Raw genomic sequence first — 72,089 nt, 5'->3', positions numbered from 1 at the left:
TATGGCCGCAGTGCATACGACTTCTAGGAAACAAGCGGCGTTTCTGGCGTATTCTTGGTTGGGAGCAAAGTGTTCTGTTGGCAGGCAGCAGGGAACAGAATGATAAATATTGACAGTAATTCCCATGAGACGCACTGGGCTTTCATCTGCCGTGTCCCCGACCAAGGATAATATTATTAAACGGATTTATAAGGAGGAGGATATATTGTTATATTGCTGTGATGGTTACTTTCTTATTGTATATATTGTATTACTGTGGCTAATATTCCCCTGTTTATATTGTGCAAGTCTGTTCTCCTAACACTGTTTAGTTATATTGCCCTTATTGTGGTCCCTGTTTGGCACTTGGGTCAGGATGGTGGGGGCAAACAGAGGGGGGTACAGGTGCCATTTTTCTTGGCAGGTGCCTAGGCAGGGAGAGGTGCCTGGTAAGTGTGAGGGCTCAGCAGAACAATGTGCCCATTCTCTTATACAGCAAAAAAAGTGAAAGTTGTGCTCACTACTAAATTGTAAACCATTAGGCAGGGGTGCAATGAGGCTGCCTGTGACCACAAAATTCATATAGACAACAAAAAGAGGGCCTCTTGTTTAAAATTTAGTGGTGAGCACCTTTTTTTTTGCTATAGTTTATACAGGAGCAGTGGCCAGCTCCATGTTGTAGCTCCCACCCTTCCCAGCTACAGTCAGGTGATCCCAGTGGGCCAATAAAAGGGCAACTATTTGGGGGTTTTAACCTTAAAAGCAAGCAAGTTGCAGGGAAAATGTGTATAATGAAGCAGTAGAATTCTTAATGAATCAGATAAAAGTAAGTGTAGGACTGGCCAGACCGGGGGTGAGTGAGTGTAGGACTGGCCAGACCGGGGGTGAGTGAGTGTAGGACAGGCCAGACCGGGGGTGAGCGAGTGTAGGACTGGCCAGACCGGGGGTGAGCGAGTGTAGGACAGGCCAGACCGGGGGTGAGTGAGTGTGGGACAGGCCAGACCGGGGGTGAGCGAGTGTGGGACAGGCCAGACCGGGGGTGAGCGAGTGTAGGATAGGCCAGACCGGGGGTGAGTGAGTGTAGGACAGGCCAGACCGGGGGTGAGTGAGTGTAGGACTGGCCAGACCGGGGGTGAGTGAGTGTAGGACAGGCCAGACCGGGGGTGAGTGAGTGTAGGACAGGCCAGACCGGGGGTGAGTGAGTGTGGGACAGGCCAGACCGGGGGTGAGCGAGTGTGGGACAGGCCAGACCGGGGGTGAGCGAGTGTAGGACTGGCCAGACCGGGGGTGAGCGAGTGTAGGACAGGCCAGACCAGGGGTGAGCGAGTGTAGGACAGGCCAGACCGGGGGTGAGTGAGTGTAGGACTGGCCAGACCGGGGGTGAGTGAGTGTAGGACAGGCCAGACCGGGGGTGAGTGAGTGTAGGACAGGCCAGACCGGGGGTGAGTGAGTGTAGGACAGGCCAGACCGGGGGTGAGCGAGTGTAGGACAGGCCAGACCCGGGGTGAGCGAGTGTAGGACAGGCCAGACCGGGAGTGAGTGAGTGTAGGACAGGCCAGACCGGGGGTGAGTGAGTGTAGGACAGGCCAGACCAGGGGTGAGTGAGTGTAGGACAGGCCAGACCGGGGGTGAGCGAGTGTAGGACAGGCCAGACCAGGGGTGAGTGAGTGTAGGACAGGCCAGACCAGGGGTGAGTGTGACATAGTTGGCCAGCTTGATTATATTGCAATATACGGACAAACAATCCCTGTTTGCTTAAAGGGGAGGGCATTGCTTGGCAGCTTAATGCACAGAATGGCTTAATGCCCTATATATATTAATAATGGGTGAGTGCAGAGGGGCTCTTGTTGTTGTCATTCTCATAAACAGTATACACTTTGCACCAAATCCATATTTTTTGTAGGGATGCACCCCTAATTCTTCAAAAAGTGCTAAGATTTGGAAATAAATCATGAATTTGGTGCATTTTTTATTGCTTACTCACATTCCTCACCAGTGTCAGACTGAAGCCCACCGGGGGGCGCCACTCCAGCCGCAGAGACCTGCCCACCCAGTTGGGGACAAAATAAAAAACTAACAATGATGAATCTGTCAGGCACAAAAAAGGCTATTCAAAGAGTAAGATGAGAATAAACACAATAATTGTGAGCATTAATTCATCTTTAGGAACAAACAGCCCAGTGGGGCAAAAAGATCAGCGTGATCGTTAGATAAGAACAATGGCAAGGGGTGTAGGCAAGTAAATATATATATTATGACATTGCAGGACTTGTTCTACGAGTTTAGCCTAATGAGTTTCTTAGTTAATATCAAAAGTTTCCAGAGAAACACTCAGTTGTGTTTGTTTAATGTCATTTGTGAAACGCATTCCAGCAAAGGCAGAGTAGTGCCCAAACCCCTGTGCCTGCCGGCCACCTTTCTCTGCTGCCACTAGTTGTTCCCAATTGTCGTTAAGGTATCCAATGAGGATTGTTGTAGCACTAGGGCCCCCTAATAAGCTAACGCAATGTTCCCAGAGTTCATGATATGCACCACACCCCTGCATACCATTTGCCAATACAAAGGCAAGTTAGTCTCCAAATACAATTACAGTTAGTCTCCAAGTTGCAATGCACATATGGGTGTATATGATGTCACGTTCAATGCTCATTGTTAATAACAACGTTAACATGTGATTCACTAGATAATATTCCATGTGGAGGTGCAACCTATCAACTTACCCTTTAACAGACAGGTCAGGACTGGGGTTAATTGTTAATTCCAGGGTAGTATTGGAGCCATTCATGTAATGGTAGCTGTTACAATAGAGCAGGCTAAACAGCACTTTGTTGCTTGAGGCAGGGTTCAAAGTGTATCTGGGAATACAATTCGGGTCTTGGATACCCGTATATTATAGACCAGGGGTGGGCAAACTACGGCCCGCGGGCCACGTCCAGCCCATTGGTCTTTATAATCCGGCCCGCCAAGGATTGGTGTGTCTCGCTTTTCTTTCAGAAAATCCTGACTCCGCAAGTCTCATCACTGCAGCAACTCAAAACCAAGGGGACTGACGAGTGGAGACGGCGCTGGCCTGGCCAAAGCAAATATAATTCTTTTATATAATAGTGTAATGAAGTATGGACTCTTCTATCTGGCCCAGGTCACTTTCTATTAAGATTTATATGAAACGATCCATGACACAAAGTGATGAGTGAAATTTTTCACCAGGTTTTGCTGCAAAACACCCCCCATAGACACCAATGGGTGGAAAAAACAGTTGTGCAGTAAAAAAATGTTGCACAATGTATTTCATTTCTTTTTGCTGTTTCGTGAGATTTTCGGCAAAACAGGACTGATTCGCTCACCACTAATGACACAGGCTAGGGGGGCTAACAGCGCTTAATTAAAAAGGGATAAAAAAAAAAAGGTTTAGTTATAGTAGAACCTGTCCATCATTAAAAAAATATAAAATAAAAACACTTTTTTTTCAAATGTAAATGTCTTAATACTGAAGAATAACAATAAGTATTCATGGAATAAAACAAATACAATTTTTTTTATTTTTAGGTTTTTCTTTTTTTCTTGTAAAATGCACCGAGTCTTCCTATAAAATATACTGGATATTTCAAACACAAAACAATGTTTTTAAAAGAATTACCATTACAATGCAAATAGGTAGGCTTTTAATGCATCACATTCATTCTGTTCTACAACTGCACTTGGTCTGGCCTGTCTAGCCTACAGCTTAATGTGCTTAATGCCAAACGGCCCATAGCCCAGGTTTTGGTAGCCCTGCCATAAAACTTTTACAGAGGTTAAAGTAAAAGTCATGTAAAGGAAACATGATCTGTTGATAAAGCTTAATATATAATTTACCTGTTGGAACAAATGACTCCTGAGTTGTTGGACAAAGAGTCGTGAATGCTGTGCTGTGAGGCTTATTAATGTTTAAGATGCCGAGACAGTTACAAACAAGTGCAAGTACAAGGGCCATTAGATACATTTGTAGTTATGTGACCATGGCTTTAGGAATGTTCCATCGGACTCACAGCATATCAACAACTAGAAATAGATGTCTTTGTTCTAGAATTCTGTACAAAGACAATGCAATTATTTCAAAATAATCAAATGTAATTTTCTAATCTTATTGTTGGAGAGTGTTGCAAAGGGAAATTCTGAATCCAGGAAGCAATTGAGCGGTTTTTAGGGTAGGATCACTAGTTACTTCAACTCTTAATGCGCATCATGGCTCTCTTTTGTTTTTTACAGAAGGATTCACAGTTATCCAGAGTTTGATGTATAATAAAGAAACCTTATACAGTACATCTGGATCCAGACCAGTCCAGCCAAAATTATCCCTAAACTAAAGAGGTAAAATACTAAAGCTGGTACAATTTTACAGATCCAAGTGTTGGCTCTTGGGCATTGAAATAATACAGGGGGTTTGTTGCAACCAAAGACATCATACAAGTGCAAGTTTCAGCTATTCCAAGTATTGAGCTGGGGCAAATCTAAGAAAACACTGATGACTATGGATTATGAGTAGCCATTTGAGCTAGTAGTTATTCATCACTTCATCAGATGCTTAACCTGACCTATTGTTCCCATGAAATATAGCACTAAATTTAATGCTGGATAGCTATGAACCCATCTGAATTCTTCCAATCCAAGCCTTTTTTTGTGAAAACCTCTGACCAACCATCTACACCCCTCACCCTCCTGTTCTTCAGTTTGGCAAAATCTGTGACTTGAGGTTCCTTTGAGTCCAACTGATTGCCATCTTAGTGAATGGGGAGTGATTCTGAGATTGTTGTTGCCTGCTCTCCAGCTCAGAAATTGCCCGGGCAACAAAATATCCAGAATGCCCCTAAGACAAATTTTTAGCCGGCAATATTGGAACACATTCTTCTGTGTACTTTAGTCTTCTTATTATTGGCTGTAGCTTCAGTATAACAAATAGCAGGGCGGTGATGGCGCATAATAGTATTTCTTTGGCAAACATTGCAAACCTTAGAATTATTGCAATATCTTCTTCATGGCTGTTTGGTTGTAGGTCCCAAAATTGATATTATGATGATTTTAAATAATTTAAGACCTCTAGACTGTGCTGAAGGCCTTGTATAATATTGTCATTGCTGCTTAACCAGATATAAATGCTTAAACCAGGCTTCTTGTTGGTCTGTTTTTTTACTTGAATATTGCAGCAGGATCTTACAGCCGCAAATCCATGCACATTGAATGTTAGAAGGAGGCTTTCTCTTTGTTTCTCCTTCTGCTGATATCTGGATCTCATTCTTCCAGTAAGTCTTCCTTGACTGATCTCTTCGTTGAAACGTTCTAGATTACAGTTCTTTCTCTTAACATCCATTAACTTGCACCAGTTTCAGATAAGGTGTCTGCCTGGTCTTCTAGCGGCTTAAGACCTCCATCGCCGAAAACCTAGGACCATGCTGCAGCCATAACAAACGGTAACCGTAAAAGCAAATATCTGTGGGGGGGAAAAAAAATCACAATAAGTGTGTTTGCCCTCATAGACATGGGAGTTTAGGAGAATAAAATAATGCCAAGAGCAAAGGAAAGACATACTGAAAAATAATATTCACTTTTTGGAGACAATTACATTTTAGAAGATAGGATGAATGCAGGGGTGGGGGAGAATAACTTAAGTAATTAAGTTAGGGGGTAGGAGAGAAGAAGAAATGGGATAGAGCACAAGTCATGGATGCTCTTATTGAACTAGAGATGAGGAAACTCATGCAACAACCTCAACCCCCCTCTTGCATTAGGTTCACAAATGATGTGATCAAACCCCACCCCCCATAATACAGGTTATACACATTATAAGTACAGGCTTGTACTACACAGTAGACAGCTCTATAAAGGTCCAGATTTCTCATAAATCTGATATATATGGGGTCATCTGATCCCATTTTCTGTCCAGCTCAATGCCTATGATTGCACAAAGAGACAAATACCGGATAATGTCTATTAATGCTGTCTGTGCTTCAGAAGGAAGCCAGGACCTGGATGTATTAATATTGGTAGCTTTTCACTTGCTATAAGACATCTAATGCTTTCTTAAAGCTATCTAATGTCTCTGCCAGTATATCCACTGTAAAAGAAACCCTCTTCACACTCTCAAATTATCTCCTTACTTACTTGCCCTTGTGTCTTCTAGAATGATCATCAGAGGCATAAGATGGTTTATTGGTTTATTGTTGCATATAAAATAGTCTTGGAAATGTACAAAAATAAATATAAGGGTAACTTATTTTTAGTTTTGAAACTGCTAATATATTTAACCATTATCTGTCAGTGCAGAAGGGAACAAAAGAGAAGCAACACAGCTTGGTGCTGCCCCAGCAACCATTGTACACAAACGTCAAGGAACTCGGGTTTCCTGGATAACGATAACTGCACCTTTTTCTCCTGGATACAGTTTCTGTCCCAGATTCCCACTGGGAGACACACAATTACTGCTCAGTCTGAGCCCTTGGCTTTCTCACACAATCTCCTCAATAAAGGTGGGAACCTGCAGAAGAGCAGCTGTAGGCTGAAATAGAAGGTGCCGCAGAGCAAGATGATAACTGGGATGGTTTATGTTGGTCTTGCTCAAATTCTGACCCTTCAGTTGCCCTTGGCTTTAAAGAATAACTAGAACTGCCTTACGTTTATAGAGCAATATAATGTGCATTTGACAGAGTTATTTAATTACAGCAATAAAAGGATTGTTTCAATACTTGGCATTCGCATAGTAAGAACATGACATGGTATCAGCTTATCTAAAGCACACTTCACCCGCATTCCATTGCAGCATAACTGAACAGAGAAAGACTTTGCACCTATTTGCAGAGTAACTTTATTAGATAATAACCAGAGGGAAAAAGTATAAAACATAAGGATATATTAAGAAATGATACCATTGCATAGTAGATTGTTTATGTAAGTCTGGCAGCTAACTTCACTGTATTGAGAGTAACCTGTTGCTCTATGACCAGATGATTTGACCGTCATGGTTCACCACAGTGGTGAAAAATATCAAATACAGTAGAAGGTGATACTGGTGATATCAGTGGGGGATCATGCTGGGATGCCTACATGAGGGTTTCCTGAGAAGTCCCCTCTTGATATTCATCTGAACAGAAAATGGGATCTGGCAGGGGAGAGGTATAATTGTTTTAAGACCTACAACTAGAGGACCTTATAGCTATATCATCATAATTTAATCTAAGGAAGAAACAGTAATATGAAGCCATGAATGTTCTAGAAGTTATAAACAGTGCTTAGTGACGTCATCCATCAGCGCTGGGCCACAAGTCAAACGAGCGCCCAAGACAATGCCCCACCACCCGTGGAGCGTGACAATCACACTGCTCCCCTTTAGAATTGAGGAGAACTGATAGCCTGCTGCCACCATTACAGAAGGTCCAAAACTAGTAGAATGCAGGCAGAAGAGGTATGAGCCCCCCACCATTCTGCACTAGGCATGTCTTCTGCCTACCCTTAGTTCAGCCTGTTCCATTTTTTTGCCTTTATATGGTCAAGGGACTCATAATGTGACTTATAATAGTCTTATATTTCACAACAGGGGGTACATTGTTCACTATATATGGTTTCATTTACAGGACCAGTTGGCCAAGATGGGGTGTGAAGGGATGCAGCTATGTCATAATATATGTTTAAGGAAGATGTAAGTAATATGCATATATAGTTTCTATTAAAGTGCCAATTAGGCAACAGGGGTGTGTAGGGATGCAGCCATGTCATAATGTTTAAGGAAGAGTATGTAATATGTATATATAATTTCCTTTAAAGGGCCAGTTAGACAACACAGGTGTGCGAGGAAGCAGCTTTTTCATCATAATGTAAGTTTTAGGCAGAATACATGAGAAATAAACATAGCAGGAAAGAGAATATCCGGAATCCCGTTATCCAGAAAGCTCCGAATTACGGAAAGCCTGTCTCCCATAGACTCCATTTTAATCAAATAATTCAGAATTTTAAAACTGATTTCCCTTTTCTCTGTAATAATAAAACAGTACCTGTACTTGATCCCAACTAAGATATAATTACCCCTTATTGGGGGCAGAACAGCCCTATTGGGTTTATTTAATGGTTAAATGATTCCCTTTTCTCTGTAATAATAAAACAGTACCTGTACTTGATCCCAACTAAGATATAATTACCCCTTATTGGGGGCAAAACAGCCCTATTGGGTTTATTTAATGGTTAAATGATTCCCTTTTCTCTGTAATAATAAAACAGTACCTGTATTTGATCCCAACTAAGATATAATTACCCCTTATTGGGGCAGAACAGCCCTATTGGGTTTATTTAATGGTTAAATGATTCCCTTTTCTCTGTAATAATAAAACAGTACCTGTACTTGATCCCAACTAAGATATAATTACCCCTTATTGGGGGCAGAACAGTCCTATTGGGTTTAATTAATGTTTTATTGATTTTTTGTAAACTTAAGGTATGGAGATCCAAATTACGGAAAGACCCCTTATCCGGAAAACTGGGTCCCAAGCATTCGGGATAACGGGTCCTATACCTGTACCAGAACTGATAGAGATAGGCGGGGCCTCGGTTACCATTCATTATCCAGGCGAGATCCATTATGCATGAAATACTACGCAGATTATAGGTACATACCGTGGCAGCCACGTTCAGCCCAAGCATGCGATTATCAAGGTGTATGACAGTCGAGTTTTCCTTCCGCATCAGATTTGCTAGAGAGGTCACTGCAGCTTCAAGGACGAAGGCTCCAAAATAGAATACAAATGCGGTCAAGTGGTAAGCGAGGTCCTGGAAAACAAACCAAGGCGCCTTTTGTTAGAGTCCATCTTCCTTCTCACCTTGAGAAAAAATGAGTTTTCAGCACTTCATCTGACTATTATTTACTCCCATGAGTTCTAGAAACTTTTACTGAGCAAGGGACAAAGGTTCTGTTCAGGTTACATTGACTTACCTGCACTGCTCATGGTTGGGCTTGAACCCTTGACTGTGGATTTGCTAAACTAATTTCCCTGGCAACTACTGAATGAAGTTTTATCTCTTACTATCCAGCTGTACTGGAGTAACCCCCTGGTGTAATATTATTTGCATGCCTCCAAGCCTCTCGCTACCCTGTGTGCAAAAAGTTGAGGGTTGGTCATAAAATGTAGTGAATTATGTGTATTTACACAATATTCCTTGTATGTAGTATAATTCAAGGTGTTTGCTGGCCTCAAAATTTGAGGGCACAAACACACGTCTTACGGTGGCCATGTACAGGCTGATCAGGTATCAGCCAATCAGCCAATGGGTTGAATGGATGAGTCACAAACAGTATGACTGTCGTCTTATTGGCCTCTACACGTGTCACTGCCTCCCCATGTTCCTTTAGAAGCACAAAGATCTGTATGGTTGATATGTTCAGTGGTATATAAACCTCTAGTGCAGTATAGTGCAGCACTAAAATCCCTACAGGGCAAAGTTTCTTCCAGGTCCTCCGGTTGGGGATCCCTGTGATACAGCATTAAAAAAAAAATGTTGTGGTACAGTAGTTTATGTAAAAATAAGTGTGGGACACATTCACGGAGACCTTTAACATACTTAATTCATCTCTCCACCCTGGAAACTAAGAATGCACATGACTGTAACACCAACTGATGCATTTCTCTACAAACCGGCCCAGTCTTATTAATAGATATGATCAGGGAAGCGCGATAACTGTTTCTGCCACAGATAAGCAAGTCATTATGTAATGTTTACACTGGGTAGAAGGAAAGAGATTGCAACACCGGAGCAGTGGCAGCACTCAGAGAGGGGCCCTTCAGGATCCATTAACAAAATATTGAACATTTAAAGGAAAACTATACCCCCAGAATGAGTACCTAACCAACAGATAGTTTATATTATATTAAGTGACCTATTAAAGAATCTCGCCAAACTGGAATATATATATCAGTATTACCCTTTTACATCCTTTCCCTTGAGCCACCATTTTGTGATGGGCTGTGTGCTCCCTCAGAGATCAGCTGACAGGAAGTGATGCAGCTCTAACTGTAACAGGAAGTAGTGTCGGAGCAAAAGGCAGAACTCTGTCCATTCATTGGCTGATGGGGCCTAGCATGTATGTGTGCCTTGGCTTGTTTGTGTGCACTGTAAATCATAACATCCCAGGGGGCGGCCCTTGGTATTTCCTATTTAGGATTACCCAATGGCACATATTACTAAAAAAGTATATTTTTATGGTAATGGTCAATCTAGATGAAGCATATGAGCTGTTTAATGCAATATATGTTTATCGAGAACTACATGGTTAAGGGGTATAGTTAACCTTTAATTGAAATGGGTTTCTCCCATTTTTCTATCAGCCTGCAGGGTATGGGTTGGAGAGGACACTACAGTAGGAACCTTCGCTCCCAAACCTATTTCCAAAACAATATCTTCTGGTCTTGCTTCTAAAGCTGTGCTTGTCTACGTTTCTTTCTTTAAAAGGCTAATAAACCTAATGGAAATACTAGGAAATATTAGGCTGTCTAATCATTCTGGTCATTTAGAAGAATAATCCATGTACAAGGAACCACCAGAGTTCCTGAAGACATGGAATTCTCTGGGCTGTGGGTGTTCCCTACTGAACAAAGCCAATAATAATAATAATAATCTATAGGCATAGCTGCCGAAGGAAACCTTTCCTGCAAGTTTGTTAATAACCTGTTCTTACACCACAATAGTATTTTCCAGTAATAGCACTTCATGCTTTAGAGATTATAGTGTTACATCTCTTCTTCAGGCTGATCACCCTAAAATTGCTTCCCCTACCAGAGCTGCAGGCTAATAGAGCCCACACTCCAGTTGGGGCAATAATAGTCTTTTTTACAAAATATAGCCCCCTACAGTATAGGCTGTCCGCACCAAGAGGGAACTCCAGGTTCGGGCAGCCATGTTAGGGCACTCGTATGCACATAACGAGCAAGTGCCACATCTCATTCATTATGCGCATGTGTGTAACATATGCGAGGGAGTTGTATCCACTGCTCCTACATCACGCTCATAATGAATGAGCAAGGAGCCTCGCAAAATAACATGGCTGCCCACACTGGGAGCTCCTTCTCAGTGTAGGGGTGGCCTAGCGCCAACAAGGGCTGTTTTTTATATAAATAAACTATTGTTTCCCCCCCTGACAGTACTGCAGGCTCTATTAGCCCACACCTCTGGTAGGGAAGGGGGGCCCGGAATAGAATGAGGCAGGAGTTGAGGGTACGGGGCCATGACAAGGATAGGAAATAGGCCCAGGGAAAGTGTTTGGTGATAGGAAGTATGGGTATTGTAGTCCTGAAGGGGATTGGCTGGAGTGAAGAAAGAAGGAGACAAGTGGGGAGGAGCATAGGGGAAAGTGGCCATTTTGAGAGAACAAGCTCCCACCCTCCCTCCCTTATTTGAGAAGAAAAAAGAGGGTAGAAAGGGAGATGTGAGGAACAAGACCATAGTCGCAGCCGAGGATTCAACAGACAAAGGAGAGGTAGACAGAAGGTTAGGCCTGAGTATAGGGATTACAGCCATAGGTCGGTGGTAAATGGGGCTGTGGGGGTTAGAGAAAGGGGGTTTTTAAACTCAAGGAACTGATGGCGGTGGGGGCAGGTACAGCTTCCACAAAGCAGCCTTCTTATTGTTATTGTGTTATCAAGAGATTAAGATATGTTATTTAATTACATTAATATGTTATTGTTAAATGGGGTTATGTGTAATAATGGCAAATTTTATAATGCTGCAAATAAACGGGCTGCGGCCTTTTCTACCCACAAAAGGGTTGTTGTGTGAGTGTGTTCCAAGAGGGATCAAAAGGGTACAAAGGTTAAGAGTGAAAGGTTGTTATAAGTGCCGCAAATTTGACGCTGCCCTTGTCAAGCTATTTAGGGTGATAGATGCCCTTTAAAGATGTTCTGGAACTGTCATCATCTCGAGAGCTTGCAATTATTACTTAATCAGTTAGCCAATAAAAGGTAATCCCCTTATATTTGCTGCATTTTTCAATGACTAACACAGTACAACACCTGACTATTATCAATGGAAGCAAATCCAACCAACAATGTAAAAAAGAGTTGTCAGAGAGTATAGGTTGGGGTCATATAAATCCCTTAGAGGGGTCCATCTAGGCCACAAGCCTACATTTGAACAGCACTCATGGAAGAACACATGAATCACACTTGAAATGCTACAAAGATGAAAGCTGAAGCCAAGAGGTGCGGCTGGGAATGCTACAATCACCCACTCATGCTTCTCCAAGCAGACAGTTCTGACGCCATGCCAATGCTCTGTCTGAGACAACTCCCTCCAAACCTGTTGTGAGGCAGCACAACTCTACATCATTGCAGGGCTGAAACCAAAACTTAAAAAAAGCACCTTTTAGCTCTGAGCACCCCCAAATATACTGTACAGTGGGGGGCTGATAGCTCAGCAGCACCCTATGGCTGCCACTAATAATCGGGGTACTAACTACACAATTAGGCACAGAGCACCAAAAATAGGTTATTAAAGTTGAACCTTTGACAAGGAATAAAGGAAATGTCTCTAGATCAGTGGTTCTCCACCTTCCTAATGCCGCGACCCTTTAATACAGTTCCTCATGTTGTGGTGACCCCCAACCATAAAATTATTCCTAAGACCATCGGAAATATGTGTTCTCCAATGGTCTTAGACGACCCCTGTGAAAGGGTGGTTCGACCCACAGGTTGAGAACCGCTGCACTAGATAGTGGCAAGATAGGCAAATCCTATCCATTCACAGGAATAGTACAGTACTGGCTGATTTCCCTATCTATTAAACCAACTACTATGCATTGGAGACTATACCCCTTGTACCATGAGTCCATCAGGGCTGGGACATGAATAATGAAACAATTATCACATATATATATATATATATATATATATATATGTACACTTCTATGCCATTGCCATAGGCCTCCTGTGTTTGCATTTCTGTATATAAGTTGGAGCTGCCATAGTGCATACTGCTATAGAAGGCATTAGAAACAGACTTAATCTGAAGGTCAACCAAAGAGGCACATATGGAGAACCTATGACTCTTTACTAATAGCCCAGTATTAAGTAAGTGGATATAATTGCTGGTGGGTGCCTAACTTTTGGTGCACCAGTGATTTAAGCTTTCCTTCTCCTTTTATAATAAAAATAAATATAAATAAAATAAAAGATATATTTCTTGGTACACGGGGTGAACTATAGCTGGAATTTTAATGATCATTGAATTCTTGTACAGATATCATTGCCCTTCCTTTTGCCCACAGTACAAACTAGCCTGAGGAGTTGGCACAACAATGTGACTTAACTCGCTTGCTTGCTTATGAGCCAATGGATCCCCTCCCTCCCTGTTTGCCTTGCATCATGTGAATATACGGGTTAGCACATCAGATGATGCTGGTTTTTTATGAATTGGAAACAATAGGCTGGAAATCTTGCCCTTTGTTTTACCTCTAAGAAAATGTCTTGGCATGCCTAAGTTATGTGAAGACCTCCGTTGGGTAAATATGTAGTAAGCCTATACCCTGGGCAGCTTGGGAAATAACCTCTCAGGTCGAGGACAAAGCAAAATAAATAGCACAGTTATTGTAAGAAGAGATAATATAATATTATCCTGCTCCAGCTTCAGGTCTCTGGCCTTACAGATAAGGAGGGACTCATTCTACAGGGGTTTAACTGGGAGTGTAAAATTGATTCATTCTTCAAATAGAATATGTCCTCACTTACTGAGTAGAGCCCTCCAAAGACGATTGTACTCTTAAAGGAAAACTATACCCCCAGAATGAATATTTAACCAAGAGTTTATATCAAATTAAGTGACCTATTGAGAAATCTCACCAAACTGGAATATATATATCAGTAAATATTGCCCTTTTACAACCGTTCCTTTGAGCCGCCATTTAGTGATGGGCTGTGTGCTCCCTCAGAGATCAGCTGATAGGAAATAATGCAGCTGGGGTTGCAACCTCTGCAGGCTTTCTTAGCAGGGAAGGGGGCGGGGGCAATATCACAGGGGGAGTAGGTGAGGGTAGAAGACCCTACAATATAGGCCAAAGTGTAGGCCTTAGGGGAAACGTTCTGACTTTTGGATAATAAAAATATCTTGTCCAACCACCAACAAGTAGTACGTTAAGATGAAGTTAAGCACACCATGCCAGAGCAACATTATTTGGCAATATATTACGCTCTGTGTGGGCCCAAGACAACCTATTTGCTGATCGTATTCTTTCTGCAGCATCACCCACAGAAGCTTGTAGAAACACTGGCCAACCGCACACATTTAAACAGTTTATCACTGGAAAATATTTGTAACCAAAGTTTATGATCCAAAAAAACTGCTGCACACAAATCGGCAGTTCTTGACCTCTGAACCCCTAGACACGGGGCGGGGGGTCGTTATAGTACAGCCAACCATAGTGAAGGCGCCAATAAACACTTTCAGATTTCTTATATTTTATTCTACAACTAGGAAGTCATCTCTGTGTATTCACAGCGGCCTACAGAAGGGATGAGGATGGTTAATTTAACCTGCCCTGGTTAATCATTAAAGTAAGAGTAATTAGATAAAGTCACATGGCGGAACTAATGGGTCCTTCTGCTTATCATGTTGCTTACCCATACACTGAAAACCAAAGAATCTATGAAGGCAATCTGCTCCATGGAATTGTTGCTCCCTTTAAGATTTAGCTACAGACCCTACATATATAGAATCTAACTAAATATATATACCGTTTATGTCCCAGTGACCTGGGCCAACACCAGGGTCGGACTGGAGGAGGGCAGGGGCCCCCAAGAAACCCCTGCCGTGGCCCCTGTGAAAAACTTGAAAATCTTGTATTAAAAATATGGCTTGACTTTGCCTTGAACTTCTACATAAACTCCCAAGCTTTTATAGATAGATACATGGGCATCTGGGAGCCCATGTCAGGAAACAGTAACCCCATAAACAAGAATTAGCTAGTCCCGGATGTATATTATAAAACTTTTTAGGAAAGTAAATCAGAAATAGCTAGCAAGAGCAGCTTCTTTGCTCCAACCAGGAGAGATAGCTGGGAGTATTCTCCTTTACAAGCTCTGCTGCCTTAGTGAAGGGACCCGAGTAGTGAGTGAAAAGGGTATCAGGCTTAGATTTGTTCTTCCTGATCCAGGTTTGCTGTATGGGATCCAGAACACTAGAGGTAGAAACCCTGAGGACATTCTGTTACTGCCCCGGCTACTCTCAACAGTGGTGCAACTCTATTTCACTTGCTCTACACTGAACCTGCCAATCAATTGGCTTACATCTTGTGAGTATTTTGTGCTTATCCCTGTGGATCAATTGTCGTGGAAAATAGAAACCAATTCTGTTTGAGTTAGAGTCCCCATGCTCTATAGCATTCTTGCTGATCATTGTCTGTTTAACAACCAAAAACACACCTAAGCCAGAGAAGAGGTTCTGACTTCATAAAGATGGGTCATGGATTTTGGATAAATTAATCTTTGGGATTCACTTTCTCCAGTGTGAATTTGGCACAATAGGTTTTCAGTAGGTTGTTACTGCTTGTGCACAACATAATACAGTAGATTGCTTACTGTGGGATATTTCTCATTCCAACCAGAAACTGGTGAAATTACGGATTTATATACGTGTGGGTGTCTGATACGGAAACTGAGCCTAGAGAGTTGTAAGGCAAGAACCATGAAAGCAACAGACCAAAAATCTATAAAAGAATAAAAGGGCATCCATTTTTTTTAACGGAAGTGAAAAAGCAAAAAGATTAAGATTAATACATATGTACTTGATTATATAACTAGAGAGCAAATGAATATATTAGGCATAAAACAGTCGCAGTAGGAAAACCTTACCACAAAATTCCAGTTGGTCGGAATCATATGGACAAAGCCGGTGAGGAAGACCAAGAGCAGGAGGAGCGAGCACGCGAATGCCGTCACTGACACAAACATGACCCATCCTTGGACTACGGGGACCGGGACATTCGAGGCTGCCACTAAGATCCATACAAGTGCCCCGAATATCTGCAGGAAGAAAAAGGATTACATTTAGAAAAGGCAAATTCAAATATTTGTATAAATGTGATTTAAATAGTATTTTTTCATATCACTTTTGGCAGGGACATTTCTTCCACTGTCCACTTTTGGGTAAGGATATTAGTATACTAGAACTTACACCGTCTGTTGGGGTATAAATGAGATCCTAAGTCACCCTTTGCACTCTAACTGTATAAGATTTAAATATTTTCCCTTATAATCAGTATTGGGGTTATATTTCACTTTTTTTGTGTGCCAGTACTGTGCATCAGGTCTGGGAACAACTTTTTTACATGAATTAACCAATTGTGCAGTGGTGTTCTCTAACAGACTTGTTTAGGAAGGGAGCTTGCAGATAAAACAGGCATTTTGCTCTCCTAGTAGCAAGATATTAAATAAACAGAAAACTATAAAAGAGCCAAAAATAAGTTTTAGGTACAACATGAAAAGTAACTTGGGGAACATGTTTTTTGATAAACAAGCAGTAAATCTTCCAGCCAAGCTTTGTATTTCCATTCATCATATCCATTGATGTATGACAGTAAATGTCATGTTATATAAAATGTTCAATCATTAAATGAAGGGTATGTAAAGAGGAAAAAGAAGCCCTTTGCAAAAGAAAATGATGAAAGGTCTCCAGACAGGAATCGAATTGCCAGCTGGACAGAAAAATTTGGAAGTGCTGACAAGACATGGGACAGGCTGGGTGTACAAGCCCAGACAATTAGAACATGAGAGAGATAGGAGCAGAAAGGATCTCAGGATACTGGGACACACTTAAAACAAAGGCAGTTAAAAAAAGTTGATCAGGCTGGAACTATCCAAACAAGGCTCATGAACAGGCCGGAATAAAGTAGGCATGGCTCAAGAATAAGGCTGGAACAAGGCACTGTAATAAGGCAGGCAATGCCCAGGGACAAGGCAAGACATAGTGAGAAGACTGCAATAAAGGCCCCCATACACGGGCCAATAGAAGCTGCCGATATCGGTTCCTTGGACCGACTCGGCAGCTTATCTGCCCGTGCAGGGGCAGAAACGAGCGGGCTGGCCAACCGATATCTGGCCTGAAATTGGGCAGATATCGATCGGCCAGGCTAAAAGATTCAGTCGGATCGGGGGCCGCATCGGCTCGTTGATGCGGTCCCCGAACCGACTGCCCCATTGCCGCTTACATAATCCGGTCGGATTATTTTTTTTTTTAACTTCAAGCTCCCCGATATTGCCCACCCGTAGGTGGGGATATCAGGGGAAGATCTGCTCGCTTGGCGATCTCGCCAAGCGAGCGGATCTTACCGTGTATGGGGACCTTTAGGAAGGAAAGACACAGACATGAGATTAAAACAAGACAAGCATGGAAAGGCCCAGTGAGACTGCTGGAAGAAGACACAGAGGTCTTCAGAAAAGACCAACACAAGGCAGACAAAGCAAAGGGTCTGATTAAGGCCTGTACCACGGACTGTACGAGGAAGAGGGTGTTGCACCAGTTGGGCAAAAATACATTTCATAAAACAGGCACGCTCATTAAATTCTACTCTTTATAGTCTTCAGAGGCCAATAAAGCTATTAAACTGGCTTTTATGATCATGAGATCCAATTTCTGTGGCTTCAGTGTTTTACATTTACAGGTATATCTCAGTGGGGTCATACCTCCAGCCATATCACTCCCTCCCACTCAGCACTACAGAAACCAAGATGGTGGAATACATGTGCAGTGTTTAACCCACTAGCCACCTGGCAAACACACCCTTATCCTCCTTTTTACGGTCTAACCACACTCCATCAAATGATACTCTATTTCTGACCCTCTGTCGGTCTCTCTACCTAGTACACAACATTTTTAACTGAAGTTAGGAATTCTGAAAAAAAAAAACGGCAAAAATAGGAGTCTTTAAGTATTATAGGGTACTTTATTAGTCAACAGGTCGATTTAGAGGGATAATTTCCCTTGAAGTAAAAGCCGCATTGGGAAAGTCTTGACAACTCTACATCAATAACATGGAGTAGTGAAGTAGTGATGAGCGAATCTGTCCCGTTTCGATTCGCCATAAAATTTGCGAAACGGCAAGAAAATTCACGGAACAGTGAAACATTTGCAAAATGCATTTGTCACGTCATTTTTTTGTTCACACACGTTTTTTTTTTGTCGCACGCGTCTATTTTCTGTCGCCAGCATCTATATTTTTTTGTCGCCCGCACTTTTTTGACGTGACCGCGCACAATTTTGACGTGACCGCTCATAATTTGATGCACAACAAAAAAAAAATTTCCAGCGAAGTTTCACAAAACTATTTGCCAATGGCAAAATGCGGAAATGCGAATCCATTCCTGCCGAAAAAAAAATTTGCTCATCACTTTTTGGAGAACTTTGTGGGCAATTCTTACCACTTTGTGGTCATTGTAAAAGAACAAAGCTGGACCTTCTTGAGGGATATGAACTTTATCTGACTGTACAAATCAAAAAGTAATCTGTTAAATGTTAAATTTTTTGGCAAACTCCATGTCGATAACCGTATCTGACTGAGCTTCCTCGGCAGAAGTATTTAACATTCACAAGATAATCTTTTGATCAATGCTCAGCATGAACTATCTTGATGTCTATTGTCTTCGGAATGCACTTATTGATATTATTGGAGGGGTTTATATTACAGCTCAGTGCTAGTAGTTATCGGGCTCCCCGAGGCACCCTGCTGGTAAGTTAACAAGTCGTGCCCCGTGGATTGTACCTTTTGGTTCCTCTCCTACTGTAATATCTGACCGCTTCTTATTGTGCTCAATTGTTTGCAATCAAAGAACAAGTAAAGCAGAAAAAAGGGTCATGTCCCACCAACACCAGCTCCATGGCTGTTATGTTACTGCTCCTCCATTTAAGTCATAATTTACCTTTGAGACTAAGGGGCACATTTATCAAAGTACGATTTTAAATATGACTTTTTTGTACCGTGCTTTTTAAAAGTACAAAAAATTTGTATATGGAAGTACGAAAATATCGCGGTAATGTCTACAAAGTACAAATTTTTTGTATCTGGCAATTGTTACCGGCGGGAAAACCTTTCTGACTTTGATCCTTCAGTGCATGATTTTGGAAGCCTCCCATAGGGCTCAATGGCACTCTGCAGCTCCAACCTGGCCCAAGGAAAGTCTCCCATAGGGCTCAATGGCACTCTGCAGCTCCAACCCGGCCCAAGGAAAGTCTCCCATAGGGCTCAATGGCACTCTGCAGCTCCAACCTGGCCCAAGGAAAGTCTCCCATAGGGCTCAATGGCACTCTGCAGCTCCAACCCGGCCCAAGGAAAGTCTCCCATAGGGCTCAATGGCACTCTGCAGCTCCAACCCGGCCCAAGGAAAGTCTCCCATAGGGCTCAATGGCACTCTGCAGCTCCAACCCGGCCCAAGGAAAGTCTCCCATAGGGCTCAATGGCACTCTGCAGCTCCAAGCCGGCAAGCCTCCCATAGGGCTCAATGGCACTCTGCAGCTCCAACCCGGCAAGCCTCCCATAGGGCTCAATGGCACTCTGCAGCTCCAACCTGGCCCAAGGAAAGCCTCCCATAGGGCTCAATGGCACTCTGCAGCTCCAACCCGGCCCAAGGAAAGCCTCCCATAGGGCTCAATGGCACTCTGCAGCTCCAACCCGGCCCAAGGAAAGTCTCCCATAGGGCTCAATGGCACTCTGCAGCTCCAACCTGGCCCAAGGAAAGCCTCCCATAGGGCTCAATGGCACTCTGCAGCTCCAACCTGGCCCAAGGAAAGCCTCCCATAGGGCTCAATGGCACTCTGCAGCTCCAACCTGGCCCAAGGAAAGTCTCCCATAGGGCTCAATGGCACTCTGCAGCTCCAACCCGGCCCAAGGAAAGTCTCCCATAGGGCTCAATGGCACTCTGCAGCTCCAACCCGGCCCAAGGAAAGTCTCCCATAGGGCTCAATGGCACTCTGCAGCTCCAACCCGGCCCAAGGAAAGTCTCCCATAGGGCTCAATGGCACTCTGCAGCTCCAACCCGGTCCAAGGAAAGTCTCCCATAGGGCTCAATGGCACTCTGCAGCTCCAACCCGGCCCAAGGAAAGTCTCCCATAGGGCTCAGTGGCACTCTGCAGCTCCAACCCGGCCCAAAGAAAGTCACGATAACGAAGCTTGAATGAATCCGAAACTTTTGTACTTGGCGCAACAAACACGATTTTGTCGCGCATTTTTGAGGCAAAGTATGAAAAAGTTGTGCGAATGTACGAAAATATTGCAGAAAATACGCAAAAGTTGTAAACTTTCCAAAAAATACGAAATGTTTGTATTTGGACCTGTCATACTTTGATGAATCAGCCCCTAACAGTGTCAGACTGAAATGCCAGGGTCCTACCAGAAAACCTTGAACTATGGGCCCACTCACTACTAAACTATTAATCCCTCTCGTCTCTTTCCATCTCTTGAGTTAACTTTTTGTATGATGTAGAGAGTAATATTCTGAGACAATTTGCAATTGGTCTTTCATTTTTTCATAGTTTTTTTAATTATATCAGTTTTTGTTCAGCGGTTTGCTAGGGTCCAAATTACCTTAGCAACCAGGGAGCAATTTGAATAAAAGACTGATATATTTATAGGAGAGAACTGAATAGAAAAATGTTATATAAAGTAACAATAACAATAAAACTGTAGTACAGGTATAGGACCCATTATCCAGAATGCTCGGGACCAAGGGTATTCCAGATAAGGGGTCTTTCCATAATTTGGATCTCCATACCTTAAGTCTACTAAAAAATTAATAAAACATTAATTAAACCCAATAGGATTGTTTTGCATCCAAAAAGGATTAGTTATATCTTAGTTGGGATCAATTATAAGGTTCTTTTTTATTTCTTTTTTATTTCAGTTTTAAAATTCTGAATTATTTGCTTATAAAATGGAGTCTATGGGAGACGGGCTTTCCGTAATTCGAAGCTTTCTGGATAACGGGACTCCGGATAAGGGGTCCGATACCTGTACAATAGTTTTTTGGCTGCCAGGGTCAGCGACCCCCATTTGAAAGCTGCAAAGAGTCAGAAGAAGATGGAAAATAGTTCAAAAACTATAAAAAATAAATAAATAATGAAGACCAATTGAAAAGCTGCTTAGGATTGGCTCTTCTGTAAAATACTAAAAGTTAACGTAAAGGTGAACCACCACTTTAACTTCTTTGTTATCCCAGTTTCTTTTTCTAGATAATATACTTTTTCTTCTATCTATTAAGCCTCCTTATTCCCATACGGAAATAGGGAATGACCATGAAATAGGGTTAATAGTTGAAAGCAAGTGGGGCCACTGACACCTGGGCCCACTAGGAGTTTTCCCTGTTTCCCGGTGGGTCAGTCTGGGGGTGCAAAATCACCCCAGGGTGAGAAGGTAAGATCGTATTAGAGCTGTATCTTGTGCCGGTCATACATTCCCAGATTTGGGACCTGACCTCCTGAGCAAGTATGTCAAAATCTGAAAAACATGTAGAAATGTACGTCTGTCAGATGTATCGGCGCTGGAAATGCAATCTGCCATTGTGTCACGGGTTACTCAAGTTATGGGGTTAAAGGGCAAATAAAACCTGTGTTACATGATCCCGCAAGTGTTTGCCATTCAGATAAGTTTGTACTGTATCCTGTGCAGGTGAACTAAGCTAATGATAAAGCTCTATAAAACCCTACAGTGAATTTTTTTATGGTCTTTCTGTATGTTCCAAAGGCAGCAGGGAGTGGCGTTTCATAAGAGCAGCGCCTCGCCTACGCTTCCACTAACAGTGCCCTTTCATGAGTTATGCACCTATGCAGATTGTGGCAAATGACTGTGGTTTGAGTTGAAATCGAGTATGTTTTCTCATTTGTTTAGATATTATTTAAGGCGATCCTACCCTGACGCACACTTTTGTGGTTTCATTTCAGTTGTTGTTCAGCATTCCTCGCATGGATGAAAGCAGCAATAAAGGCCATCCTGTCTGACTGCAAAATCTATACATATCCCTATCTCCGAGGGCAGGGATCCCCAACCTTTTATACCCTGTGAGCCACATTCAAATGGAAAACATGTTGGGGAGCAACACAAGCATGAAAAAGGTTCCTGATGGTGCCAATAAGAGCTATAATTGGCTACTTAATAGCCCCTATGGGGACTGGCAGCCTACAGAAGTCTCTGTTTGGCACAGCATTGCAGAATATGTTGGCGCTTTATAAATAAATGTCAATAATAATAATTATACTTGGTTTTTATGCAACCTCCTTACCAAAAACCAACCCCTTGGAGCAACATCCAAGGGGTTGGTGAGCAGTATGTTGCCCCTGAGCCACTGGTTGGGGAACCCTGTCCTAGGGTATGAGAGGTCCAGTACCCTAAATGCTAATGCATAGCCTGTTTATATATAGTGGTAGCCTATCCAGTGCCCCTATGTTATCCCTTTAGTTACATAGTTAAGTTGGTTTGAGAAAAGACCAAAGTCCAATGTTCAACCCTTCCAAGCAAAGCCCAACACAGGGTGCAGCACACAGGTTGGGTTGTGCCTGTGGACCCTGGCCCCTATGGTTGGCTCTACATCAGGGATTCACTCAGTCAAGTACAGCGACTCCCATCTGTTATGATAATAAATACGCAAATGTCCAAGCCGGAAACATATAAACATGGGCCACTCTGAAGATGTTTTTATTTGTCTTCAGCTTTCCGTAACAGTACCAGTGCGCTATTCTAGCTCATTCTGACATTTGCTCTTCAAAAACAACAGGATACACCTTGCTTAAACATTTGGCAGGAATGCACAGGTGGGGTGAAGCATTTATTCTCAGATGACAAATCACTAAAAACAACAAACTGTTTTCTTTCTCCATTTTGATGTCATCGCAGAAGACGCAAGACATTGCGGGAAATGTAGCCCTTGCAGGACAGAAATGACTGCAACATTGCTTCAATGGTTCATGTAGTCAGAACACCAGTGCAGAGAATAGCAAAGGACAGACAGATACTTCAGTGACAATTAGGTTTATAGTGATTTGAAAGTTATTCATAAATATGTCAAAAGTTGATATCACAAGCCATACAATGTCAAGAATGTAAAACAGTGACTACAATTTATTGGTCTATTAGACAAAAAGAACTCATGGACAATGCTGGAAACTGCCTTAGGGTGTGTAGATAAATGTTCAATAAGCAAAACCAGAATACAGCTGGTAGCAGATAAAAGGAGGGCATTTCAGGGGGTAATAATAGAGGGTAAGGTTGTTGTGACTACTACAGGGACGTTGGGGGCATGTAGGTAGAAACAACTAAAATCTGTACAGGTATGGGACCTATTATACAGAATGCTCGGGACCTGGGGTTTTCCGGATAAGGGGTCTTTCCGTAATTTGGATTTCCATAATTTAAGTCGTAAATATTGAATAAACCCAATAGGATTGTTTTGCCTCCAATAAGGGGTAATTATATCTTAGTTGGGATCAAGTACAGGTACTGTTTTATTATTACAGAGAAAAGGGAATCATTTAACCATGAAATAAACCCAATAGGGCTGTTCTGCCCCCAATAAGGGGTAATTATATCTTAGTTGGGATCAAGTACAGGTACTGTTTTATTATTACAGAGAAAAGGGAATCATTTAACCATTAAATAAACCCAATAGGGCTGTTCTGCCCCCAATAAGGGGTAATTATATCTTAGTTGGGATCAAGTACAGGTACTGTTTTATTATTACAGAGAAAAGGGAATCATTTAACCATTAAATAAACCCAATAGGACTGTTCTGCCCCCAATAAGGGGTAATTATATCTTAGTTGGGATCAAGTACAAGGTACTGTTTTATTGTTAGAGAGAAAAAGAAAATCATTTTTTTAAATTAGAATTATTTGCTTATAATGGAGTCTATGGGAGATGGCCTTTCCCTAATTCAGAACTTTCCCTGTACCATGTAAAACAGAAAAGGAAACTGCAATAGGAAGAGGCTAATGGATAATCTCCTATGCAGGATTAGATATACATGAGTGTAGAGGCAGAAATAATAATAACACAGAGAGGCCCTTAAGCAAATTATGTGTCCTCAGGTTACAGCACCAAGGAGAATAACATACATGTATGTATGTATATCTATACATGTTACAACTTTATGCTCAGTTCCCACCAATTACCCCCCTATATAGTGCAGTTTAGTGCACCTACTGTATAGCCCACCTGCTGGTAATTCCATTATTATTATTACTGTTCTGAACCTCTTTATTTGCCCCTATAATTGGGCACATTTAATGTACAAAGACAAGGCTTAATATTAATAACAAGGCAGGAGTGTGTGTCCCACAGAGGTATGTATGTTTATACAATCCGTGTAAGTTATACAGGGTCATTTACACACTGCTATACAGAGACTGCTCAGCATTCAGTTGCTGCCCTAGGGGAGATTACTATCCAATTTCCCTGTCATGGCCAAGTGTCAGTTTTATAAAGAGCTAGCCTGTATGTTTTTGTAGGGTGTGAGAACCAGGAGTACTTGGGCACAGACACGGGAAGAACATACAGACTCCTTGCAGATAGTGCCCTGCTCAGTATCAAACTCAGGGCCCCAGTTCTGCAAGGCAGCTACTATATACACTGAAGGTACCAATGCACATCTGCTGGATTCCAGAACCAGAAAATAAGAGACACCACCTATCCTGCACCCCAAAAAAAAGGGGGCTCTGCAACTCCTTCTTGTGTCAGTGTGCGTATGTAACCTGTATATTTCATACACAGATCCAGCTCATATCTGAATCAAATGCAAAGAAAGCTATCCGGTCTTGCATCAGATCTATCAACATTCTATCGGTGTAGGATTCCATTGTCTCTACTATCAGGTTTGGGATTCTGTAGGGAGGGGCCGGGGGCCCAGTAATGGGGCTTTATCTGTGTATGAGAGGTTTCCTCATTACAGTCCTTGGCGATACAAAAGCTCAGGCAGAATACGGATAAAAGTTTTTATTTCAGAAATAAATGCCATAATTACCCCTGGCATAGCATTCTAACATGCTGTTACTTGCTTTAAACCTATAATTATGCAATTATAATGAGTGTATAAACAGCATTTGTACAAGGCGGCTTTGCCTGCAGCTCCATCGAATCAGATTCCCTTTCCCACGTGTAAAATTGTGGGGGGAATGTGATGGGACATTCTGGCATATGGTATGGACATGTCCACTTACACACCGATACTGATAGATACATGACGGAGACTTTAGCCCTCCCTCCAATATCAAATATGCTTGTTGGGCCTTATAGATAAGATTCGCCCATAAATAAATCACAGACACTGGCGAGATCGCTCCTATAATAATAATGATTATGGTGGGGTGTCTCCCCATCCCCAGAGAGAGCTACATGGGTAAAATATATCAATTAGATGCTTCCCCTGATTAAACTCTTCATTTTAATTGATTATAATCTATTATCATTGCCCGGTATGAATTTCGTGATTGTGAATTCAATTGTTTCAAAGCTGTGATTGGATTACTGCTGTATCCCCTCCCTTCCCACCACCACTTTTGCCTTCTTCTCCCTACCTCACTTATATTAAAAGAAATATAAAGGGTAACTATTAAAATATAAAAAAATTCTGATATAGCAGCAATCTGCTCAGTAATACTGCAAGGGTGTGGGGGCCCTAGGATATTGGCCCAATTTTGGACTTTCTGATGGTAAATGAATGTGAATGAGCAGGTTTACAGAATGCAGGACTCAGTATGGCTGAGGGCAAAGTCCCTTTATGCCATTTTTCTACCCTCAGTGTTACTCAATCCCCACTCCTGTCTATAGCAAATCTCTGAGAATCGCACAGCCGTCCAACTTACAATTTCCAGACAGATGAAGGCTCCAGAGTATGTCCTGAGCACTTCTGTGCCCGTTGGCAGGTTCATAGAGGCTGTTGGGTAGGACATGGCCGCAGGGCTGGGCACTGGAGGGACTCCTGATTCCGCCATGCTTGCTCTCTCTGTGTCATACAGAGACGACTGCAGCCCTCTCCCTGCACAGACAGGTTGCTGTGTGTATACCTGAGCTTGTCATGTGACCTGGAGGCAGGTGTAGCTCTGCCCAACCCTACAAGCTTTGTCTGACTGTCAGGTGAAGGCATGTAAGGATGGGAAGGTGTGCCTAAGGGCCAGACACTAAAAGGTGGGACAATGGATGCTAATAAAAGACTCGGCTGAGAAAGAACAATATTGTTCATAATTACTAGAAGAAAAATTGCTCCCATAAAAGGAGAAAAAAAATGAAATAAAGGCAAAGGAGTGATTACTGTTTTTTGTAGATAGTAGCAATCTAAGGGTCATATTTTCTGTATAAAGGTGGGTAAAGTGATCTAACTCTGTAAAAATGATTGTGAAAATGATTCATTAAAATAGTAAATCACTGGGGGGTCATTTATAAACACTGGGCACATTTGCACCTGAGCAGTTACCCACGGCAACCAATTAGATTTTTGCTTTTATTGTTCTACTCACAGCTGGTAAAGAAAAGCTAAACACTGATTGGTTGCTGCGAGTTACTGCCCAGGTGGAAATTTGCCCAGTGTTTATAAATGAGTCCCAAAGTATTTATAAAGGTGTGTAAATGACTTTATACCAGACTAACAACATCATTCACTATTTATCAGGGGCGTAACTACAGAGAATCATACCCTGATGTTGCAGGGGGAGCCAGGAGTGTAGGGGGGGCAATAAGGCCCTAATTATAGAGCAATTTCAATATATCTTAATAGCATAGGTCAACTATAGGGGCCCCAAATTGAATTTTCTGTGGGGTCCAGTAACATCTAGTTACGCCACTGCTTTTATACCACTTTATACCTGGTGTAACCTATAAGGGTGATGGCACATGTGGAAATTTGTGGCCCATGATAAATCTGCTTTACAGTGGGCTACTTACCTCCTAAAGGGGATTCATACCTAAATAAAACATAATCTGCATTCAAAGTGCATTCATTTTCAAATATCATTACCATATTTCAATTTTATGATTTATATCTAAAGTTGAATCTGAATTTGTGTATAAAATGCAGGTGGAGCCGGAGGGAAGTGGTGAGAGTTCTAGTTCTGCACCAGCTGAAGCATAATGGTTTCCTATCTCTTGGCCTTTCTGGCATTGCTATTTATATTCACCCATGTGATAGATAGACCCTTAAGGATGGGCCTTAGAGAATTCCCTTTAATTGCCAATATAAGGAAGTGGAGGAGTCAGGGACTGATCAGGAGATTAGGCAGGATACACTTCAGAGCCAGACCAGGCTGGAGGCTGTACCTTGTTGGGACTAGGTAGAAGTTAGGAGAATTAGTGCTAGCCCACCTCAGAGGTGAGGGGCAGCTAAGGTAGTCAACAAGAGCAGTCTGTGGCCCTGACAAGGAGTGTTTTGGGGTCGGACTCCAGGCAATTAATTGTGCCCCAATTAGGGAATAATTCCCATTCTTACTTAATACACAATACAAAGAATTAAAGGGAAAGGGTGAGGAGGGGTTAGCGGGAACCCAAGCTGTTCAGATCCAACCCAACCACTGGCATTAGCAGCCCGCACAATGTAGGTCTAGGCCCCATTTTTCCCCCTATGCCCCAAACTTCTTATTCTCACCCTTCTTGTCTTCAGTAGGGGATGGTCGAGTTGTTTGGGTCTATGTGCAGTCAGGTACCAGATCCTTGAAGCAATAGTTAACCCCTTTGTAGTCATACTCCCCATCGCCAGTACCGATGCCCAGGCCCACCCCAACTCTTTTAAGAGGATGTAACAGTGCATGGCAAGGAACCTGTTCTGGATTGGCTCAATATGGCTGGATGAGGCTGCTTCGAACTGCAGGTAGCTACTGCGCAGATATCACAGGGCAAGTGCTGAGCTTCTCATCGACTGAGTTAGATAACGGTAGAACAAAGCAAACAGATTTATTCAGCCTTAACCAAAACATGTGGTCAGTGACCCAAGAGATTACCTTTCTCCGTTGAGTTTCACCAAGGAGACTTGATGAGAAATACTGTGTGAAATCTTTATCCAGAGTATATTTAGTTTATAGCTTGGCTCTTATAAGTACAAGTACTTTTCAAAAAACCCTTATGGATTGACCATAGCTTGCAGGGTTTCTCTGAAGATGTAAACATTTTAAATTAAAAGTAGCATACTTTCCCATTCCTGATGCCAAAATAGATCTCATTAAAGAAGTTCCGTGACCATGTACATGTGACAGAATTTTGAGGTTACATTGAAAACAAGAATATGTTGTTTTTTATGATACAAAACTTTCATTGACACAAGAGACGTCACTAAGCACTGATTCCTTAGTAGATGCCAAACACATGTATGACGACCACCTCTGGGTTCAAACAACTGAACTGCAGGAAGCAATGATGAACGGAACCTCCTCTTTATTTCCTCAACTCCTGGCGGATGTTGTATATACTGCAGAACATGTAAAGCTTCCTGAACTATATCCATGTGTAAGGAGGGTTCCAAGAAAGACACAAGCTATGTAAAGTCATGGAAGGGTGGTGGGCATGTTTCTAAGGAGCTGTTAAACATTCCCTTACTATGGCTACCATTGTGCTTACAACAACATAATAAAGGGTCAGTATATTTACAAAACTGCTTTCAGATTAAACAGTATTTACTCTACAAACAATATAGATCTTGTTACATACACAGACATTAAGGAAAACCAATCATGCAGTAAGAAAGCCTCGTTTATGACCACAAGTGCAAGTGTGGCTATAGGATAGTAGTCTATTGGATGCCCAAACATCCGGTATCCCACTATTTATGGATTTGTGGATAAAAATAAAATGCCTAGGATATCTCATAATAAGGTTTGTGCTTCAGAGTGGAAAAGGGCAAAAAATCATAGCACAACATACCTACTGTACCAAGATTACCCCATACAAGCCTTATTCCTTGTCCCTTCCTTATGCCAAGCTTATTTCTGGTACGTACTATGTTTAGGACTTTATTTTTACTACTTTATTTTGTTTCTTAAAGGAACAGTAACTCCAAAAAAATGAAAGAGCTTTAAAGTAATAAAAATATAATGCACTGTTTCCCTGCACTGGTAAAACTGGTGTGTTTGCTACAGTAACACTACTATAGTTTATATAAATAAGCTGCTGTGTAGCCCCGGGGCAGCCATTCAAGCTGGAAAAAAGGAGAAAAGGCACAGGTTACATAGCAGATAACAGATAAGTTCTGTAGAATACAATAGTGTTTTATCTGTTATCTGCTATGTGCCAGTGCCTTTTCTCCTTTGAATGGCTGCCTCCATGGCTACATAGCAGCTTATTTATATAAATTATAGTAGACTTTCTGATGTAAACACACAACTTTTACCAGTGCAGGGCAGCAGCACATTATATTTTAGTTACTTTTATACACTTTCATTTTTTGATGTTACTGTTCCTTTAAGATATTTGCCCACAGGTGTGGTTGTGTTTTGTTCTATGAGACTCATTTACACAACACTACAGTTGACAATTTCAAATGTTATTGCCTACCTTTGCCTGCCTCAGCTTTTAGGGTGAAGACACACAGAGCTACTTAGTAGCAGCTATTTGTCACGGCTACTAAAGACCAGAAAATCCCCTGCCATAGACAATACTGAGCAGGGGCGGGCCAAGCCGACCGGGCGCCCTAGGCAACCCAGTCGGCCAACTCCGCCCACCTCCCCGCCCCCCCGAACGGCGCATGCGCGCCAAAGCACAGGAGGCGGTGCCGGGGGGGGCGGGGCGATTAGATTGGTCATTGCCTCCGCCGCTAATGACAAGCGGCGGAGGCAATGACAAAGTAGAACTAGGGGTAGGCAGGAAAGGCTCCTGCCCGGCGCCCCCCAATCGTTGCGCCCTAGGCAGCTGCCTCTTCTGCCTACCCCTAGTTCCGGCCCTGATACTGAGAATTGCCTCTGCTAAAACACACGTAGAGACAGTTATCAGTAAATGATCAGCACTGTCTATTTAAGTAATTGTGACAAGTAGCTGCTACTAGTAGCTCTGTGTGTTTTTATGGAATGGCTGCAGTTAGCTAAAAAGCTGATGTCTATATAGGGAGAGAAAGATATCAGGACGGGCACCGGACTGGCAATCTGTGGGTTTGGGCAAATACCAGACGGGCTGCTGTAAGATGCCATAGACAGTCACTATTTATTGGGCTGGGGGGGTTGGTGCTCCTGTTAGGATAAAACCGCACCAGCCTGGGGTAGCTGCCAACGAGAACTCCTCTTCCTCCATTCTTCTTTCTTTGTGATCCTGGGGCTGACACATGCACAATAGACTGAAAAAGCCAGATTATTTTTTGTTCCAGAAGAAGGAAGAGGATCGCTCTACCACAGCTACCCCAGGCTGGTATGTTTTTCTCCTAACAGGGGCACCAGTCTGGGGTATTAGGTAAGCGATTACAATCACTGGGGGAGTCTGGCACTGGCACCCCCCAGCGATTGTACCTTCCCTTCAACCATTATCCAAGGTTTTTGCCAATATCAGTCGTTTTGACAACGCACCATACACACACGGAATATTGCATTAAACCTAATTTTGTGTGGCACCTTAATCTATGTCTTGGCTCTCCCAAACTTCCTTTGTTCCCACTGGTGCATTTTTTGGTTATCCTAGCTGCAGATATTCCTTTTCAGGCTGCCTTTTTAAGTGACCGTGACTTCAGGGTTATGCACCAAAGGGCCAACAGAAGAAGCTCTCTGGGGTCATAATGTAGGTCTGGTTTGCACTGTGGGTCCTGGATGCTGGGCTGACTGAATAAATGTGCACAAGTCTCTAGTGAGGGCTTTAAAGCATCCGGCACCATAGTAACATAGTAACATAGTAAGTTGGGTTGAAAAAAGACATATGTCCATCAAGTTCAACCATAATGCCTATATATAACCTGCCTAACTACTAGTTGATCCAGAGGAAGGCAAAAAAACCCCATCTGAAGCCTCTCTAATTTGCCGCAGAGGGGAAAAAATTCCTTCCTGACTCCAAGATGGCAATCGGACCAGTCCCTGGATCAACTAGTACTAAGAGCTATCTCCCATAACCCTGTATTCCCTCACTTGTACTGAGAGCTATCTCCCATCTTAGCAGAGAGATCATCCAGGAGATAAGGGGGAAGGAGTCTCTGTAAAGCTGGGTTAGAAGGTGAGGCCTGGAGTTCCAGCCTGGTCTGAAGAACAGTCACAGGCCAAGCTGGAAGTAAGTGAGAGGGATCTCTGAGAGATCCCCTGAGAGCCACAACTGGTATAATATTGCCGAGAGTACCAGCTGGTTATCCCCAATGCTGAAGCAGCTACTTTGTCTCAGGGAAAACACATTGGGGAAAGTAGCACAGTCTGTGGGATTTTAAAAGCACTTTGGAAATGACTTTATGCAATGACTGAACTTTGCTATTTGCCCATGCAGACTTATGTGTATGTGTGTTTGTTATATAGCCCTGCCAAGCATACAGGATCTGATAATGAAAAACACATTTCTTTAAGACACCAAACCAGGGATTACTGAAGAAAAAATATAATGAAATGGCTTTTTTCATTTCTGGATGAAATATATATTGTATTAAAAGGGAGTGCCAAAAAGCATTGCCCTTTTGCCTTTGGTGTTGCAATATATAAATCATTATTCCTTGATAAAAAGCTGAGCTTAAGGCAGTCTGATCCTTGGCTTATTCTATTGAGTTAAAACCATTGTTTCTAGTGTCACAATCCTCATATACCCATCACATTTAGAGATTATTGTGGGAGCGTCAGGTTAATTGTTCGGATCACAGGCCGATATATAATGAAAACTGAAGACGGCTTGCTTTGCTGTATCTACCCCACCAACTATCAGCCAACGTTGCTAACCTTCCAAGGGACAAAGCCAGTAAGGGTGCTGCAAAGACTGGGAGTTTTTTCAGAGTATAATTATAATAATAATATTGCTATCATGGAACTCCATAGTGACTTCTATTATCCTTATATTCTACAGCAGGGGTTATCCTATGTCAGACAATATACAGTTCTCAGTGAGTCATGTGACATCACTAGGCATCATTTATTAACATATAAAACAAAAAACGTCATAATTATCCTGTAAAATATACATTATAAACTTAATGATAATGTCAGCAGTTATAATCAGTGCTTAGTGAAAGTTGTGCATTATTAAAAATAATGTGTGCCTTAATGTAAAATATGAGGATAAAAGAAGTCACTTCAGAGTTGAATAACCTGTATAAAAGCACTTGGCCTTTAGCCTTATACCTTTATAGGGTGGCCATTTCCAATAGACATACTCTGTAAGGGTGTTGCAAAGTTGTTTCAGTGTATAATTGTGTAAGATTTTAGCTAATGACATAAGCAATTTAAGTATAAGGCATGGGTGCTAGAAGTATTGTCTGGTGCCTATACAGGTATGGGATCCCTTATCCGGAAACCCGTTATCCAGAAAGCTCCAAATTACGGAATACCCATCTCCCATAGACTCAATTTTAATCAAATTATTCAGAATTTTTAAACTGATTTCCTTTTTCTCTGTAGTAATAAAACAGTACCTTGTAATTGATCCCAACTAAGATATAATTACCCCTTATTGGGGGCAGAACAGCCCTTTTGGGTTTATTTAATGGTTAAATGATTCCCTTTTCTCTGTAATAATAAAACAGTACCTGTACTTGATCCCAACTAAGATATAATTACCCCTTATTGGGGGCAGAACAGCCCTATTGGGTTTATTTAATGGTTAAATGATTCCCTTTTCTCTGTAATAATAAAACAATACCTGTACTTGATCCCAACTAAGATATAATTACCCCTTATTGGGGGCAGAACAGCCCTATTGGGTTTATTTAATGGTTAAATGATTCCCTTTTCTCTGTAATAATAAAACAGTACCTGTATTGATCCCAACTAAGATTTAAATAATCCTTTTTAGATGCAAAGCAGTCCTATTGGGTTTAATTAATGTAATGGAACTCCAAGGTGACTTTCCTTATATTCTAAAGCAGGGGTTATCTTATTCCCGACAATAGACAGTTCTCACTGGGTCATGTGACATTACTTGGCATTGTTTATTAGCATATAAAACATAAAAGTCATAATTATCCTGTAAAATATACATTATAAACTTAATGATAATGTTAGCAAATGTAATCAGTGCTTAGCAAAAGTGCATTATTAAAAATAACGTGTGCCTTAATGTAAAATATGAGAATATTAGAAGTCTCTTTGGAGTCCTTGGCCCTCAGCCTTATATGTTTATAGGGTGGCCAACTGCAAATCTCAACAAAGAAGGACACAACTGCTTTTTATGTGTGTGTGTCTGTGCATTGCGTCGGACTGGGCCACCGGGGCACCGGGAAAAAACCCAGTGGGCCTTGGCCCTAGTGGGCCCCGCACCCGAACCCCCCAGGGTGCTCCCGTGATCCGTCAGGCTCCCCCCGCCCACAACGCACCGCAGGTGAGTTTAATTTAGGCACGCTCGGGGGAGGGGGTCAGAGGGTGTTGAGGGCTCCTGCGGGGGGAGGGGGGGTGTGAAGGCAGCGGGGGCCATTGGGGGGTGCAGGGGCCCCTGAGGCAGAAGCCCCGGTGGGCCCTGCACCCCCCATTCCGAACCTGTGTGTGCATTTTTGCTTCTTTATATTATAATAAAAAAAATACACAAAATATAGTACTTAACTATACATATATATATATATATATATATATAGTACATAACAAATGAATGACTAAAGTCTGATAGCTAAAGTAAATCTGAATCAAACATAATGAGTTGGAATGTATAAAAAGTTGTAGAAAATATACAACATATTCCTATTTTGGAAATCATTTATTTGTCAAATATTACAATTATAATAAAAAAATATATCAATGGTTACTGTATAATAGGGCAGTTATTTTGAATTCTTTATAGACAGCCCCCCCAAAAAAGGACAAATTAACATCCTTCTTGACGTGGCGCAGACAGACCTTTATACAGCATGGAATGCCTCAGTGACTTAATATATTTTAGTATTTTACAATAAGGGTTATATTGTTCTTATCCAACTTGTGTTGTTTGTATCACTGTGTATATCTAAAATGCAATACAACAAACTGCAGTGGAAATTTACAATTTCATATGACAGGTATCTGTAACCAAATCCCTCCAACCATCATCTATGTGACTAAACCCATGGAGCACCTTAAAAACGTGCCATAACCGCTGTGTACGGAAACTTTGAGAGTTTGGGGGCAGTTATTCTCCCTTCCATATTAAACTTACTGTTGCTCTCATGTGTCTGAACTACTTCAGAAATGGGGGGTCTCATTAGACATGTTATAAATGCATCCTGTACATTTATAATGATATATTTTTTATTAATACAGGCCAACGGATTATTCCATTCTGAAAAGTTGCCGTTTTAAGTACTAAAGTCAGTCCCTCTGGCTAGTATGGGGCACTATCTGTTGCACAAAACACTGCCTGTCGCATAAGATCTTTTATGGCTGCTGAAATAAAGACGTATAGACTTGTGGGAGTGCACACCCGGCCACTGGATGAAGTACAAAGATCTGATTAGTTGCACCGGTGCGATTTCCTACGTCAGTAAATTAGCTCCCTATATTGTCTTTCAGCAGCTACTTTGTCTTTTTCAGAAACTCACAGACAAAGTAGATGGTCAGACTGCAGTCCACGTCGTTCCAATGGCCGGTGCTGAGCATTTCCACGCAGTCTTCGTACCCAGAGCCATCGTTGGGTTCTCCGGCTTTCCAGCTGCTGTAAGTCTGCAGTGGGGAGTTATCTGCATACACAAACTGCTTCTCTTTCTCAATGTCATTTATTCCTATAAATACTCTGAAAAGCCCCATTTTGGAGATGTAATCAGCAATGAGGGAATTGGTAGCTTGATCCTTGGGCATTGCCAATGTACCCCCTCTTATCCGACACTGGGTCAGCGCATCCCTGTAGTTCCGCTCTTCTCTCACAATGTAATAGTACTTCTCATCTGTTTCCCTGATGCCGGCAATCACTTGGAAGGTAAAATAGAAACACAAATGGGTTCCTGTGTGTTATCTGAATTTCCTTAGGGGCTGATTTACTAATCCACGAATCCGAATGAGAAAAATTCGGATTGGAAAACGAACATTTTGCGACTTTTTCGTATTTTTTGCGTTTTTTTCCGTCGCCTTTACGACTTTCCCGTAAATTGTCGCGAATTTTTCATAACCGGTACGACTTGCGCGAATTGTCACGACTTTTTCATAGCCATTACAAATTTCGTTTCATTGCCATTATGACTTTCGAGAATTGTCGCAACTTTTTCATTGCCATTATGACTTTCGAGAATTGTCGCGACTTTTTCATTGCCATTATGACTTTCGAGAATTGTCGCGACTTTTTCATTGCCATTATGACTTTCGCGAATTATCGCAACTTTCGTATTGAGAGCTCGAAAAAGTCGCGACAATTCGCGAAAAAGTCGCAAAGTACCGATCATTACGAAAAAAACGCATTCGGACGCTTTTCGGACGTTCGTGTATTAGTAAATGTGCCCCCTAGTGTACCAATACCTGAGAAATTTAAAATACCGAATGCCAAACATACAGGGTCAGACTGGGATGTCGGGCCCACCAGGGCTGCCCCCTCATGCCCCCCACCCCACCCCATCTGGCTCTACATTGACCCTAACTAAGATATGATTAATCCTTATTGGAGGCATAACAATCCTAATTAATGTATAAATACTTTTTCAGCAGGTTTGAAGGGGTTGTTCACCTTTGAGGTAACTTTTAGTATGGTGTAGAGAGTAATATTCTGAGACAATTTGCAATTGGTCTTCATTTTTTATTATATGTAGTTTTTAGTTATTTCAATTTTCAGTTCAAGAGCTCTCCAGTTTGGAGTTTCAGCAGTTATTTGGTTGCTAGAGTGCAAGTTAGTGGTTTGGATGACAGACTGGTTTATGAATAGGAGAGGATACCTGAACAGAAAAGTAAACAAAAAGTAACAACAACAATATAACTGGAGCCTCACAGAGCAATAGTTATTTGGTTGCCGGGGTCAGTGACCCCTATTTGAAGGCTGGAAAGAGCCAGAAGAATAAAGCAAATAATTACAAAACTAGTGAAGACCAACTGAAAAGTTGTATAGCATTGGTCATTCTATAACATACTAAAAGTTAAATCCCTTTATGGTAGGGAGATCCAAATATGGTAAGCTCCCTTATCCACAAAACCCCAGGTCCCAAATATTCTGCATAACAGATCCCATTCCTGTACTATAGAACATTCCACTTTATAAACTTGGTTATATTACTTATGATTTTACAGTTGCTGCACCTTTTATCCTCCCAAAAATATATTGCCGGGAAAATCCTGCGACATGACCCTTGTATTCTGGCACGGCTCAGAATGCATAAGATGTTGATACTGTATTGAGGTCACAGTAAATTTTCAACCGGGATTCTTTAAAATAGCATTCAAAACTAGAAAAGCCAACATTCCTGCTGTCCCGGCCCTTCATATATGAGCTCAGCCATGCTGTGGGCCATGCTGTGGGCCGTAGGCATGTCTGCATGCTATTATTATCATAGCCGTGAGTGTGCACCTTTGACATCCAGCCCCTGTCTCACTGTGACTAAGGTACAATAAGGGAGTCCTGTTCTTGCCAGTGACCAACCAATAAAGGATCAGTATATTCACTTGTGCAACATGAGTTCAGTGAATAGGGTTTGTGCAAAACATACGTTGTACCTTCAATTTTAATCAATTGGAAATTGGAGCTACTCCATATAGATAATTAGCTATACCAGCTTATACCCCTTCCTTCACCCTTTGCTGCGACTGTTTTGTTAGCAGAAGTCTATTTGCAGGGGATTATCTGTATACTGGTAATCTAATTATCTACCTCACAAGAACCAAACATGGAGAAAATTCAGTTCCCTGTTTAGCTCAAGAAACAACAGCTTTTGGTTTTTGGTAAAACAATCGGCAAATAGTGTATTCAACACATTGCACTCATATTGAACAAGTTGAACAACTGCCCCTTTAATTACAGGGCCTCTTTGTGTATTGTTGTGGGAAATCCCATGTATATACTGTTATATGCCCCTTTGCTGGGTGATGGCCATAATGATGCCACGGATGGTTTGTTCCGTATGCCCAGGGAACGGCCAATGAGAACACTTACCATTTTTTACAAATTTTAAGGAAGACTTTAGGTGCGCAACATTAACGTCCAGCTGCCCCACAACTTTGCGGTACCTTCCACAGTCACAGTAGCTGCCTGTTACGATAAATGAGAGGGAAACCAGGTTATTATTGCCCTGGAGAAAGAATAGATGTTATAGTTAGTGACGGGAAATGAGGGAGGGAATATTGCAGCACTACAGCCCGCGGCAAGGCAATGAGGTCACAATGGGGCAGGGCAGCCTGTTGGTGTGTGGGAAATCTATGGAGTAGCCACAATACAAGCTGATCTTCTGCATAGTTTCACTGATAGTCAGCTGACACGGCCGTGCTTGTCTCCAGCCTCAGTCTTTGGGCTGAACTAATCACTAATCCTCGTAAGGGATATAAGTCACCAAGGAGTTTCATCATGACAATTGTAAGAAGTCACATACAGGTCAAAGAAATCCAAGGTGACTTCTAATACATTATTTATTATAATGCACAGTGGGTCATGTGACCAAAATGTCAGTATTAAGAATTATATAACTCACTAAGCACTGTTTATAAGGGTATCATTTACAGCATATTCATGGCACGTGTGTATTATATACATATTCAGTATAATGTGATTGGGCCCCTAAGCTCAGGTAAGTGACAGCTGGATAACAGAAAAGAAGATGGGGGGCTACTGGGGCATCATTGGGGGTATCTTTTCCCTGCTAAAGGGCTGTGGGTGCCTTGGGCTGGTACAGAAGCCCATAATACAATGTTCAGCATATCAAGCCTAATTTGTTGTTGAGCTTTTGTTCTCCTTTACAGTAGACACACAGAGCTACTAGTAGCAGCTACTTTTAGCGGCTACAAAAAAAAAAATGCTGATCATTTACTGATAACTGTCTCTATGTGTGTTTTAGCAGAGGCAATTCTCAGTATGGTCTATGGCAGGGGATTTTCTGGCGTTTAGTAGCCATGAAAAAGTAGCTGCTACTAGTAGCTCTGTGTGTCTTCACCCTTAATGACCGGTGTATGTTTTTGACCAATATTCAATAAACAAAGAAATGATCACAGCACCTGATTTTCCTTTTCCTCCTGGAAGGCCGGGCAAGCCTTTATGTCCTTTATCCCCTTAAATGATAACAGAGTTCAGTGTTACTATTGAGCTTATTATAACTCACAGACCATTTGTAACATTTGAATAACTAGGGAAAAGGGAATGTAAAACTACAAATATAATGGCATTTTAGGTAACTTTCCAATATTTCTTCACAAAAGGGGTTTCTTCACCTTTGAGTTAACATTTAGCATGGTGTAGATAGGGCTAGGGTCCAATTTCCCTTAGTAACCAGGGAGCGGATTGAATAAGAGGCAGGTATATGAATAGGAGACGGGCTGAATAAAAATATAAATTATAACAAGTAACAATAACAATAAAACTGTAGACTCAGAGAACAATAGTTTTGTGGCTGCCGGGGTCAGTGACCCCCATTTGAAAGCTAGCAAAGAGTTAGAAGAATATGTCAAATAGTTCAAAAACTATAAAAAAATAAATAATGAAGACCAATTGAAAAGTTGCTTAAAATAGGTCATTCTGTAATATACTAACACTTGACTAAAAGGTAAACCACCCCTTTAAAAACTTGAACATGCAAAATTGTATCTGGATTCGGTGTTTCTTTGCACCCTTGTGTTCCTGTTTGGTGGGGCAGGCTATGTGCAAAATGGGGTGCAAAGTGGGGCTCATTTATAAACACTGGGCAAATCGGCATATGGGCAGTAACCCATAGCAGCCAATCAGTGATTGTTTTTAGCCAGCTGCAGGCTGAATAACAAAGGCAAACATTTGATTGGTTGCCATAGATTACTGCCCAGGGGGCAATTTTTCTCAGTGTTTATAAATGAACTTCATTGAATTTTTTTATCCAGCGTGAGATGCTTTCTCAGTGTGCAATACGTGCCCTTGTGTCTGGGGGGGTTAGTAAATGACCAAGACTAAAACCCAACTGACCAGAAGCGCAGGGTAACGAAGATAAAAACACCGACGTCACCTGACGAGTAAAACCCGTAGGTGTTAGTAAGATCTTGACCTTTACGTAAATGCACATTTCAGCCTCTTCCTCCTACTGGAAAACAGGGGAAGGGCCAAAGCCGGCAGGGTGGAATGTGTCAGAGCCACAGGGCAGCAGGGCTCATTAATTGCCCCTGAACCAGAGCATGTGTCACGTGACCACAAGGATATGGGCTGTAAGTGCTCACCCTCGCCCCCTTTGTCTGTGCTGCACTCCATTGTTCCTGTCAGTTTAGCCTGACACCTCTGTCACTTTCTCCCCTCTTCAACTGGGGCAGATCATGAGGAGCGGGGGAGGGAGGGCAGTGGTGTAATTAGATGTTATGGGGCCACATAGCTTTAATTTAGGGACCCAATACATTGCTACCAAGATATATTCTACAAAGATATATTGAAGTTGCTCATTAAAGAGGTACTTCACCGTCAAATATTTATCATGCTGTGTAAAAAGTGGAGTAAAGCATTACGGGGATCCAATCAGCAATTAGATTTCAACAGTTAGAAAACCAAAGCAAAGCATCTGATTGGCTGCTATGAGCAACATCACCGGTAACGTTTCACTCCATGTTTTACACAGCATGATAAATATACCCCTCAGTGCGGTCATTTGAAATTTTCGAGAGAGACAGGAGAAGGAGGCAAATAATTAAAAAAAAAACATACTAAAAGTTAACTTAAAGGTGAACTACCCCTTTACGCAGGACCTTACTGGCCCCCCTGCACTCTTGGGCCCCCCTAAAGGTCTGCTTCCTCTGGGCTTGGGATAGAATGAACCCCTCCCTTTGCCCCCTATATACACGAGCCAATCATTGGTATGGCCCAGAAATCAGCCTGCATGTTACTTTATATTAATATCCAGCAGTTGTATTACAGCGCCTATCATGACATGTATCCTTGTTATAGGGAAAAATACCAACTCTGGCACATAAACATTCCCCGGGGGCAGAGCAGTGAGGGCAAATATTTGCAGGGCACCCTGTGAGAGGCTCATTGATTATATTCTTGCGCAGCGTAGAATTGATTAAGGATCAGGGACAATACGGGAAGCCGGTCACATGGTACAGAGCGAACCCGTGTGCTCCCGTGTCAGGCAAATAATGGGGTTAAAGTGCAACTTGTCTTCATTCCCATTGGCTGCCGAGCTCTATATTCCCTTTATAAGGCAATGCCTGCTGGCGCATAGCTGGCATATTCTGCATATTTCCCATTGGTTCCTTGTTTGTCAGGTTGCTTATCAGCAGGCAAAATGGAAGCAGCGAAAGTGGGTAACTCTCCGTGTAACAGCCCAACCGGCTTATAATAAGGATACACAGGGGCAAGTTATTACAGCTTTGTATTATATTATGGTTTAAAATAAAATGACCCCATTATCTGACAGTGCCCTAAGCCTGGAGTAACTAATTGAAGTCAATGGGACAAAAGCAGGGAAACACTTTTGAAACTTACCGGGATTGGATCTGTTATCCAGAAACCCATTATCCAGAAAGCTAGACTCCATTTTAATCAAATAATTCACATTTTGTAATAATAAAACAGTATTTTGTATGTTTAGCCTAAGAGTCTCCAAATTCACTCGCTATAAATATAATGCTCGTAGTGCAGGTCTAATCCTTCCTATACAGAAATAAAATCATGGAATTTAGCTGAAATATCCATATTTACTTTCCTTGGTGTGAAATGATGTTGCCAGCGGAAAGCAACTTACCTTTGCTGCCAATTGGGCCAATTTTACCTATCAGGCCCTGGTCGCCAGAATCCCCTATTATTCCTTTATTGCCTGTTAAAAATATAAAAATACAGAGTAAAAATACAAATCTCAAGATATTTTATACCAATCTATTCTAGGTGCATAGAAACACATACACGTGGACATCTGATACTGAAAAAAGAATAAAAAAACGTTTTTAACTTGGGGTTGAATAGTTAAAAGGTGCACCTCCAGCTCAGCATCTAGAGCTAAGGATGCTGGGAGTTGTAGTTAAGTGTAACTACTTAAAGCTGAACTTGTTAAACAAATGCTAATACTTTTTTTTTTATTATTTTACATTTATTTTATTTTTACGTTTATTATTATTTTGGGAAAGAAGCTGTGCTATTCCCATTGGGAACACTAATGTCTATGTGCAGGGTCACTGATGCAAATGAATGAATTCTATTCCAATGCTGCCATCTGCTGGTTATTTGATGGTACTGTTTATCCCTTCATTGAGTAACAGGCAAACTGCTGCCCTGGGGGGCAATTTCATTACTGATATGGAATGGAGGGCCTGGCACAGTAACACTGGCTTTCTCCTGTTGCCTAATATTAAAGGGGCCATCTGGGGTGGGGGAAAGCAGATACTGGTTACCAGTTCTAATGCTGCTCTAGCCCATGTCTTTGCACCTTCCCACAATGCACAGCAACAGGGTGAATGGAGAGCTGCAGGGTGGGCGCAATGCCCCTTTATATGTAGAGTACTTATCTGAACAGCAGGCCCAGACTGGCAATCTGTAGATTATGGCAAATGCCAAGAAGGCTGTTAGATGCCATAGGCAGTCTCTATTGCACCTCCGAGACCTTGAAATGCCAGGACCTGTTTTTAATCTCAGTCCGGACCTGTTGAACAGTCAGTACATTTTTTTGTCCTATATTGAGAAACTGGCAAATCTTTAGAGGCACTAGACCTAGAGGTCATCCCAGTAAGTAGGGACTTTGTACCCCGCAAGACACACTCTTTGTAATAACTACCCATAATGCTCTCTTGCTGTTATCATCCACACAGCATGAAGTCATAAAGAGGTTTGGACTGGCTGTATAGGGGGTGGGGCCAGTTTTGGGTGTGACTTAATGGCAGTGTGTGTTAAACCTTTAAAACAAAGAATGTACAATTACTCAGAGTGCTCATTTCATCAAATACAAGAGGTTTCTGATCTCTTTTCTGAGCAGAGCAACGTCAGAAGAGTTCTCTGTTTTCCTTCTGACAGGCTTTTCTGAAGAAGTGACCAACAGGTGGCACTTACACATTTTTGCTGATATCATGGAATCGTAAAATAAAATGTTCATGTCAATTGCAAAAGTGCTTGAAAGAGCATTCTATCCATTTTACGTTCATTTGTTTGAAAAGGTTTATATTAGGGTTACCAGATCATTTGAAAACAAAGGGAAACATCTAACAAATGCATGCTGCAGGGCTACTCTGATTGCATTTAAATGTAATGGCAGTTTATTAGTATATTATTAATATACAGGTCCCTGGACACTATTATAACATTCCTCATCCCCCTTTGATGAGACCTGTATATGCTTTTGCCCCACCGATATTTACTCACTGCCCAGCGCCACCTAGTGTTTGTGGGTAACCTGCCCAATGCTGCCCAAATGATCACATTACCTTTCTGCCCCTTGGGTCCATCTTTTCCCAGCTTTCCCAAGACCCCCGTATCTCCAGCTTCTCCATCATCCCCTAAAACCAAGACAAAGGCATTAGCGGCCATAGGAAAGCGGGACACATAGGAATTATAGGGACTGAGCAATTCTAAGCTGACATTTTTACAAATCAGAACAGTTTTTATTTACAAGAAATAGTTCATTGATATTTTATTATTTTCACGGGGAAATTTTCAAATACAGAAAATGTTTAATAACGCAGGAAACTCCCATCGTGTAAATACGTTCCACCCAAGGGCATTTCCTACTCATTTTTAGGTTAAAAAATGTGCATTTAGATAACACGTTTTTGAGTTATTGGGTGAAATGTAATATTAGACCTTGCCATGTCGATGCAATCAGTAATTCTAAAATGTAAAACACATGGGCCCACAAGCAAAAATGGAAAACTCCCTAATATTCCTATTTACAGAGTTCTGTGGGATCCTAAGTACATGGCTGGTTTGGAATTAAAGGGGTAGTTCAGCTGGGTAACCCAGCATATTCTGTCTCAGAATAGCACTCTTTATGTTAAAAAAAAATAAATATATATATTCATTATTTTTTCTATTTCAAAGCTATTTTTAAGTTTATTAACCGCTAATATAATGCAATACAGCGACACCTGCTGGTCTGTTCCGCTACTGTATGGACAATAGAGAGAGATGAGAAGTAAAACAGAGAACTGTTCTGATGTTGCTTATTGTCCATCTCTTTCCTGAGCAGAGCAACATTGGAACAGTTCTGTTTTGTTTCTGAATGTATTTTCCTATCTGTACAGTCACAGGTACTGACCAGCAGGTGTATTATGTATTATGTATATGTATTAGCTGTTAATAAATAGCTTAAAGGGATACTGTCATGATTTTATGGGGTACTTTTTATTTCTAAATTACACTGTTTACATAGCAAATAATTCACTCTTTTAAACTTTTATTCTTGAACCAACAAATGTATTTGTAGCTGTAATATTTGTGTGTAGGCGCCATCTCAGTGCATTGTGCCTGAGTCTGAGCTTTCAGCCAGCGCTACACATTAGAACTGCTTTCAGCTAACCTATTGTTTCTCCTACTCCCATGTAACTGGAGGAGTCCCAAGCCGGACTTGGATTTCTTACTATTGAGTGCTATTCTGATACCTACTGGGAGCTGCTATCTTGCTCCCTTCCCATTGTTCTGCTGATCGGCTGCTGGGGGGGTGGGGGGATATCACTCCAACTTGCAGCGCAGCAGTAAAGTGTGCCTGAGTCTGAGCTTTCAGAAGGAGCCAGCGCTACACATTAGAACTGCTTTCAGCTAACCTATTGTTTCTCCTACTCCCATGTAACTGGAGGAGTCCCAAGCCGGACTTGGATTTCTTACTATTGAGTGCTATTCTGATACCTACTGGGAGCTGCCATCTTGCTCCCTTCCCATTGTTCTGCTGATTGGCTACTGGGGGGAGATATCACTCCAACTTGCAGCGCAGCAGTAAAGTGTGCCTGAGTCTGAGCTTTCAGCCGGCGCTACACATTAGAACTGCTTTCAGCTAACCTATTGTTTCTCCTACTCCCATGTAACTGGAGGAGTCCCAAGCCGGACTTGGATTTCTTACTATTGAGTGCTATTCTGATACCTACTGGGAGCTGCTATCTTGCTCCCTTCCCATTGTTCTGCTGATCGGCTGCTGGGGGGGTGGGGGGATATCACTCCAACTTGCAGCGCAGCAGTAAAGTGTGCCTGAGTCTGAGCTTTCAGAAGGAGCCAGCGCTACACATTAGAACTGCTTTCAGCTAACCTATTGTTTCTCCTACTCCCATGTAACTGGAGGAGTCCCAAGCCGGACTTGGATTTCTTACTATTGAGTGCTATTCTGATACCTACTGGGAGCTGCCATCTTGCTCCCTTCCCATTGTTCTGCTGATTGGCTACTGGGGGGAGATATCACTCCAACTTGCAGCGCAGCAGTAAAGTGTGCCTGAGTCTGAGCTTTCAGCCGGCGCTACACATTAGAACTGCTTTCAGCTAACCTATTGTTTCTCCTACTCCCATGTAACTGGAGGAGTCCCAAGCCGGACTTGGATTTCTTACTATTGAGTGCTATTCTGATACCTACTGGGAACTGCTATCTTGCTACCTTCCCATTGTTCTGCTGATCGGCTGCTGGGGGGGAGGGGGGATATCACTCCAACTTGCAGCGCAGCAGTAAATTGTGACTGAAGTTTATCACAGCAAAGGTCACATGGCTGTGGCACCCTGGGAAATGAAGAATATGGCTAGCCCCATGGGAAAAACAGATTCCAATGCAGGATTCTGCTGGAGAAGCTCTATTAACTGATGGGTTTTTAAAAAAAAAACATGTTTTCCCATGACAGTATTCCTTTAAAAAGTGTGTCCCATTTCACTCAACTGACACATTTGAATTTGGAGTCAATGGGTGATTTTTTGCAGCGACATTTTCCATACTGCACCACTTTTTTTTTTTTACAGTGCAACTTGTTTTGCTGCCACTGAAGCCTATGGGCATTTTTTTGCAACAAAATCTGGCAAAAATGATGCTATTTAATAGCTCTGAAACAGAACAAAAAATAAATGTAAATCACACAAAGTGCTTAGAAAAACCAGTCACTGACATTATCTCCCTGTCCCTCCACATTTTGCCTTTGGCGAATTTCTTCACAAAACTGCTGCAAAAATTAACCACAACAAAAATCAGTCACGTCAAAAAAGTTTCAGCCGCATGGTAGCCACATTTCAATCACTAATTGCCAGCCCATCCCAACATCGTCTTCCACACCCCAACGCCACTAGCCTGCCCCAGAGGTTATTGCTCCACCCTCTTTGTCCAGCTTTCCATGCTAGGAAAGATGGCAGCCCTAATAGTGTTAATCCAATAGATGAGGTCATTTTCTAAGGACTGTACCACTTTGGCTGATAGGGAGCAACAAAGAAAAAAACCACCAAACTCCCCAGTACCTGTTATTCCTCTTATATCTACACGGTCCCCCTGAGAGCATCCGAGGGCCATGCACTTGGGCATAATGAAAGGCTGGAAGGCCCCCGGTTAAACCACTCAGTAAATCAAAACAGTGTTTGACTGCCCCGAGCCATCGTTCCCATTGTTCATTGCTCATACCCAGCCCCATTATTCATACCCTGCTTTTCAGTAACATTACTTATAAGCACATGGTTTTGCCTTTGGAAGGAAAGCACCAGGAAAGAAGTAGCATCGAATGCTGGGCAAAGAGGGTGAAAATCTGTGGAATCTTGTATGTCTGTGTAAATAGGCACCTTTTCTATAGGCACCTTTTCTAAGTTTGTATCAAAAAGGGAGGTATATTTACCTTTAAACTGGCTTGGTGAGAAAGCTTTTTAACAACAACAAAAGAAAATTCCGTAAACCATTGAATGAGTGAATATAGAGATAAAAATGCTACTTCTTTCCCGGTGCTTTCCTTCCAAAGGCAAACCAAGTGCTTATGAATAATGTTTGGTTTGACCTTCCAGCCCTTCATTATGGCCAGATGCATGGCCCTCGTATGCTCTCAGGGAGACCGTGTAGATATAAGAGGAATAACAGGTACTGGCGAGTTTGGTGTCTATTTTCTTTGTTGCTCCCTATCAGCCAAAGTGGTACAGTCCTTAGAAAATGACCTCATCTATTGGATTAACACTATTAGGGCTGCCATCTTTCCTAGCATTGAAAGCTTTACAAAGAGGGTGGAATCTTGTATGTCTGTGTAAATAGGCACCTTTTCTACAAAAGCCCAACTGAATAAGTTTACATTGTAAAGTGTTGGATTCTGGGAATTACATAACCCCCAATTGTCCCGCTTTTCGCGGGACAGTCACAGTTTTTATAGCACATCCCTCTGTCCCGGGTAGTTCCATGAATGTCCTGCATTTCCGTAATAGATTACGGAAATGCGGGACATTCATTGAACTATCCAGCACAGCGGGATTCACTGGCTGGAGCCAGGCGCTACAGCTTCGTCTGTTGCTTTGCTTCTTATGCCGCTCCTTGTGCAGCACGACAGGCCCTTTTATAAGGTTGCGCCCCATGTGTACGTGTGGCACTGTGTATGGGGGCACTGTGTATGGGGGTACTGTCCATGGGGGCACTTTCTATGGGGCCATTGTGTATGGGGGGTACTTTCTATGGGGCACTGTGCATGGGGGTACTGTCTATGGGGGCACTTTCAATGGGGGGTACTGTCTTTGGGGCACTTTCTATGGGGGCACTGTCTATGGGGGGTACTGTCTATGGGGCACTGTGTATGGGGGGTACTGTCTATTGAGCCATTGGGGGCACTGTGTATGGGGGGGCAAAACTGGTACATAGTTATAACTCACTTATAACTGACTGCCTTCTCTCTGTATTTTATTTGTAGGAGTTGCTATATTTGTTTTTCTTACGTAGTACAGTATGAGGGTATAGCACATTTGCGTCTGACCCCGTCATTCCAACGATATAAAAGGAGTATTTTTTTTTTAAATGGGGTGTGGTAATTGGGGCGTGGCCACAAAAGTGGGCATGGTCAAAAAATTTGCCGCGCGCCAAATCTTTTTGTCCCTCTTTTCATTTATCAAATGTTGGGAGGTATGGAATTAAAGTCCCTTTGCTTTCCATCCACTATACAGTAGCTATACTCTCACTATATATTCCCATATTCTATGTGCCCAGTGGATTGGGGTAGAGGGTCATTGGGAAAACTGGAAGACAGGCCTTATTTAAAGAAATATAATAGGACTTTCCAGTATACATTCAATACACAATTCCAATGACTTTATAGTTATTTTAAATCTAATTGCTGTTGATTATTAATAAAATGTAGCAGCAGCCGGCTGACTGATAGATCTGTAAAGAAGCATGCAAGGCACTATGGGAAATGTAACCTTGGCAGCAGAGCTTACTTATACTGCATTGCTGCAAAAGTCAGAATGGGCAGTGCAGAAGGGACAGACAGATACTCTTGCAAATCATTTTTAAAAACCTTGAAAAATTTGTGTTGGGAAGTTTCTGGATTGACTTCCCCTGCTTCATTTTGTGTATTAAAAGGGCTCTAAAGCGTTAAAATTAACAAAAATATGAATTTAACTCTAAGAACAAGACAATTTTACTAATTTGTAATACATTCACTAAAGTTTAGTGAATTTTAGTAAGTTTCACCTTTACAAGATGGCAATACACCAAGTCTACCAACAGGGGGCTCTCAAGCTCCATTTGCACAGATGGCTTAATGGCTTCAGCAGTTCCCTGGTCTGTTTCATGGGCACGACAGAGAATAGCTGCAGAAAATTACCAGGAAAATGGAAACTCGTCTAAAATCAACTTCATATGGAAAGTGTGTGGAACTAAAGCTGTGATTCAGAATACGGAGTTCCAGTGAAAGAATGTTGTTTAGGAGACATTGCACAGGATGGACTGGGACACATTAGCCCTGCCAAGGAATGCACTGTACGGCCCCCAACCCAATGAGCTGAGAAAATGCCACTCCTGGTAACTTCAAGAGCTGAAATTCCAATTTTTAGACCACAATTTTGTCTCTTCTAGTGCAGAGAGGGCTGTTGAGCTTTCTACACTATAAATGCCCCCCTCAGGGTGGAACTAGGGGGCAAAACTCCCCTGCCCTGAGCTTGTTCCCATACCAACTCAAGGGAGCCCTGGAATGACTGCCAGCATGGACCTAAAAGTATTCCCAGGGTTCCTTTGGTGCAACTGACTTGCAAATGAATGTAAAATTGCTCACAGTGCTCTTCTGAGCACTTTTGCAATTACATTTTTTTTTCTAGTTTTCAAGGTATTAGCAGTTTTCATTGTTGATATTTGAAATAACAGCGCCACCTGCTTCTCATTTTGACAAACTGGCTACAGTCGGTAGAAAATAAAATTAGTGAGAATTGGAAAGTCTTGCGATGTTGCTCAGAGTTCAGACCCACCCAAGCAGCTGATAAATCCTTGGGTCCTGTGGGTTTCAGGCCCATCAGGGTGCATTGCTCGTATGGTCCGGCAAGTGAGCAGCCTAGTGCAAATAATCCAATGATTGCTGCGCAGCACCCACGTTTCACAACTTTTTTTTTGTAGTTTTGCTCATTTTTGGTGAAGTGAAACAGGACAGATCCGCTCATCACTAATTATATCCCTATATGTGCCAGTATCAGCCAGGGCAACATGGGTTTAGGTTAAAGCACTTTCCCCCATATGTAATAAAAGACACTAAGTTTGCCCGACAGTAACCCATAGCAACCAATAAGATGTTTGCTTTTAAACAGGTGACCAGTAAATGCTTCTTGCTGATTGGTTGCTATGGGTTACTGGTCCTGGGCAAACTTAGTGTTTTTTATTACATACCTCCATTTATGTGGCATCAATAGCTGATAAATGAAATGTGTCCTGCAAAATGAAAAGCCATGGGCATTATATAGCTGAGCAGCACCCAGCTTCTATCCGGAGCAATGGGAGAAGCAGGGCCAGGCCACTCCCAAGCACCCAGCTACTGAAGGGCTCACAACCAAGTCAGCCGTGGCACTAATTATATTATAGTAATTAAACTTCTGTAGAATGATCCAGAAAATTTAACCACCCCCCCATTAATAAACATGGGCCACATTGTGCACTATCCACAATAAATTCTTTTGAAATTCTATTTCTGCTTTATTATGAAATGCTGCCCATCTCTTAACAAAAATATCCTGTTAAAATAAATACTCAAATACAATATAAAAGACAAAAAAGATCGTATCCATTTCCTGCTCCGAGAGTAACTGTCAGTAATTCTAACAATTGGGTTTCCTCTCAGGGCACAGACTGTATAAATAGCCGGGCAGAAATGTCATTGTTTGTAGCCTGTTAGAAATATTCATACGATATTGACATTACGGGAAATAGCCAAGAGCGCTAAAGAGTTAATGGGCATTCACCAGTTTGGGCGTCCAAAACAAATTCAATAAATTATAGGTTCTCTCACATGAAAGAACAGAAGAGGGCACAAGATGGGAACATGGGCTGACAATTGGAGCGGCTCTCAGGATGTGGGCAACACAATCACACAAGTGGCGGAAGTGTGGGATAGATGGTAGGTTGCGTCTCTCTGCTACCGTTTAAAATGTTTTCCTGATACATCTTTTTATATTTGATGCAGAATTGTGTGTTCATAAATGGCCCAAAAGCTTCTGCTTCATTCTAACAAGCAAAGTGGAGCAGCCCTGTCTCTTCTGGATTGGCCAGTTTCCCCAGGGATTGTGGGGCCACATACAGTCAGGATCATTTACAACAAAATGGTTTGGTCCCCTATACAATAAAATGGTTTGGCCCCCTATACAATAAAATGGTTTGGCCCCCTATACAATAAAATGGTTTGGCCCCCTATACAATAAAATGGTTTGGCCCCCTATGATGAGTTGCCACCAGGACCCAGATATTGCCTTGGCTGATTTGGCACAAGAAGCCTGATGTTGCTGCACTAAAAACAAAATTAAAAAAAAAAATGCTTTATTGTCGGCCCCCTCCTGGGTCTAAAATCCCACTGGGCACCCTACAGCCAGGGTTGTATTTAGGACTGGCACTACCCTATGCTCTGCCCCCCTCACCAGTTGGAGCATAGGCAGGACCAATCATGGCAGGGAGGCAGGGTAGGAAAGGGACAGCCTTAGGCCAGACCCAATCATCACCAGAGCACCCCGGACTGCAGATCTGCATCCCCCGATATGTTGAAAGTAAGTTTAATTTACGCGTGCTCAGGTGAGGGAGTTTGGCAGGTAGTGGGGGTCCCTGCGAGGCTCTGTATGGGCCACAGGAGGCGGCACGTGGGCCCCTGGGGAGACAGCCATGATGGGCCCTGCACCCCCGGTGTCCAACCATGAAGAGAGGGGTACCCCACTCCCCTTTGTTCAACTGGATTTAGTTGCAAGTGTCCGGCAGCAGGCTGGGGAATTTATATTGTAAGCTTTCTTTTTCTATATATACATACCCCGTAGCCAACTGAATTAGTTAGAGCCTCCCTGCTGCTCCATCTGTCAGCTGCCATCAGTGCCTGCGCGCTTCCATGCAACACCACAGATCCCTATTGGCAGGTTAACTGGCTACAGAGTTAAAGCCTAAAGCCGGTGGTATAACTTTGGGGCCCAGTCCTTCCCTGTATATTTTATTTTCTAGGCCACCTGTGGGTGACCTAAAATCCCATGTCACCCACAACACACGGGTCACCCATCCAGGGGTGCTCGTACCATGAGGCGAGTTGAGAAATCCAATTGCAATTTTATGCGGATTTCGGCTACATGTGCCTGCACCCGAGCGTATTCCATTCATTTGTGTGCAGGCACAGGTAGGGGCGTATGGCGCGTAAAATATACACCATACCCATGTGTGGCATTAGCCTAAGGTGCAGTGTAATTGCATCAAAAGAGCACTCTTTTGTGCCTGCAATAATGTTGCAATTCTGGGGAAAAATGCTGCAATTTTGGGGAAAAAACATGGCGACTGTGCTCAAGATTGCGCACTGCGTCTAGGTAAGTGAATGTGCTCTATAGTTTTATAGTTCAGTACACCACAAGTTTCAGCAGTTTTAGTTCTGTAGCAACAGGAGGGGCACCCACTGTAGATCCCCCAGTTATAGGTATCCTCCTTGTAGGGCCACTCCCAGCAAAATGTAGAACTTAATGCAGAATTGCGTAGTATCTCTCTGCATAGAAGGGTTGACGGATTTGATATTTAGCTGAAACATTGTGCATTTGGCCCATCCCAGCTGCACTCATGTTCACACTCAGAATCTAATATCTAGAACACTGGCATTCACTAGCACAAGGCACACATAATAATTAATAATAATATTAATAATTTAGGATAGAATATGAGCTCCCACCTTTGGGTCCCGGCAGAATGGTGTGAGTGGAACAAGTATCCGCAGCAGAACTGTTCTCCACCTCCAAAGAGAGGACGCGCACATGTAGCGCAATCACCCCCAGGACTGAGACACCTATGGGCCACAGCTTCCCATACTTCATGCTTGTTGGCTGCACACTGGGCTCCTCGGGCTCCTGCGGCTCGGAGTTGCTATTTGTACCAAAGACAAGGCTCCCAATCCAAGCAATTTATGAAGCTGCAGAGTTTTATCAGGGCAGAAAGCTCTCTGCTCACTGTCAGGGATATTTACTTACAGGAGACATCTGTTTACGCTCATTTATCTGTGACTTGTGGAGCAGCCAATACTATGGACACTGATACATGGGAGGACACTGCAGCTCTTGGGCTTCTTGGTTAATAAACGTTTAATATACAGAAGGGCTAATCTGCCGGCACAAGTGCACACTTGCATGCAAACCTAAAATATATGACATTACGAAAGTCCCCAGGAGAGAGATGAAAATATGTCCTTTCTTGGAAGGGTTTATTTCCCTTTATCATTGAACTTTCCTTTCCAAGAACCAATTACTCCCATTATTGTTGTGTCTCTGTAAGGTCTGGGAGGGAAGCAGTTTGTTATTCTGTTCCCAGGTCCCTGCTGCAATGACCTAATTGGCCAAGCTACTTTGTAATCAATTACTTGGCCAATCAGTTGAAATCAGGCATTATGGTTTTCTGCCTTATGCTGTGGGCTCTTCTTTCCTTTATTCTTTCTTTGGGTTCTTAGAATGCATTCATAGCAAAGGAGTGCTTGGGGAACGTTAAATGGTATATAACATAGCCATAATTTGTGCACCTGAAATATGCTATGAAGAAGGAAGGTGGCTTCTCACCTTTAATGCTGGCTCCCCAACATTCCCCTTTTAGGACTGGATTAAAGCTTTGCATGTAACCAATTTCTGAATTCAGGTATTTCCCTTCACTACCTATAGGGCTAGAAACTATATACAGTATATATATATATATATATATATATATATATATATATATACAGCAGACCCCACGGTCACTGGGGGGGTGGAAGGAGAGACTAGTCCCACGGGGACCACTCAGAAGAATTTTTGCAGGGGGGTCTGGTGCGACCAAGTTACACTGCCTGACAAACTGCTGCCTGATTGAAAATCCAGCCAGTACCTGCATGCTGTCTCATAATTACACCCTATATGTCACTGGCCCACTCCAACATCATCAAGTCCACTCCTGATGCCATTAATTCCGACATCAAACAGCCTGCACTGTCCGGGTCATCTCTAGGTAAAAGGTACCAACCCTTCCACCTCACAGATGTCCTGCTGTGGTCTCCACTAAGAGAACTAAAAACAAATATGGATAGAAATGCATTATTTTATATGCTGTACTTCCTATACCAGCCTTAATTTCAGAATATTCAAAGTTGTACCTATGGGGTCCCCATTTTGGATTCTGATAGTAGTGTCAGTGGCACTGCACATGCTCATTGTGCTCTGGGCAGCTGTTGAGAATCTCAGCTTATGGGTCTTAAATCATGGCTACATCAATTACTAATTAAAAAGACATTATTACATTCTGATGCTAAGTGCTCTGTATTCATAATCTGAATTATTTAATCTTATGTTGTGACTTTTAGATTGCATACATACAGTATAGTGTGAGTGGGCCCCTAAGCTCAGGTAAGTGCCAGCAGCACAGAGTATGTGCAGGGAATCAGCAGAAAAGAAGACGGGGGCTACTGGGGCATCTTTAGAGAAAGACACCTACAGCAGGTACAGATGCCAAGCATTTTTTCTGTATAGGGGTCTTGTTCCACCCATGTCTTTTGGGGTAACAAGAAAGGCCTCACACTTATTTTAGAACTAGAGGACATTATTGTAGGAAAACCCTTGCACACAGTGTGTTACAAAGCACACTGACCCCCCCAGATGACAGCAGCCATGTTACCATTACATGACACATACACTTGGCAGCACATGTCGCAGAAAATTCCAGCCTTGGTCTGGCTCGAGACTGAACAGACTCTCTGCTTGTTTATATATGACTTATCTCAAAAATGCTAATTGCACGGTACCCCTGGGAGACGCACTACTTGACTCTAAAGTGAAACTCAAACTACTGTTCCACCAAAAAGATGAAATGTTGGAATTTCCTGTTTGTTAAAAGTCAATATTTATTCAAAATTATTTTGGTATCTTAATGTCACACACACAAAACCTACACTTTGCATTGTAACTGGAGCCAATGTACAGATACTGGGATACTGGGCATCTCAGTCCCTGGCACTTAGGGCTGAAGTAAAATGGTAAACAAGCAGTTAGTCCACTGTAGGGTGGACTAAAGGAATTATTCCCTATTTTCTGACCAAATAAACAAGAAATGAAATCAATTTTGATATGATTTATATATTTATATATATATATTTTATATAAGTCCAACGTATGGCGCACTCAAAAAATTTTTTTAAGCATTGAATAGAGAGTGCGTGACCGATTATATCACAGAGAGTCCATCCGTGTCATAATATATATTCCAACTCAGTCGCACTCCACGTGTAAAACATAGCATTTATTTACGGTTTATGTTAAAAAACACACTTCCGATGCATAGGAAAAAATAATACAGCAAAAGCTTAACAAGCTAGATTGCCACACTCACGCAACGTTTCGGGTATATTGCAGTCCCTTTTTCAAGCGCTTTTTCGTGGCTCCCACATGTCATATGGCGTTCATTCGTAAAGAAATAACGTATATAGTTTAAAACCGGATATGGCGTGCTGAGTCACCATGGAGACAGGACGCCACGGCGTCCTACCTACACAGGAGTCAGCACATTACCTCGGCTACAAATAGAGTAAGAGCTAACTAGAATATCACATCAGTAACTTTTTCAAGGACCACTCAAGTACAGCATATGCAAAAATGATCTGGTGAAATGTACAAACAAAATGCATGCAAAGCTCATTGAGAAATTTGCGTTCACAACAGTATGTATACATATAAAAATACATATCTATTATAGACAATAAAGTCGTATAAGACACAAAAGAAAGAGAAGCAAAGCAACCTAAACTCCAAGAGGTACACTATAGAAAGAGATGTAAATCAAAGTCCTTATTTAACCCCATAGGGGCCAGCGAGCTGAGGCGATGTATCCACTCTACTTCAGTTCTCTTAAGACATTGAATCCTATTGCCACCTCTTTTTAAAGGTGGAATATGTTGTATCACACGAAACCTTAAGTCCTCAGAACTGTGACCCATCTCCAAGCAGTGTCGCGATACAGGCAAGGTTTTATTCCCAGTGTTAACAGTGGACCTATGTTGTGAAAACCTATCACGAACTTTCTGGGTAGTCTCCCCAATGTAGATAAGATTACATGGACACATTAACATGTATATCACAAAACTAGTGTCACATGTATGGTGTCCACGAATATTGAAAGTTCTACCCGTGACGGGATTACTAAACTCGCGTCCCACCATGACAAACCGACATTGTGAACACCCCTTGCATTTATACATGCCCTCCCTTGGTGGTCCTAGGAAGGTAAGTTTCTTAGATGCCATGGGAGCCTCAGCTCTGACCAGTCTATTACCAATCGTACCACCCCTCCTATATGACATCATGGGGGGCTGTTGAAAAACAGTAATTGAAGGGTATGATTCCCTAAGTAGATGCCAGTGTTTATTTAAAACAGATTGCAAACGGCTACTATGTGCATGATATTGTGAGACAAACGTTACTCGTTGTCCCTTCTCACGTGCTATATGTCTATTTTTAGTATCGTGTCCACTGACTTTAATACGGCTATCTTCCAAAATCTGTCTTGGATAACCCCTATCTTATTTTATATATATATTCTGGTTTTGCCTCCTGCCAGCCATGTTCCATCCCGTGGGGCAAACCATTGCCTAGACCTGCTGAGCAAAGACGTGATTTTAAAGCCACAACAAGTAAAAAACTAACAGCTTCAAATCACTTTAATGAGCTTTAAATAGTCTCAGCTTATAGCAAGTGGTGCTGTAGCACTAAGGCTAAGGTTGGACGTGGCGTATTCTTGCCAAGCCGAAAACATTTTTTGCTGAGAATACATCCTGTTACTGTAAAATGACAGAACTGCGGCACTGGGATGGCACCCAATAGCATGGTATAGTATTTATTTGGTTTTGTAATTATCTGCAGCTATTAATTATGATAGGGACCTTAGATTGTAAGCTCCACTGGGACAGTCACCATTACAGCTGCTCAATTAACTGTTGTCACACAAATTCCTCAATGAACAATATGGCTAGCGATACGATATCCTAGGCCACTGGGCCCAAGCCTGCTGCTTACTTCCCTGCTCCTTCCTTTCAGGGACACTGTACCTTCCTACAGATTTCCAGCACAGGAGTCTTGTGTTTGAGGCACACTAAGCCCTACTTAGCCCAGTCCCTTTCCAACTTGGTCCCTATCTAGGAGCAGTTCCGCCGGGACACTAGTCATTTCCTATCTCCTCATTGGGGCCTTGGCTGCTCGTCTCACTAGCCTACCCCTAACTCTCACCAACTACAGCAAGTTCCACAAATCTAACCTGTGTAACCCCTTTTTGTTTGTGATACAGACAAGTCTAGCTAACAAGGATTAGAGCATGGGGTACCTGTACACTCTTTCTTAGGATGGGTCTTCACTATGTGGAAGAATTATTATGGATAGTGTTGTTGATCTACACCTCCCATTGACAAATGTAAGAAAGTAAATGGAAAAGGAAAAGTAAGGATGCCAGAAGCAACTTTGCAAATAAATGAACTGGGTTTATTGCACAAGACTATGAAATGAATGGCAAAGGGGAAGTACCCACCCCCTGCTAAACACTATATTACGGTGTGCAGGGACTGGTCATAAGCCTTATGGGCCAATAAAGTACAATATGTTAATAGGAAAATACCTGTAGATACATAGGCTTCTGCCCAGTAACAATGAAAATAAGGAAGGTAGGGTTTAAAGCTATAGTGGTTCTTAACCCTATAGGTCCTTACACCTGTTACTATCTAACCTAACTAACTACTCCTCTTTGGTACCTGGTTGAGATTTCAGGCCTCAGGTTCCATAGCCTCATTCACTTGTTCTCCTTCTCAGCCAAAGAGTAGTAGTTGTATCCTGCTCTCTCCCTTATCTAGCCTCTCCTGGGGACTCTCCTTCTTCAACAGTGCCGCCTAGTGGCTAAACTAGAAATAGCGTTTACATAAAATAATCTACTCCTTACAGGGTGACTTGCTTATTGCAGAAAAGGCAATGCCTATGAAACTACTTCTGTGGGTCCCACAACCAACAACCAGGCTGTCCATATTCTTCCTTACTGTGCCCCTTTGTGACACTTACCACTGGTTAAAACATATAAAGAATAGAAGCTGGTACCACGCAGGATAACCGTGAATAATGAAATGTAATTCACTCATGATTATAGTTGGATTAGATTTTTTACTTACACTTTATTCCTCTATATAACCCAATGACTGAAAGCCATGGCACTACTATATAGTAACCTTTCCCAGGTTATGCGAGAACAATGCCAGGATGCTGACACATAGAAAACAGCATATAGAATGCACCGATAACCACAGGCTGTGCACCCACAGGTGTCTGCATAAACAGAACTTTCCTGTACGTAAGAATATAATCTGCATGGAGACAAAAAAACAATCACACGTATGTATGGCTAAAGCCCCCGCTGGAAATACTGTTTTTGTTGAAGTGCTTTTCCCTCCTGAATTGTTTTTAATATTGTGCCATTGTTAGGTTACCAGGCTGGAGTAGTTTTACGGCCTGTAGATTGTAAGCTCTTGCGAGCAGGTCCCTCCGATCCTATTGTTACTCTTTATACTCTGTACTTTTTAACATCCATGTTTGTTTAAATTTATTGTGAAACGCTGCGTAATTTGCTGGCGCTATATAAATAAGGCCCGATAAATAGTGAGTGTCTATGGCACCTTACCGCAGCCCCTCTGGCATTTGCCCAAACCCACAGATTGCCAGTCTGGGCCTGGGTCCTGGCATTCCAAGTACACAGAGGCCCAAACAGCCCCCCAGCCCAATAAATAGTGAGTGTCTATGGCATCTTACAGCAGCCCCTCTGGCATTTGCCCAAACCCACAGATTGCCAGTCTGGGCCTGGGTCCTGGCATTCCAAGTACACAGAGGCCCAAACAGCCCCCCCAGCCCAATAAATAGTGAGTGTCTATGGCACCTTACAGCAGCCCCTCTGGCATTTGCCCAAACCCACAGATTGCCAGTCTGGGCCTGGGTCCTGGCATTCCAAGTACACAGAGGCACAAACAGCCCCCCCAGCCCAATAAATAGTGAGTGTCTATGGCACCTTACAGCCCCCCTGGCATTCCAAGTACACAGAGGCCCAAACAGCCCCCCCAGCCCAATAAATAGTGAGTGTCTCTGGCATCTTACAGCAGCCCCTCTGGCACTTGCCTGAACCCACAGATTGCCAGTCCGGGCCTGGGTCCTGGCATTTCAAGTACACAGAGGCCCAAACAGCCCCCCCAGCCCAATAAATAGTGACTGTCTATGGCACCTTACAGCAGCCCATATCTACATATGACCTGCCCTTACGTGCTTCTTTGCCAGTGTAAACAATCCCCTTGTCTTTCTTCATAAGAGATACCATTCACAAGGGTATAAGTAGGCTGCATATTTTGAAATGCCAAGTGCATAAGCTTACATTTATTAACAGTGAAAGCCATCTGAAATTTAAGGTGGCAAACCGTGGAGCTAACTGCATTTGGAATAATAAGAATAAATGTTGGATTGGTTACTATAGGTTACCATGCAGTTACATTGTCTCCTATAAATACAGATTTAGAAGATGCATGGTTAACAGTTTTAGAAACCTTAACAAAGTACATGTTCCATTTTTCATCTCAAATGAAATTTAATAAAGACGGAACTGGTTTTCTTTCCACCTAAACCAGGCCTTACTCCACCTTTTACTAATACAGGTATGGGATCCCTTATCCGGAAACCCATTATCCAGAAAGCTCCGAATTACGGAATGCCCATCTCCCATAGACTCCATTTTAATCAAATAATTCAGAATTTTAAAACTGATTTCCTTTTTCTTTGTAGTAATAAAACAGTACCTTGTAATTGATCCCAACTAAGATATAATTACCCCTTATTGGGGGCAGAACAGCCCTATTGGGTTTATTTAATGGTTAAATTATTCCCTTTTCTCTGTAATAATAAAACAGTACCTGTACTTGATCCCAACTAAGATATAATTACCCCTTATTGGGGCAGAACAGCCCTATTGGGTTTATTTAATGGTTAAATGATTCCCTTTTCTCTGTAATAATAAAACAGTACCTGTACTTGATCCCAACTAAGATATAATTACCCCTTATTGGGGGCAGAACAGCCCTATTGGGTTTATTTAATGGTTAAATGATTCCCTTTTCTCTGTAATAATAAAACAGTACCTTGTAATTGATCCCAACTAAGATAGAAATAATCCTTATTGGATGCAAAACAATCCCATAGGGTTTAATTAATGTTTTATTGATTCTTTAGTAGACTTAAGGTATGGAGATCCAAATTGCGGAAAGACCCCTTATCCGGAATACCCTTGGTCCCGAGCATTCTGGATAACGGGTCCTATACCTGTACTGCTAATGGTATGGTCATTAACCTTGTCGACTTACCAAGCTGCCTGGGGGCTAATCTTTGACCCCTTGTCCAATTACCTTCCTATTTGTGACTGTAAATTACCCACCCTGCACTACACTGATGAGCCCCAAGAAGAGTGAAACCGGTCTGTAGTTGGGAATCTGATCAGCTATTATCCTGGCTTTGGCTTCAAAAACCCAGTGGGTGAGCTGTAGTCTATAGGATAAACCCATGTAAATGGGATTTTTCTAGGAGCCGTAAGGAATTTGTTCCCAGAACCCCTTGGATTTATTTAAACTACCCACCCACATAGATTGTAAGTTCTATGGGACAGGGACCTTCTTCCTCCTGTGTCTCTTCTAGAGTTCTAGAATGAATGTATTTTTTGAGTGGCTACTGATGAGCATACACATATAAATGTACAAAAACACATACAGATAAATATAAATATACATATATACATACAAGTATACGTGCAGCATGCAGTTCCATCGCCCAAGAAACAATTTGTAACCACATGAAGATAAAAGCAATGTGTGGCAGCCACAAACATCAATAAGTATAGGGTAAAACAGAAAGAACAGACTGTAAAGGAATTCATCCCACTCACATTTTCTGTTCATATTTTTAGACATATAGATATTACATCACACCTTTAGCACAGTCCTGCCCACGGATATTTAACCTGATTCATCATTTAATTGCAAAAAAAAAATCTATTTATTCTGCTTAAATTGTTAAGTTTGTATTTACTGTAAAGGGTGAAGGAGCCTACACAGATATAGCAACCGCGTTCCCACAGACAGGCAAATAATCTCTCATAATGACGGGCTCCTGAAAATAGAGCGTTCTTATGAGTCAGTTGCAGCCACTTCTGTATGGGACATACATACCCAACGCAGTCTGCTCTCAGATGATCTAGAAAGTGAAATAAATATTAATGGCTGAAGCAGATGTTCACCTTAACGGGCTTGTTATCCTTTTACTTAACTTTTAGTACGATTTAGAAAATCATGTATATAGATTGTAAGCTCTATGGGGCAGGGACCTCCATCCTCTTGTGTCTTTGACTCTTAACTTATTGCAACTGTATCTTTTATTTGTATTTATTGTTATACTTTGTATTTATCTATTATTATCTTTATAACCCCGTTTGTATTAATGTATTCTACTGTACAGCGCTGCGTACATAAGTAGCACTATAAATAAAGATATACATACATACATGTGGATTTTTGAATTATTTATATTTTGTTAACGGCTCTCTAGTGAGGAATTTCAGCAGTTATCTGGTTGCTAGGGTCCAGCTTACCCTAGCAACTAGGCAGTGGTTTAACCAAATGACTGGAATATGAATAGGGGAGGGTCTGAATAGAAAGTAATAAAAAGTAACAACAACATTGTAGTTCTACAGAGCAATAGTTTTTTGGCTGCCGGGGTCAGTGATCCCAGTCCGACAGTTGGAAAGAGGTAGAAGAAGAAGAGAAATTATTCAAAAGCAATAAAAAATATAAAATGATGGCCAATTAAAAAGTTGCTAGGAATAGGCTGTTCTATAACACACTTTACTAAGATTGGAGATAAATATCTCCGGTGATGTTGCCCATAACAACCAATTAGCAATAAGATTTGAACAGTCACCGTAGAAATCGAAGCAAAGACCTAATTGGTTGCTGCAGGCAACATCACTGGTGATATTTATCTCCATTCTTAGGGGTATATTTATCATGCTGTGTAAAAAGAGGAGTGAAACATTACCGGTGATGTTTTCCAGGGCAACTAATCAGCAATTAGATTTCAACAGTTAGGAAACCAAAGCAAAGCATCTGATTGGCTGCTATGAGCAACATCAACATCACCAGTGATGTTTTGCTCCACTTTTTACACAGCATGATAAATATACCCTTTAGTAAACATACCCCCAAGGGATCTATTTATTATGCTGTGTAAAATAAAATTCACCAAAGAACAGTGTAAAATAAATGGAGAAGTTCACCATCTAAATGGCAGATTTTATGCCGTTATTCTACGTAAATTCCAGTGGAAGAAAAAACACGTAAAAAATGATGCAGATTTTATACTGTTTTTTGTCACTGTTTTTTACAATGCATAATAAATATGCCCCTAACTTGAAAGTGAATAACCCTCTTAATTATTAACAGTAGGCAGTCAGTGTTGCTGTTGGAATTGATGGGGTGCTGGCTTTGACCAGCACACAGTTTGTATGGGGTTTGTATTTTCCCTTGTGTTTGCCACAATTTACTGGCAGGTTCATTGGCACCTAGTGAAACTGACCCAAGTATTTCATCATTCTGATCGCACGTGGCTAGACATTGTGCCGCCATTACATCTTGTCTGAAGCTTCACATCTGTGATTGTCCAGGAGGAGCAGGAACACACAAAGCCAACCCTGCTGTGCAACTCCGTATCTGGCACAAGGTTGGGGCAATGGAGACACTTTCCGGATAATGTGGTTGAGGAAAGGGGGTTTTGTTCCACTTTAATATTGGTGTATAGATATAAAGGGGTTGTGTCTGATCTACATCCATGTTGGATATATGCTTCCTGGGTTTGGCTTCCAGCACTCACTGTTAAAGCTCTTTCTGCTTCAGACCCATAACGTTACTTAAAGTGAGTTGCTACAAAATTTGCTAAAAAGATTAACTTTGATGATGAAGAAAGGGCTAACCACAAAACCTCTGTGTGGGATCAAACTGCCATTTGCCGGAGGAAGACAACTCATATTGTGGCAGCACAGCATGTTCATTCGTAATATAATAATAGCTCAACACACATGCCCTAGAGTATCACTACTCCGTCAGGGATTCATTTCAAATGCCAAAGGAACTACTACTAATTGTCTGAGCTATGTTTGTTTTAAAACACAGATGAGAAAGAAGCAGTCAAGCAGACACTCATGCTCCTGGACCAATCACTTGCATTATACTGAGTATTGCCTCGTGCATGCCCAAAGAAGTGTTCCTAGTTATTGCCTTAAACCTGAGCCTTGCCTAGCTACATTCAGCCTTATTCTTGAGCCTTGCCTACCAATTCTGGCCTTTTTATTTAGCCTTTCCTGCCTAGACTGTAGGCTCTACTGAGTAGATCCCACTCTATTCTTTTATCGGAGTAAGCTCCACTGGGGTAAAGTATAATATTCATAGGCTTCCCTTATAGCTTGGTGGATAACTTGGGCTGTTTCTTCTTGGCCTGAGGATATTCTCTGGGTAAGCTATGCTCTAATTTGTTTCATAATATATACAGGTAAACCAGTGCAAATGGGATTAAAGAGACCAAGCAGCCAACATTAGCTGCTTTATGTCCATATGAGTACATTAAGTTCATTTTTTTAATCATCAAGGGTGACAGAGTTAATTAAAACACCATAATATTTCCATATACATGAACCTACCAACTCTACCAAATGGGGCCTCTTACTCCAGTTCTTGGTGGCTGCCAAAGCACTCATTCCCACGTAGTATAAACAAATGGTTCCAGATTGTGAATGAAATATGTTTTATGGAAGAAATTACAGCATCAGTACATGATAAATATCTAGACTAGGGATCCCTGACCTTTTTTACTCATGAGCCACACTCAGATGTGAAAAGTGTTTGTGAAAAAAGTATGAAAGTATGAAAAAAGTCCTTTGGGGATGCCAAATAGGGGCTGTGATTGGCTATCTGGTAGCTCCATGTGACTGTGTCTCTGGGCTTCCAAAACTTGTCTCCAAGCCAGAGATTCAGAAATGGGCACTGGGTGTCAAAGGGAGTGGTGAGTAATATGTTACTCGTGAGCCACTGGTTGGGGATCACTAGATTTTACAGCCACATGGTTACCATGGAGGGAATATATTGAGAAAGGTTTGGGGTCAACTGCTGCTCCATAAAGGATCGACTACAGGTTTAATGCAATTTGCCATTTGCGAGAGAGCCCAGTCATTAGTCAACAAAGTAATTAGGTAATATTATCACAGACATTTCCCACTTCTCAGATCTCTTGTTTTTTTTTTTAGTCTCCTTCCTTTTTTCTTTCCCCTTTCTTCAAAAACTATTTCCTAGTTAATGAATTTTATAATATAAACCTATTCTTGTAAAAATAAATGTGCATACCTTGGGGTTGGATGGCTTCTTAGCAAGTGAGGGAATACAGGGTTATGGGATCTTAGTAAAAGTTGCCCCAGGGACTGGTCCAATTGCCATCTTGGAGGCAAATTAGAGAGGCTTCAGATGGGGTTTTTTGCCTTCCTCTGGATCAACTAGTAGTTAGGCAGGTTATGTATAGGCATTATGGTTGAACGTGATGGATGTCTTTTTTCAACCTATGTTACTATGTAATATATGTCCATATGTCCACCAAAATGTCTGCACCAGAAAAGCCAAGGCTATTTCATGTCCCACAGAAGCAAGTCTCAGACATAAAAATTCTAAGTCTTTATTATCTGCAACTAGATGGTGCCACCGAACACATAGTCACAAGTCACACATATTTAAATGGAAGAGGTCATTGATATCATAATGTTTTACTAAAAGTGGTAATGCAATGACCGGTCAATGGATTGATCAATGTGGAAGAAAAGAACAGCCCTGGCTTATATTTTTGAGGCAGAAAAGAACGAGGGTTGGAAGGCGAATTTAGGTCGAGTGTGACCTTGACATTTCAGATGTGGAAGTTGAAAGGATTTTGTTAAAGTTACCAGACAATTGTAAGACCTCTGGTTTGTGGCAAATTCCTGTAGGAAACCAAAATAATTTGCTTGAGACCGCAAGAGGGGAACTCCCTGTTACATCACAGAGTGAAGATGAAAGTGGAAAGAGACGGCTGAAATGCTTCTGATCTCCGGCCATTTCCTAGCAACAGGGAACACACCAACAAGGCACTTTCTTTTTTAAGCCTCATTCATTGGTCAAAGTGTTTCTCCAAACCACAAATGTAGCCTAACCAACCCATTATCTCATCCTGCCAATGAGCCGAGGAACCATTCTGAAACCATACAGCACTATATTAAAGGATGGATTTAACTAGACCCTAGAAATGACCAGAATGAATCACATTGCTGTTAATCACCATAACAAAGACATTTAGAATGTTTTTCTCCTGGCACCGGTTAAGACTTCTACACAGTATCCATATAATGGTGAATGCAGTTGGGTCCTGCTAGTAGTTTTAGTGTTAGTCTGAGCCTTATTCCCAGTTGCTGTTTGAACCTGAAGCTTTGGCTTCCTAGACCAATTAACCTGTTACTGCCCAGAGCATTGGCTTCCTAGAGTAATCAAATCATGGTTAAGCAAGAAGGTTTCCTCTCCTGAGTGCCAGATGATAAAACTCTTTGCTACAGCAATGGTTGCCTTTAGCATCAGACGCAAAGCGCCATGTTCTTCACCCTTTGCACTCTGCCCGGCCAGGGAGCACCTATAGGCACAGGTTTGTGTAGGTCAGACTTGCAAGCATCTGGTACAAAGGAGCCCTGTGTCAATTGGAAGGGCTGCCTTGCACTAACCATGCACTGGATGTAGTTAGTAGTTACTGAATAAGCAAAACAAGGGGAGCAGAATAGTGCTGCTGACATTAGGAAGAGGCACAGCAGCCCACTAACATACTACTACTTGTAAAATAAAACAAGTACAGGTATGGGATCCCTTATGCGGAAACCCGTTATCCAGAAAGCTCCGAATTACGGAATGCCCGTCTCCCATACACTCCATTTTAATCAAATAATTCAGAATTTTAAAACTGATTTCCCTTTTCTCTGTAATAATAAAATACCTTGTAATTGATCCCAACTAAAATACAAATAATCCTTATTGGATGCAAAACAATCCTATTGGATTTAATTGCTGTTTTATTGATTCTTTAGTAGACTTAAGGTATGGAGATCCAAATTACGGGAAGACCCCTTATCCGGAATACCCTTGGTCCCAAGCATTCTGGATAACGGGTCCTATACCTGTAATATATTGGCTTTTAAAAATTACTGCAGTCTTCCAAGTCAACAAGAAAAACACAGTTTTGTATGTAAGTGATAAGTAATATCAGGGCTCATTAGCCGCAATCCCGTGTAAATCAATAAAGCAAAATTTCAACCAGAAGATGGCAGCAAAATGCTGGACTTATATATAATTATGGGATTTCTAACCAATGCCATATAGTTATGTCAACTGATATTTACCTGCCATGGAGACTCTGACCAGATTTAACTCTGTGATTTGCGTGAACATGCCGCCCTCTGTGCGTGTTTATTATGTGCAAATATAGCACATAATATTTATTCTATAATGATGTTGTTCTTAAAGGAGAACTAGCCACCACGGCAGTGTACAGGTCCAACCTGCATGAAAAGCACTCCCCATGATACTCCTGCCTCCCCATACTGGATCTATATAAGCAGAGCTGCAGAGAGGTTTGGTGGCCACCATGTTTGGCCTAATGGCTTCCAGATTCTCTCTCCCTGGCTCTGATCTCAGGACATGGAACATACACAGTTTATGTTTATGTTTAGAAGCAGATGGATTTGGGAGAACTGTACATCTCAGAACATAAACTTTTGCAAAAAATTCTGCCTGCCAGAGTTTCTGGACCATTCATAAAAGGTTTCCCATCATTCAAATAAAAAAATATCAAGTGTTTCCTTTGTACAGATAATGTTAAGGCAACAGAAACATGAAAGGCAGCTCCACTTATTCCCATACACCGCTAACAGATAAGAGAGAACTAATCTGGGCGCCTATTCCCACCACGGGTGCTCCCTGCACACCAGCTCCTCAAAGTGTTCTCCGAGAGACTTTGCCCAACAGTCTGGTGTTTTTGGAAGGAAATACGTCACACAATCTCTCCTTGGTGGAGTATCAAACTGCTATATTACTTCACAGTGTTCCATTCCCAGACCTCACTAAGGTGTTGGTTTCCTTAGGGCACCACACTTCCACTGGCCCTTCAGAACATTTACCCCCGGCACCAGGTAGAGTCCAAAGAGACAGAAACATGTGCTCTCACCCATTGGATAAACTAGGACACAGGAATTTCACATATTACCCCTGGGCCAGGTCAGAAAACATCCCTCCCACAGGGTATAAGTTAGACTTTCACAGTAGAGTTGGTTAAGTATTTTACATCCCTCACAATAATAATGTCCTTTGTAGCTATGTTTTTCCACCCAGAGGCCCCGCACCCCCCAAGGTGCCCGTGGCGGTCACATCCCCCGAACCCCCCACTGCGCCCCCCCTAACCCCCGCAGGGGCCCCCACCACCCGTCCGACGTCCTTCCCTAAACGCGCATCAAGGAAGGGACACCTGTGGTGGGGGGAGCGTGCCGGCTAGGATTGGGTCATGTTTCTAATTTTGTCTCTTTATAAAGGTCTCTTATTATGGTTTTTACAGTGTAATTATTTAACAGAGGAATGTCAGGTGTATTTACAGGTTTTTGTGTAAGAATTTAAGGAATTTAATACGTATTTATATAGACCAGGAAGTAAAAATACGTTTTACTATACTCCAAAAAGTTCCCTGTCCCCAGTATCTGATAAGGAGAGTGATGTCAGCGCCTTTAGTCTAACTGATACAGTTTGATGCAATGGAAAACACACCGGGACTTTAATTGCTCTTTGTACATTGTTCTTCCTGATTTTCAACACTTGGGTTCCAAAATAAATGTTCCTCTTGTAACAGAATGTAAGTGCATGAATGTGACACAGAAAAAGTCCCAGAACCATTTATTAATAAACTGTATGTGTTTCCTTTACCTCTTGTAACCCAGTATTGTGAAAGCAGAAACTCATATTCTAAGTGATTGGGTTAAAAGATATAAAAAATACAAATAAAAGTATGTCTTAAAGGGAAACCTGTCACCGTAAGAAATAATTCCAAATCCTTAGCTTAGCAACATAAACTTTACTTACACTATATAAATTATTTACATTTTGTTTCCATCAGTCTTGCAGTTCATAATGACAGCAAGCAGGCAGGCGCCATTTTGTGGATGCTTATGTCTTTATATGAGCCAAACATTGTCCTCTTACATTCTTTTCTAGTCTGTAATATGGGACTATCCCACAAGCTCTGTCTCTGAGCCGCAGGCAGCCTTACACCATGACCAGGATGATTCTCAATCGAATTTGGTAAAAAACTGGTTAATACACATACCTCTGCTTGAAATAATCTATCAGTGCAGATTGCAATTAAACATACAGTACAGGTTGTATATACTTATTTAGTCTCACTGTAATTAACCATTGGGCCCCATTGCCTCAATCCACCAAAATCCAGCCCATTTGTAGAAAGGCCCGCCCCTTTCATAAAAGCCCAGCCCCCTTCTTTAGCAAGTTTACCTAACAGGACTCCTGCTTGTCCCCCTGTTGCTTGTTGCATTAACCTTCTCCTATGGTAAATGAAATATGAAGGAAAAATTTCAAAGTATGCACATCCATTAGCGGATTCGCTGGCGTTTCGCCATTGGCGTTTTTTTTGTGGAACGGACACAAAAATTTGCGTTTATATTATGTTAAGTGACCTGTTAAAGAATCTCACCAAACTGGAATATATATATCAGTAAATATTGCCCTTTTACATCCTTTCCCTTGAGCCGCCATTTAGTGATCGGCTGTGCGCTCCCTCAGAGATCAGCTGACAGGAAGTGATGCAGCTCTAACTGTAACAGGAAGTAGTGTGGGAGCATAAGGCAGAACTCTGCCCATTCATTGGCTGATGGGGCCTAGCATGTATGTGTGCCTTGACTTGTTTGTGTGCACTGTGAATCCTATGATCCCAGGGGGCGGCCCTTAGTACTTAAAATGGCAGTTTTCTATTTAGGATTACCCAATGGCACATACTACTAAAAAAGTATATTTTTATGAAAATGGTTTATTTAGATGAAGCAGGGTTTTACATATGAGCTGTTTATGCAGTGTATTTTTATAGAGACCTACATTGTTTGGGGTATAGTTTTCCTTTACAGATGAACGGGATGATGAGCACTATAGAATGACATGGAATCAATGGAATGTTGACTATTAAATATTACCAATTGAAACCCCCAATATACAAGAACTAAAGTGCAGTCTCCTCTCAGAGAATCTTTTATAAATTTATCAAACAAGCGTCATAGCGCCAAATCAATGGGGGAATTCACAAAAGTGGAGGTGGCCCTTGTTTGGAGTAAAAGTGGTGGAAAAACTGGTGGGAAACAATTCCTCCAGATTCACAAACAGAAATCCGCCTAATATCCGACTCAAACGCCACTTTTCCATTTTTGGTGAAAGAAAGACAGTTTACAGACACTTTTGTGAATTTGTCATTTAAAAAACATCTATACGTCATTTTAACAACATTTTTCCCGACATTTTCAAAATGGAGTAAAGCTCAGTGTAACTCTGTCAGACCAATTCTAAGCTCTTCTGTTTTGTTTGGTTTCACCCAGTCTCCATTTCCCACCTCTGGTAGGGGCCCCATTGGGGGATCAGTAACATATTAATGGGGATTAGCAGCCTATTGTTAGGGGACAAGTCTCTATCTCACCCTAGAACAACAGGTGCTAAAAGCCTTATTAACATTTTATAAACACATAAAACACTGATTAAAAAAAGTTTAATTTATATCTTATATATAAAAAGCTTTTACCTCACATTTGCATGATTATGCTAGTTTTAGCTTAATGAATGAGGCAATAATAACATTTTGAGGGAATATATTGTGTTTATTTTTATTTAAAGGAAAATTAAACCTGCCAGGCAAATTTTTAGTTTTAGCAGCAGTGCCCCCTCTTTAATCACTTCACTGACATTTGCCCCAACTTAACTGTGCCCCCATAGCATGTCCAGAACTACAGAACAGCATTGGCCCCCATCTTTAGCTGTGTCCCTTCTGTTCCCAGCCGCCATCTTGGGGATCAGCAAACAGCACCTACACACTGGCACCCAAACTGGGATATTGGGGTACAGGGTTGGACTGACCCAACAGGGCATTGGATAAAAACCCGCTGGGCCCTAATCCTGTTGGACCCCTTTTCACTGGGCATGTTGGTGTGTGGGCCGGATTGCTGCTGCCCAGTAATGAGTAGGGGCTAGAGAAGAAGGTATTTAGACCCTTAAATCTTGTTACAGAAGTGGAATTACACAGAAATACAGAAAACATTAGAAAGCCCAATTGTCCTGAAAAAAATGATGTACAGTTTCCCTGGGAAAACTAAATAAAATGCAAAATCCTGCTGGTAAAATCCTTACCCCAAGGCTCCTGTCGCTGTGGGACTGGGTTTGATGGCACCAACAGATTTACTAAGAGCCAAAGGCAAATTCATTAAAAAAAATATATATTTTGTCTCAATATCGGCACTTTTGTGAATTCCCCCCTATGTGTTAAAAAGAAATGGACTCACAATACAATGCTGAAAACCACTTTGTTGGAAACAATGTTCATCCTTTGCCTCCCACTGGTACAGTTACTGATAAAGATCCAGCAAAGATCATCAGAATTCCAGTCAGGGTCAGAGCTGAACAAAACAAGATGAGTTGTGTAGGGAAAACCCAACATGATGTGTCTATTACGTTTGTTTTTATCTCAAATCCTGGGGATCTTGAAGAAACGCATTGGGTTTTCCATGGCCAATTCTCTAGAATTCGTATGTTGGACCTGGTTTGAACTCTATTGGTGATTATAGCTGGAATGCAGAGGAGGATCATTTTGGCTGATAAGCTTGTTTTAAGAAACTTTATTTTTTCTATGATAAGGTGATAGGAGTGATATACTGTGTTTTTGTATTGAAACCAACAACCAACCAACTGCAACTTATAGTTAGGGGGCTGCAGGTTGGACATCCCAGAATTATTTTACTCCATCAAATAAGGGTCCCTACTGGCATTGCCAGGGGCTGACTATTCACTTACTGTGGTCCTGCTCTTAATAATCTTGTGTATTATTTCATTAAGGGGAACTAACACTAAAAAGTAAATATTGCTAGAAATGCTGTATTTCATAAATTAATATTACTCTACCAGAACATATGTTCATCAGCCCTATAAGAGTAATGGTCTAGGCCTTCAAAGTTGTCCAACATCTTGGATTTTGTTAATGGAAATCCAGCAAAAGCATTAGAGTTTGTGGTAAGGACAAGGCTAGGGTTGCCACCGAGCACAATGATGTCAAATAGGGTTGTGAGGCTGGGGGTGGAGTTATTGCATCACTTAGTTGCAATTGCCTGGATTTCATTTTTAAACTGGACAACCCTTTGAAAATCTAGAATGTCCAGTTGAAAAGCAGATGGGGGCAACCCTAGCTCTATTCTGCCTTATGGGTAAGTCCAGTACTTTAATTAAAAGTGTGGTATCTATTATACAGAAACCAGTTATCCAAAAAGCTCTGAAATACAGCAATGATAGTTTAGAAAAATAATTTCACATTTTTTAATTGAGTAAAATGAATACAAAATTATTTTTTAAATATGTAAATAGTAAAAAAATGAAGCAAGAACGGGTGGGACCCTTATTATCACAGGAGGGGGGGTCAGTTGGTTGATGAGAACAGGGAAAAAGCAGAAATTCTGAACTGTTATTTTTCAACTGTCTACACAACCGAGGAGTCAGCTAATAAAGGCTTCCCTCTTAATAGACCCAGTTCTACTAATAGATTAATAATTTAGCTACTGACGCATGGGTCACTCAGGAGGAAATTAAAGAGACTTAAACATGTAAAGGTAAACAAAGGTCCAGGACCGGATGGGATTCATCCCAGGGTATTAAATGAGCTGAGCGCTGTGATTGCCAAACCTCACTTAATTTTTCAGGATTCGTTGAGGTCTGGCATGGTGCCAAGAGACTGGCGGATTGCTAATGTGGTTCCATTATTCAAAAAGGGATCCCGTTCTCAGCCTGAAAACTATAGGCCTGTTAGTCTGACACCTGATAAGGGATAGGGTACTTGAATAAATTACAAATCACAATAGTATAAGTTTATACCAACATGGTTTTATGGGTAACAGATCTTGCCAGACTAATTTAGTCGCCTTTTATGAGGAGGTGAGTGGGAACCTCGATGCTGGAATGGCAGTGGATGTCATCTACTTGGACTTTGCTAAAGCGTTTGATACAGTACCTCACAGAAGGTTAATGATCAAATTAAGGAATATTGGCCTAGAACATAATATTTGTAATTGGATAGAGAACTGGCTGAAGGATAGAGTACACAGAGTGGTGGTAAATGGAACATTTTCTAATTGGGCCAGTGTGGTTAATGGAGTACCGCAGGGGTCAGTCCTTGGTCCTTTGCTTTTTAACTTGTTTATTAATGACCTGGAGGTGGGCATAGACAGTACTGTTTCTATTTTTGCTGATTACACAAAATTGTGCAAAACTATAAGTTCCATGCAGGATGTGCCGCTTTGCAGAGCGATTTGACAAAATTGGAAAACTGGGCAGCAAACTGGAAAATGAGGTTCAAAGTGGACAAGTGCAAAGTTATGCCCTTTGGTAGAAATAAATTAAATGCAAGTTATAGACTAAATGGTAGTGTGCCCCCTGTGTAGTGCAAGGTATAGGATGGGTGGGGGGACACGTGCCTGCAGGTCTCTATGCTATTTGCAAAATGCCCCCTGCAGTGAGCAAAGTGCAAACTACTATTTTTGCATTTTGCACACTGCTTGGGGCATTATGAATGCACCCTGACATCATTTTTAGGCTTATAATGCCTATAATTGTATATGTGTGTATGTGTTTGTATATAAATATCAGCTGACATGGAGCAATATATGACACAGCTATTTCTTTCCATTGTAACTGGAAACTGTCTCATTTTTCGACTGCTCAAAGTGCGAAGTTGTAAGGTTTCCCGTACTGAACGCCCATCATTCAGCATTGGAAACCACAGAGTTCTTGGAACTGCCCGGCTCACACAGTTTTAATTCATAACTAAAACTAAAAGAAGACATCATTTCTGAGTCACTTTGATGTCAATAACACTTGTTTGCCAGTATACAGGTGGGTACGGTGATTCATCACATATATGAGAATTTAGCCTT

The 72,089-nt window shown here is 41.8% G+C and overlaps 2 protein-coding genes across 2 annotated transcripts; both read right to left on the bottom strand.

The window, feature by feature from the left end:
* Positions 1-3,540: 3,540 nt before the first annotated feature.
* On the bottom strand, positions 3,541-25,968 carry mal2 (uncharacterized LOC100127865). Its single transcript, NM_001113157.1, is given in 4 exon segments — positions 3,541-5,446; positions 8,617-8,769; positions 15,834-16,004; positions 25,822-25,968. Coding segments are annotated over 4 exon segments (525 nt in total). The 5' UTR covers positions 25,951-25,968; the 3' UTR covers positions 3,541-5,374.
* Positions 25,969-33,768: 7,800 nt separating this feature from the next.
* On the bottom strand, positions 33,769-51,626 carry colec10 (collectin subfamily member 10). The gene is given in 6 exon segments (NM_001011227.1): positions 33,769-34,970; positions 37,130-37,225; positions 38,182-38,235; positions 40,881-40,952; positions 42,547-42,618; positions 51,421-51,626. Coding segments are annotated over 6 exon segments (828 nt in total). The 5' UTR covers positions 51,563-51,626; the 3' UTR covers positions 33,769-34,578.
* Positions 51,627-72,089: the final 20,463 nt, after the last annotated feature.

The sequence above is a fragment of the Xenopus tropicalis genome, chromosome 6 (genome assembly GCF_000004195.4).
Source record: "Xenopus tropicalis strain Nigerian chromosome 6, UCB_Xtro_10.0, whole genome shotgun sequence".
Lineage (NCBI taxonomy): Eukaryota > Metazoa > Chordata > Amphibia > Anura > Pipidae > Xenopus > Xenopus tropicalis.
This window is presented reverse-complemented; position numbering and strand designations above follow the sequence as displayed.